At 41.8% G+C, this 71,745-nt stretch overlaps 2 protein-coding genes and 1 pseudogene across 5 annotated transcripts; all 3 read left to right on the top strand.

The window, feature by feature from the left end:
- Window positions 1-12,404: 12,404 nt before the first annotated feature.
- On the top strand, window positions 12,405-33,696 carry LOC134480521 (uncharacterized). Of its 3 annotated transcripts, XM_087568579.1 has the most exons (6): window positions 12,616-12,780; window positions 21,922-22,188; window positions 26,289-26,448; window positions 27,765-27,896; window positions 28,562-28,745; window positions 32,894-33,684. In XM_087568579.1, the coding sequence occupies exons 2-6, from the start codon at window positions 22,032-22,034 to the stop codon at window positions 32,897-32,899; spliced, it is 639 nt and encodes a 212-aa protein (XP_087424705.1). In that variant the 5' UTR covers window positions 12,616-12,780; window positions 21,922-22,031; the 3' UTR covers window positions 32,900-33,684. The 3 variants fall into 3 exon arrangements, with proteins under 3 accessions (XP_087424706.1, XP_087424707.1, XP_087424705.1); XM_087568580.1 differs by lacking the exon at window positions 21,922-22,188 and having other exon boundaries at window positions 12,405-12,780; window positions 32,894-33,690; XM_087568581.1 differs by lacking the exons at window positions 21,922-22,188; window positions 26,289-26,448 and having other exon boundaries at window positions 12,405-12,780; window positions 32,894-33,696.
- A 5,754-nt stretch (window positions 33,697-39,450) lies between these two features.
- LOC148003393 (reticulocalbin-1-like) lies at window positions 39,451-54,397 on the top strand (annotated as a pseudogene).
- LOC148003392 (disks large homolog 5-like) lies at window positions 48,310-69,960 on the top strand. 2 transcript variants are annotated; one of them, XM_087568578.1, is made up of 6 exons: window positions 48,310-48,372; window positions 48,526-48,891; window positions 62,681-62,840; window positions 64,171-64,302; window positions 64,959-65,142; window positions 69,276-69,960. In XM_087568578.1, exons 4-6 carry the CDS (start codon window positions 64,211-64,213, stop codon window positions 69,279-69,281), a joined length of 282 nt encoding a protein of 93 aa, XP_087424704.1. In that variant the 5' UTR covers window positions 48,310-48,372; window positions 48,526-48,891; window positions 62,681-62,840; window positions 64,171-64,210; the 3' UTR covers window positions 69,282-69,960. The 2 variants fall into 2 exon arrangements, with proteins under 2 accessions (XP_087424704.1, XP_087424703.1); XM_087568577.1 differs by lacking the exon at window positions 48,310-48,372 and having other exon boundaries at window positions 48,467-48,891.
- The last annotated feature ends 1,785 nt before the right edge of the window (window positions 69,961-71,745 follow it).

The following is a 71,745-nucleotide window of genomic DNA, read 5'->3' as shown; positions in this document are numbered from 1 at the left end:
TTGATCTTAGAGCATAAGCCATTCGTGTTTTGTTCAGGAAATTTTTTCCAGTGTCCATGTGTTCAAGATTCTTCCCCGCTTTTGCTTCTATTAGTTTGAGTGATCTGGTTTGATGTAGAGGTCCTTGATCCACCTGGACTTAAGCTTTACACAGGGCAATAAGAAGGGGATGATTTGTACTCCTCCATATGCTGACCTCCATTTGAACCAGCACCCTTTGCTAAAAATGATATCCTTTTTCCACTGGATGCTTTTGTCTCCTTTGTCAAAAATCAAGGGACCATAGGTGTGCTGGTTCATTTCTGGGTCTGCAGTTCTATTCCACTGGTCTATCTTCCTGTCTATGTACCAATACCATACAGTTTTATCACTAATGCTCTGTAAACTGCTTGAGTTCAGGGATGCTGATTCCCAGGGAAGTCCTTTTATTGTTGAGGATAGTTTTAGCTATCCTGCGTTACTTGTTATTCCAAATGAATTTGCAAATTGTTCTGTCTAACCCTATGAAGAATTGGAATCGAATTTTGATGGAGATTGCATTGCAACTGTAGGTCACTTTGGGAAAATGTCCATTTTTACTATCTTCATACTGCCAAGCCATGAACATGGGATCTTTCCATTTTCTGAGATCTTCTTCAATTTCTTTCTTCATATCATAAAGTTCTTGTCACACAGATCTTTCACTTGTTTGATAAAAGTCACACTGAGGTATTTTTATATGATTTGGGACTATTATGAAAGGTGTCATTTCCCTAATTTCTTTCTCAGCTTGTTTATCTTTTGTGTAGAGGAAGGCTACTGATTTGTTTGAGTTAATTTTATACCCAGTCACTTTGCTGAAGTTGTTTTTCAGGCTTAGGAGTTCTCTGTTGTAACTTTTGGGGTGTCCCATGTATACTACCCTATCCTCTGCAACAGTGATATTTTGACTTCTTCCTTTCCAATCTGAATCCTTTTGACCTCCCTTTGTTGTCTGAGTTCTGGCTAATGCCTGGGACAACACACAATGGAGACATCTCAGTAGCCCGCAGTAGCTTTTTGTCAAAACTGGTTGTTTCCATTTCTCCAAACCTTAGCCCTGGACAACGGCTGTATAGATTTCATTTGTGTGTGACTGCCTATCAGTTGGCCTTGGTGTGCACAATTATTGTATTATATCTGACTTTCCTACTTCTTTCTCCTTCTGCTCTGGTGAATTCTGTGAAACTAGATGTTCCTTGATGTTATGATTCTTAGACAATTGGAAATTGATGCATAGGGACACAGCACAGCACAGCCCTAGTGGCCCAGGTGGTTACTGTGTATTCTCATCTTGGAAAAAATGTAATAACTGCAGAATTGTAGTTCTAGATTAGGGTTTGACTTGCAAAGACAGGTTGAAGAAAATAAGAGAAAATGAATTAGAGCCAACATTGGGACCCTAAGAAAGGAAAAAGTTATTGAAGTTAGGAAGTAAGTTTTACATAATATTATAGACTGGTTAAGGAAGTATAGAATATATAAAATAATATATTAGTAAACTAAGTCTAACTAAAGAAACCCTTATGAGAGTCATTGTGTGCAAGGAACAGAACGCTAGTGGAATTAGTGTGCTAAGGGTTACCTTGATTCTTTCTGGCCACTGCCTGGCAGTTTTGCCTATGTCATTTATCATTAGAGTGTCACAGGAAAATGCAATTAGCTGATCTCAGAGCTTTGGACTCTGAAGTATAAAAGTAAAGAGTTAAAGTTCAAATAATGATAAGTTTACAATTATTATTATTATATTGGCCACAGGCCTGGGTATAGGGCAAGCCTGAAACTTTGGAGAACAGTTGTAATTCTTAGTTCTTGGTGAGATGTAGTCATTCTTTGCATTTGATTTGGCAATGATTATAAAATCTCTTTTTTCTATCCGCTTTTGGATTATTAATAAAGGACTGGGGCAAGAGAAAGGCTACAGAACATGTGAAGACTAAATGAGAGAGAGCAAGAGGGAGTGAATGAGAGAGTAAATGACAGAGCAAATGTAAGAACAAATGTGATTGCAAATGCGAGAGCATGAGAAGAGCATGTGAAGAGTGAGTGGAGAGAGAATGTGAAGAGTGAATGAGGGAGCGAGTCTGAGAACAAATGTGAGAGCCAGGGAGAGAGCATGAGGAGAGAATGTGAAAATGAGTGAGGAGAGAATGTGAGGTGTGCGTGAAGACTGTGTGTGTGCATGACAGGAGAGTGCATGTGCTGTATGTGAGATATGTGTGAGCTGTGTGTGAAGATTGTGTGTGTGCGTGATAGGAGAGTGCATGTGCTGTGTGTGAGATATGAGTGAGGTGTGTATGAAGATTGTGTGTGAGAGTGACAGGAGAGTGCATGTGCTGTGTGTGAGATATGTATGAGGTGTGTATGAAGAGTGTGTGTGAGAATGAAAGGGTAATGAACACACGTGTGCATGATTGTGGGAGTTTGAGAAAAGAAAACTGCAATTAAAAAAGCAGAGTGCACAAAAGAATGCAGCGTGTGTGCAGCCTCAAGCTGGGAGAGAAGAGAGAGAGAGAGAGAGAGAGAGAGAGAGAGAGAGAGAGAGAGAGAGAGAGAGAGAATGACTTTAAGCCTTGAAGTTGCCTATCAGTTTGTACCCAAAGAGAAGTCTGTGGATATGTATTATGTGCCTTCCAGATAACCCTGCTTCCAGGTGAGAATTCTGATCCTGTGAGAGGGCCAGGAAAGTCTGACAGAATGGCTGCTCCCCTGAGGGCAAAGGATAAAACTTTTAGGTCTATGACCTCCTAATTTATCTTTTCACCTGAAAACTTATTATTCAAATTTTCTTACTGGGATACAACTGTGGTCCTGGTGAGCGTCTTGTCTCTTGGATGCTCAGTCAGTTCTTCGTTGTCACAGACTGTTTGAGCTTACTCCGGTCACTGGGACTTATTCACACCTTCAAATTTGCTGAAGTTTTCAGATTTCTAACGTTTGTGGCAAACTGAGTGACAAAAGCAATGAATGTTGAGCACGTCACTGGGGTCCAGTGCATATGGAGCTACGGGTGTATGGATGTGGTAAGTCCCGAGGAGTTACTATAAGAAAGTAGGACTGTGCTCTTAGGACCCCTGCGTGACCTCACTTCACTTTGCCAGCTTTGTGGGCTTCTACACTGCTGCTCTGAGAAGAACTGAAAACTAATGAAATAGATGTGTAGCCTCCCATTACCTTTGTCATTGTTAGGATATTAGTAGGAGAGGTTTGATTGAAATATACTCTCAAAAATATTAACAAAACCACTGCCTCTTGTGTACCATCTGGAGGAAGTACTAAGTTCACAGACATTTCTTCACAAACTTCTCAAAGCCAGCAAACTGGAGCACGAAGAAAGCCAAGTCCAAGGCATTCAAAACCAGCATCCTCAACAATGCCCCCAGGAAAGGCTTTGGTAAAAGAAGGGAGGTACTGAGACAGTTGGCCCTCATACACCCAGAGAAGACTGTGCCAGGAGAATTGGGGAAGGATTGTGGGAGAGAGTAATTAAGTATCAGTAGTCAGTGAGCAGAACGTAAAGTGAAAAAGAAAAAATATATAAATAGAAATAAAATAAAGGTCTTTAACAAAATGGGACACAATGTATTGCTGAACTAACTCTACTGTGTTTACACTTGCACATCCTTTAACATCTAGAGAGACTAGATGTGATAAAGTAGGATGCCCTTGTCGTTTACATATACTATGTACACAGCAAAGATAAATGAAGAGGATAACATGCAGATCACAGATCCATTGATCCCTTGCATCTATGTGACTCTGCTTCCCTTTATCAGGACTGTGGAGGCCTCTGCTCATCCAGGTCTCAGGGCTCAAGCAAAATGCAGTCCCCTATGATCTCTGGCCAAGTGCTCTTGTGTTCCCAAAATTACTCTGCCTCAGGCTGCAGAGGCACTGAAGGGCCAGCCTTCACCTTCAAGGTGCAACCACTCTTTCAGTCTTTACAGGCTCTCTGTTACTCAACTGAAGGTTTCAGCAGAGGCCTTTCATCTCAATAACAGAAGCTTACCTAATCCAAAACATTGGGAAGCCATCCTACACTCCTGATTGCCTGCTTACCTGAGACCAAACTACATAGCTCTCCTCTTTATGCCTGTTTCCCTGATTTGAAAGTAAATATTGTGTTCATCTGTGGCATCGGTGGTAAGAATAAAATCCTTAACATGAATAAGAGGACCATGCAGAGCATGGCTTTACATTCTATATACAAATTGAATAACTAGAGGGAATTATCAAAGACTACAATAAGAATCCTAACAACAATTACAGAAATTATGAAATGAAATAAAACAAAAACAAAAGCAAAAACAAAAATACCTTGTGGGTGCTGGTATTAAAGGCATGTATTAACTCTGACCAGCTTTTAGGTATTTCTAATAAAAAGCAAACAAACAAACAAACAAACAGCCTTATTACAGTTGCAGCAGGTGCAGGAGAGAAAGCTGGGAGATATCCTGTGCTGCTGCCCCCATGCTGTGATTCTGCAACAAAAACTTCCTTGGGAATAGGAACCTGTATGCAGTGGGATCCCTTGCTGGGCCTGTCATCTCAAAAATAGGGACTTCCCTAATCCAAAACCTTGGAATCCAGTTTACTTCAGGCCAGGAATGAAGTCAACCATCATTAGGGAAAGAGCAAGGGGAAAATTACATAGGAAAAAATATGTGCCTTAATCAGAAAAGATCCTCAAGTTCTAAGGCCTCCACAATCTCCACCCCTCTCTTCTGAGCTGTGCATAGAGATGTTGTATAACTCCAGATGGTAGGAAAAGGCAGAGTTCTTCCCAGAAAAGTCAAACATGATTTTCACCCTGACATCTGTAAGGTGAGGTGGCATCGTATCACAGAGTCAGCTCACCGGGGATAAGGACACAGAAGCCACAGATGACAATGCCAATGGACTCCCTCCTGAACTTATGGACACATTAAAATTGAGGTTTAGCCTAACCTTAGGCCATTCCACTCCCTGCCCATCCACCTGATTTTTATGTTTGCTATGAGCAAAAGATCAGAGTGGAGCCCCAAATATCCTCATGATAGGACTTGGAAATTCAGGAAGAATGATATTGGAGAAGGGATGGCTATGTGGTTACAACGTGGTAACTGGGTTCTGACCAGGAACCTCGTCCTTAGCCAATGGGGACTTTAAGGCCGGGCCTCCTGCTTGTTCCAGTGCAGGCTAAGACTTCAGGGTCAGGCCAGCTCCTGAGCCCCACACAGGGCTGCCTGCATACCCTTGTATCTGCATTAGAGCTAGAGTGCTCTCTGCCCCATCCTCTTCTCTCCTCTTTGTCACAGCCATGGTCCCCAAGAGCACTTGTCAAACACCTTTATACATCTATGTCAATCTCAAAGTCAGATTCCCAGAGAATCAATCCCCATAGCTGACCATAAATGAGTATTCTTTGTGTGTGTGTATATATAATGTTGTAGAACACAGAATAGCGATTCTTGGTGAAAGCTTCGTGGACATGTGTCTTTGCACTGGGATCTTTCCACATGACTTAGATATCCTTGCCATGAGGTCATTACCAGTCACCTTGCCATTTCAGTTTCGTTTTTCTTTTGGATGCTATCGCTGTTTGATGTAAGATCCAAGGCTGAACTTCCATACTGGGCTATGGTTTCAGACTTGCTTTACAGCCATATGGCCCTCGGGTTGTTTCCTTTTGATACTAGAGGTTGATTAATCTTTCCAGCAAGGCTTCCAGTACTTGATAGGTACATGCTGTCAGAGCAGAGTTATACAGAATCCATATGCTGGCCTTCCTCTGATCGTGCTTACCTTTGCCAAGTCCTCAAACAGGGCAGCTCTTGGAAAAAAAAAAACCCTGCAGGCAAAGAAATGATATATGTGGGTCTACCCCTGGCTCCTTGAGAAATGAAAGAGGAATATGGTCTTGGCTTACTGGAAGTCTTATCCCAAGACTAGGGAAGGGGACTCCAGAGAGCACTAAGCCTTCTCCTCATCCATCATAGTCTGTATAGCCTGTGGCTTTCATGTGGTCAGTGTGATGACCTTAAAATGTTCTAGGTATTTCTGCCATGTTACGTCTCTATACCTAGACATGACCTCAGGTGTACAGTCACATTGGAGACATAAAAAGCCTTGCATCTGAATTGTGAAAATCAATGTGTGTTATATTTAAAATACCACAATAATTGAGTGGCCATTGCTACAGTAAATATTATTAGGGGGTTTCTACCCCACCGTAGATCATTTAGTTCCCAAATAAAAGACACAAAACTTTTAGATTTAGAATAAGCCTTAAAGTACTAAAGCTGGGCAGACATCAACCCTCTGTGCTATTTTTTCTGCTTCCCTGTCCATAACCCCGAGGTATTGCTTGCCAAGCTCTGCCTGGGCCACTCCTGTTCTGACAGGCTGCCCCTCATGGCAATACACTCACGATCCACCTACCCTATGGGGTGGTGTCTCCTTCCTTCTCCTCCATGTCTTTTCCCTCTCCTTGTGGACCCTGCCTGAGCCCCCAGGCCGAGGGAAACTTTGCTCTGTCCCCTCTCTTCTGCCCAGCCCATGTTGTACGGATTTTATTAACCAATCAGGGATAACTTAGGAGGCAAAAAAGAAAGAAAGAAAGAAAGAAAATCTGGTATACATGAGGATCTCCTTGTCTTGGAGCAACCAGACCTTAGGGTACAGAATTTACCATTTGAATATACAGCAGCAGCAGACACATTATAGGCCAATCTACTTTGTAGTTGGACTCAAAGCTTGGCTCTCACACCCATTGGATGTTCAACTGTGGAGAAGTTATTTTACCTTTGTGTGACTCAATTCCCTTATCTGCACAGTGAGGATGATAACGAGTGTTAATTCACAGAGTTGTCTTGGGGACTGACGAGTTAATATATCTAGTATTTAAACATTAAACACCATCTGCTTTGCATAATTAATAAAAGTCTGTGGAAAGGGCAAAGTCATAAAGCCAGAAGAACATTTGATTTGGAAATGGGGCCATACAACTACATCTAATAACAAACTCAGAATCAGGGAATGGTGGAAGACTAAGGCCAGAGAATTGGGAAATCAAGGCTAGCCTGGGCTGCATAAGATCCTATCTCAAAATATCAAGAAAAGTCAGGTTCATAGTAATAATAAATCAAGAAATAGCCATTATAAAGAATTTACAAAAAGCAAAGCAGTGGAGCAGAGTGGACGCTGTGTGTCAAGTCCCTCTGCTGTCCATCGCTGGGACCAAGTATGCATCAGATCAGTGACGGGAATGGGGTGCTGAGAGCCTGGAGCAAAGGGATGCTGGCTGCATGGCCACATTTGAACAGCGCTAAAGCAGGACTAAATGCTAAGAAAAAAAGCCATATGCAAAACATGTAAATTTTAATATCCTCCAGGAAGGCAAAACCACAATAATTTTACTGTTTGTCAAGCTGCTTGTGTCACCAAACTTCTAATATTGGTAAGGACGTGAGAAACTCTTGTGATGCAAACCAGCTGCCAATAAGAAGAGCAACCACTGTCCTGACCAAGGTGACCTGGATGCTGTCAAATAGGCCGAGGCAGCCTGGACAGCCATGAGAGTATGTTTAACACACAGATATCTGTCATTTCAAAAGGGGGAAAATGAAGCCTGACTTTTCCCCCCACTTTATGCAAAACCAAGAATACTCCAGCATTGAGTCTTACAAATAAAAATATGCCAAGAAACTTCATAGAATATGCATTTCTCTTGTGTGTGCTCCTGAGTGTGTGTGTTTTGTTTGTGTTTTGTGTGTGTTTTGTGGGTGTGTATGTGTGAGTGTGTGTGTATGTGTGAGTGTGTGTGTGAATGTGTATTTTGTGTGCATGTGTGTATGTCTGTGTGTATGTGTGTGAATGTGTGTGTGTGTTTTGTGTGCATGTGTGTGTCTGTGTGTATGTGTGTGAGTGTGTGTGTGAGTGTGTGTGTTTTGTGTGCATGGTTGTGTGTGTGTGTGTGTGTGTGTGTCTGTGTCTTTGTGCACAAATGCTTCAATTATCTGCTATGGTGAATAATATCCCCAACTCAATTATGAAGGTTAGTATTAAGCTGTGAGTAGTATGTGGAGAGTGGTCACAAAGAATAATTAGGAGTCCTCTTCTGTTAAGTTGTCTGAGACTCCCAAATGCTGCATGCTGTGAGTGGGCCTCACATCTCAGCACACTAATTCTATTAAGTACAATTCCCGTGTGTTTTTCTTAAACAATTTTCTATGAAAACCTTTAATAATTTTTTCTCCCATTCATTTTTTGTGGAGGGGACAAGGGTCTTTGTTTTGTTTTTTTTCCTTTTTTCTTTTTTTTTTCTTGCTTATTTTAGGTCCACAGGATTTTCTGTAGCTTTTGAGGAAGTCCTAGACTTAGGACACTGGATCTGTATAGTTTAGGGAATTAACCAGTTCACTGAGCACATTTTTTGTTTGTTTGGTTTCTGTTTTTCTTTTGAGATCTCACTGTGGGTGCAGAGGAAGTCCTGAGGAACTGCAGCCCTAAGAGGATGTGTGTTGTAAAAATGATATGACCATGCCATGGACCCAAAGCCATTTATCCATGGGGAAAAGGCAAAGGCCCCCATACCCCTTGAGGCTCAGAGACATGACAAAGCCTTCTCAGGATGGTGTTGATAGTGTGTGCAGAAAAAGTCTACTCTACCTTTCCCCCTGGCCCCATCTGGATATTTACAGCCTGAAGACTGCCAGCTGCAGAGACTGCTCCTACTGAGATTAGCTAAATCTGCCCCTTGTCAGTTACATATGCATAGTCCTCCCCTCCTTGTTTATCTGCATGTAATGCCCACCTCCTTGCTGCCTGGAGCAACAGCCCTGCTTCCTGGCCAACTCTATATAATAAACATGCTGAGCTTCTGGGATGCTGCCTTTTCTCCAGCTCATGGACCCAGCCTTCCCCATGTAAGTGTGTCCAATGTCATTCTTCATTTCCTCCTCACCCCTGGTCAGGCCCAAGTCCCTGGTGCCAGGCAAAGGACTTGGCAATCTCAGTCTGCTCCACTTCGAAGGAAGTGCTTTCTACACTGAAATCTAAAGCACACAGTGGGTTCAGCTCCCTCTCAAGTGTCTTTGGTGAGGGTTGGGGTGGGTGTGAGACCATTTGCATTATGACTATTTCAGAAGAGTAAGGATTCACAGTTTGTTTTTGGTGAAGGTGAGCTCCCCAAGAGGCTATCATTGCCAACGTTTTTCCCAAGTCACCTTCTAGGAGGTCAACTGACTCCTGGGTGAGTCTTTGGTTACACTGCTTCAGTTTTCTGTGGCTACACTGTCCAAATGGCACCCAGTGGTCACACATGGCTATTTGAGATGAACTAAACTTAGAACTAAAATCTGCCTCTTTAGTCACAGCAGGCAAACCAGGAGGCAAACAGCCAGCCAGAATCCATAGCCAGAAACACAGCAGATATAGAATATTTCTATCATCTAGAAATTTCTCTTGGACAGAAGTGGTCTAGGTTCTTGGTGTCTGGTTTTTCCTTCAGGGAGAATTACTTGCCATACTAATATCCAACGGTTTATTTTTCAAGCAACTTTAACAAAATGCGACTTACTCATCCCCAAATTAATCCAGTTTAAGTCTACAGTGCAATGGTTCCCCATAAATCTACCCGAGTTCCCCATAAATCTACCGGAGTTCGTTGCTAGACCACGGAACAAAAGAACGAGAGTGTATGCAGTTATGTAAAATGGTATGCAACAGTATTGTCCACTGCATAATTATACTGCACTACTTTTGAATTCTTCAAAATTCAGGCCTTTTATTGATAGTTGTACAAAAATACATTATCCTAGAGTTGAGAAAATATACAGTATTTCATCTGGGCTTTTTTTTTTCATTGAGACTTTAATATTTTTGCATCTTTTCCTAGTATCGTTAGATTCTTTATAAGAGTTTTATTTTTTGGAGTTTTTTTTTTCTTTTTGTTTTTTGTTTTTTTTGTTTTTTGCCAATCTGGTCAGTATTTGATGCCATTTCAATGTTCTCAGGATTTTGATGAAAATAATACTACAATGATAAAGTGATACTCATTTTCTTGAGCCATTTACATATGTATATACACACATACATGGGAAGTTATATATACATATTTCTATGCTATACTGTGTAGAATAAAATTCTATTATACCTCAACATATACATTTTGCTCAATATGATATCTGTGAATGTTATCAGTCATGGGGAAATATTAAGAGCCTGAATAAACATGGACAATATTTGCAGAATGCACATAAAATTGAAGATGGTATATAAGCAAAAATGTGAAGTATATCACTTACACTTTCATATCGAATGCACTTTAAAATTTTTAATAGATTAAAAAATTTAAATCATGTTTACCCAGTTTCTTGTTTTTTTTTTTCGAAATGTGTCTCCTGGATGATTTGAATTATATATGCTGCTTAAGATCCTTTTAACAACAGTGACCTAATGCCTTAAATGTGTTTCTGATATTTCCATTCACTTGATCACTGTTCAATAATTGTACCATGTTGATAACTGTACTTTCTTTTTTATCACTTTAAGAATGTAACTTTCATGTGTGAGTATACACTTTTGATCCTAACACTTTGAAGGCATAAGCAGGTGGATCTGTTTTGTGAGGTCGACCTGGTCTATATAGAAAAACCCTATCTTAAAAAAAATCAATCAATAAATAAGCAAATAAATAAAAAGAATTTAAAACATTTCTAAATAATATGAACACAACCACATCTTTAATAACAATTGATTTTTATTGCTGATAATTCATATAATCAATTTACAAAATGTTACATAGTGTCATATGGGAACTCAATTTCATCGTAAAATAAACCTGCTTTTCTCTTTTCATTGGTTGCTCTTAGTTTCCATATTCATACACATATATAATTTATTCTGATTATTCTCTCCCCCACATCGTCCCATTCCCTCCCCTGTGACTTAAACATATACAGTCTTCTAAATTTAGGTTTCCGATGTCTGATTTCTCTTTTATTTATTATACATTCCTTTACTTTTCCATCTATAGTTTATGATATCTTAATAAGAAACCCATTCTGTCATTAGCACACTCTGTGCTTGATAGGAGACATTCACATTCTTCAGTAGCTTGTCATCAGTGCAGGAAATGACATCAAGCTCTCTCGCTCTCTCTCTCTCTCTCTCTCTCTCTCTCTCTCTCTATCTGTCTCTGTCTCTGTCTCCCTCTCTGTCTCTCTGTCTCTCTGTCTCTTCTGTCTCTCTGTCTCTCTCTCCATCCCCTCCCCAATTGTTCTGTTTTCTAGTACAAGGACTCACACTTTAGTCTAGCCTTGAACTCAAGGCAATCCACCTACCTCAGCCTTGTGAGTGTTGGGATTGCAGGTATACACCATCTTGCCCAGTGAATTTTGTGACTCTCGTACATCCCTTTACTATTTCTGAGTTATTTTTAATATTGCTGTGACCCTTTTCTAGCTTCTAGATGTAGATACATTAACTGATTAGAAGGTTTTATTTTTAAAGATTTATTTATTTATGTACATGAGCACTCTGCGAGTGTGCCTGAATGTCAGAAGAGAGCTTCAGACAGAAGAGGGCATTGGATCCCACTACAGATAGTTGTGGATCACCATGTGGTTGCTGGGAATTGAACTTGGGAGCAATGGAGAAGCAGCGCTCTTAACCACCAAGCCATCTCTCCAACCTGATAAAAAAGATTTTAAATTTCATTCTTTTCGTGTTTTTTTGCAATCTTTCTTCTTGAGAACACTGTAATGGAATGTCCAAATGGTGATTAGTGGCGGTTGGTAGAAGGAGCCATATGTGTGATGCTGCCATATGTGTGAGGGGCTGGCAACAAGGTGCAGACCCAAGACCATGGCCCTGAGCACTGAGGCTCGCCTGCTGGATGTGGGCTCTCAGCCCCATCAAGATGTCTTCAGGAGAGGACAGCAGGTGGTGGCTTGTGCCCTGCTGAGCCGGCCTAGGAGAGTGGCAACCACAATCGCCATGCCCAAGCCTCCAGCCTGGGGCACCAGGAAGCTCTGGCTGTGATGGCCTCAGGTTGGTCATGGTGGGCCTGGAGGCCCGAAGAAGCCGCCCGGGCCTCCGCGGGCCCTGAGAGGGGACTGACGGGCCTGAGCGGAGCCCGGAGCTCCACACCACACGCCTCCCCTTGTCCTGCCTCCCCGTGTTGTCTGCGCCACGGAGTGGGCACACGTGTCCTTCCCACCCCGCAGCTCGACCGCGCCCGAGCCCGGCCTCAGGGCACGCGGAGCTCGTGGGTGAGCGCGGGGCCTGAGCGGGCGGGGCGCTCGCGTTATATTTCGCGCCCGCAGAAGCGCGTGTGCCTGGGCGAGTTTTCCTTCTGCGGGTGCCGGCAGCCAGGGCGCCGCCGCCCAAGCTGACTCCTCTCTCTCTCCCTCTCCGACCCCGGCAGGGCCCAGAGGTGATTCTGCCTGCACGATGTCCTCCTTCCTGGAGACGAGCTCTTCGCAGTCGCCACATCGCGAACAAAAAGAGAAAAGAAAAAAATGAAAAGAAAAATCAGAAGAAGCTGACAGAGAAGGGGGCGGTAACGGCGTTGGGGGTCACCTCGGCCACGGGAGGGCGCGCTAAGACAGCGGCGGGGTTTCCAATGGAGACTGCAGCCTTGCAGTTTCCAGGGATGAAGCCCAGGCCAGCCCTGCCAGGGGACCTGTGCGTGGACCCCTAGTCCGACCTCCGGTCTGCTCCCCAGGGACAGCAAGGAGCAAGCAGGGCGGGCTGCACCGCCAGAGCAGCATCATCAAGGTAGGTAGGAGACCCGCGTCCCTCCTAAGGCTCCTTCTGGGCCCCCCCCTCCCCCGCCCTGGGAAAGCAGTGGCAGAAGGAGGCAATGCAAAGTGAGCCCATTGGGTAGGGGAAGGGAGGGTTCAGGGATGTATGGAGAGCTGAAGCAGGGATTGGAAAGCCTATGGCATTGGGAAAGAATGGAGAGGTGGTCTGGAGTGTGCATGAGAGCTGTGCTCTGACATCCCCAGAGCAACTTGGGGCTGTCACCTCTCTCCAGATTGACTTAGAATTAAATGACCTGTACCTGCCAGGGCAGGACAGGCTTTTCAGAGGCAGCTTAGCCTGGTGGCACACTCCCTGTAATGTTTCCATTGTATGTTAAAGGACAGGGATCATAGGAAAATATTTCCTTAAAACCTCAGGCAATGAATGATTATTTAATAGATTTCTTCTGATCTACTTTGTAATTGGTTGCCCCTTGCAAGAGATTGTATTTGGAAGATGTAAAATACCCTCCTTCAATTAAAAGGGAACATAAACAGACATTTCCTCTTTTTTAGACTCCAAAGCTCTGAGAGATTACAGTTCTGCATAATTTAATTCTTTCCTACCTGCTATGAGCAGGCCTCCAGATCAGCAAGTTCCTTTGGAATGGTTTTGCTTGTTTTTGTTTATTTTCCATGGTGCTGATTAGAAAGCCATGAATTTTAAATTTCAAGAGGTGACACCCAGAGTTTATGGTGGTTTCCTTCACACACTGCAGTGTAGTTGCAGCATAAAAACATACTTCTTGTGACAAGAAGTGGAAAAGAAAGTTGATGAGCTAAGAAAAGTAGAGCCTTGAGCCAGATCAACCATTTGGCTTCCTCAAATATGGAGCAAGCATGGAATGTGGCTTTTTCAGAATCGAGGGGGTTTTTAGGATTGGGCAGTGAATGCTGTCTGGGGCTAACCCGTCCCTTTTGTGGCTGACAACCCTTAGGAGAAGGTCAGAATGTGCCAACAGCACAGAGTGGGCACTGGTGGTGTTTGAACACAGAAGTGCTCAGGAACTGTGAAAGTTTCTCTGTTATCATCCTGGAGCCATCTAGTGAAATAGACCACTGTGATGCTGTGTAAGAGGCCATTGTGAGGGCTGGAGAGATGGCTCAGTGGGTAAGAGCACCAAGTGTTCTTCCAGAGGTCCTGAGTTCAAATGCCAGCAACCACATGGTGGCTCACAACCATCTGTAAGGAGTACTGATGCCCTCTTCTGGTGTGTCTGAAGACAGCTGCATTGTCTCACATATAAATAAATAAATCTTACAAAAGATTGTCATCTACTGCAGTTTCTATGTGGACAGGGCACAGTTGAAGGGCTTAAAAATCAAGTACATTGCCTGTCTTTAGAGATCAAGTGTATCACCTAACATTCAAACCAAGAAATGTAGTGTCTTTTTTGCTGCTTCTGTACCTTTAAGTGATGTAACTTTTCTCCTATTACATCGTTTGTTTCCATGATAGTTGTTTTCAAGTATATATGATTATCGCTCCTATTTGCAGAGCTATTCAATATTTTCATTGATTAAATATTTGTGGTGAATTTACATTGTGATATCAGTAAAATGCTATGTGAAAATTTTAGAGAATATACCGGTTTGGGTAATTTTAATAATCTTTGCCCTCAAGTGGTGGCCTGTTTTCACATTGAAAAGACTGGAATTCATTACCATCCATAGCAGGATTGATAGGGAAGCACAATGGACAGCGACAGTGTTGTTCCCTTTGACAGTTGTGGGAGCCAAGAAAGAAGTGTGACTTGCTTTTTGTGATGTACAAAATCAAGACTCAGTATCATTACTATAGAAGCCCATGGAAAAAATGATGAAGTTTTCAGAAATCACCAGTTAAAGAAATGGTGGTTTTGTTTATATTGAATTCTGAGTTTCAAAGTTATGTTTCATTTTTCTTTATTCCTTAATGAGGCTTTTTATTAATTTTTTTATTCACCATTACACCCTTAGATGCACAGGGCTAGGATTGTAGTAGGTGCTCAATAAATCTCTGACCATCTGGGAGGAGGAATGATAAGAAAGTATGTATTTTCTGTAAGTTCTGCTAGTTTTGGGAACAGGTGGTTTTAGGTTGACCAGTTACAGCTTGGTATCTTGTCCCACATAAGACAACTTGACAGAACCCCCTTTCTGGCCATTATGTTCAACTTATTTTTGTCTTAATCATTCTTGAAAATCATGGAAGTAGTGTGGAAAATTGATTGTACCTGCAGTATAGCAAAAAAGGCCAGTCTAGATAGGTAAGCAGTTATGTTTCTCCATGAGCTGATGTCTTAAAACATCTATATTTTAGGAATTTAGTGTTGTGTTTTCTAAACGTACATCGTACAGCATACAGATAACATCGTAATAGAATTAAGGAATCTTTTGATTTAGCACCAAATTCCATAAAGCGATGACTACTGCACAGCTCTCTTGGCTATATGAATAGCCGAAATTATATTTCATTCTTTTAAAGAAATAATGAAAGTACTTAAGGTTAAGCAAAGCCCATTGGAATAGTTTACTGTGGTGTTTCTCTTTGGTTTCTTGTGCTCTTTTAGAAGACGACTTTAAGAAGTCAGGGCGGTCAGGTGGTCAGTGTGGTCAGGCAGTCATGAGCAGATGGTTAAGCGATGTGCTAGGGCCCCATAGGCCAGTGAGCCCAGCCGAAGAGCAGAGGCTAGCCAGTGAGCCTGACTGAAGAGCAGAGGCTAGCCAGTGAGCCTGACTGAAGAGCAGAGGCTAGACAGTGAGCCTGACTGTAGAGCAGAGGCTAGCCAGTGAGCCAGGCTGAAGAGCACAGGCTAGCCAGTGAGCCTGACTGAAGAGCACAGGCTACTCAGTGAGCCTCGCTGAAGGCTGAAGAGCAGTGATTTTAACCTTTATTTCTAAGTTCTTCCGTTTTCCTAAAATTTCTACAAAAGTTTGCCTCCATAAAGTTTGCCTATAAGGTTCTCCTTGCTCTCTTCTTCTTATCTCCTTTCCTCTTGCTCTTATGACACAATAATTTCCTTACTCTCAATGCCTTACTCTCAACGCTATGCCTTTACTTCTAAGTTCTTCTTGAGTTCTGTTCTCTTCAGTTCAGTTCTGTCTAAAAAGCTTTCTCTCTCTTTCTCCTCAGCATTTGTATATCTTTCTGAACACAGCATCACATGGTGAAAAGTTCACCACAAGTTTGCACAGGAATTCAAATCATAAGTTGGATAATCAGTTTAAGACAGAGAATGTTTACATGCATATCCATGAAGAGTAATCATCAGGATAAACTGTCACCATCTGTCACTAGCTCTGCACATTCATGGAGAGTTAAAAGCTGTAATTTTTATGAGAAAAGAATAAGTGAAATTACCTACAGGCAAATCCAGTCAATTATTTATGTTCAGTCCTTGCACCTATAGTAAATCATTAGTTCTCTTTTTATGAACTTTGGTTAATTGGTTTATACCCTCTTAGGATGGGCTCTAATTTGTAGATGCCTGCTTGGTATTGCAGAAGCAATTCACTCATGACACTTTAAGAAGAAGAGTTCTCAATGCAATTTTGATTACCAGAGAAAACTTAATAGCATTCTCATTATAAAGGAGCTTAAAATTACTAATCTCATTTTAGGAATACTTATAGAATTATAGGAATTATAGGAATTAAGACATCATCTATTTGTCTGTACATCATCATGCCAAGACAATACATCTTCGTTGCTCTGTGGTGATTTGCTCAAAAGAGTAGGGTAAAGAGCATGACAAATACAGAGGCAGATACTTGCAGCCAACCATTTAGCTGAGATCAGGGTCCCCAATGGGGGAGTAAGAGAAAGGATTGAGGGAGCTGAAGGGGTTTACAGCCCCATAAGAAAAACAGTAAGAAACACCCATAGCTCCCAGGGCTGAAACCACCATCCAAAGAGTACACATGGAAAAACCCATGGCTACAGTTGCATATGTAGAAGAGGATGGCCTTCTTGGGCACAAATGGGAGGAGAAGCCCTTGGTCTTGTCAAGGCTTGATGCCCCAGTGTAGGGGAAACCAGAACAGGGAGGCAGGTAGGCCTGGGTAGTGGGGTGGGTGTGGTAACACCCTCATAGTAGAAGGACGAGGTGGTTTTATAAGGGGTTTTGTAGATGGGAAAACAGGAAAACGGTTAACATTTGAAATGTAACAAAAGCCCTCTCTGGGGATGGACAGCTGCTAAGGTGCTCTGAGCCCCTACTTCCCTGCTGCCTCCCTTTGTGGTGCATGGTGTCAGCCTGGGACTCTCCATGGGCTGCTGCTGGCACTGGTCCTGGCGTTCAGGGCCAAAAGCATGATGAGCAAGGAGCACATGGTTTGTCCCGATTCAGAGCTGGGCGAATGGCCACCAAAGGACAAGCACAGCTTCCTGTACGATCATGAGGTCTTCCTGGGCAAGGAGGACTCCAAGACCTTTGATAGCTAATCCTGAACGAGAGCAGGAGAGGCTGGGGAAAATTGTTGATCCAATTGACAGTGATGGAGGCGGCCCTGTTACTACTGAGGACCTGAAAGTTTGGATCAAACATGTACAGAAAAGATACATCTACCATAATGTGGCTAAACTCTGGAAGGATTATGACAGGGACATAAACGAAAAGATCTCCTGGGAAGAATACAAGCAGGCCACCTATGGCTACTACCTGGTTAACCTTGCTGATTTCCAAGATGGCTCTGATCATCACAACTTTAAAAAGTTGCCTCCATGAGATGAGAGGAGGTTTAAGGCCTTGACGGTGACCTGACAGCTACTCAGGACGGGTTCATTGCTTTCCTACACTAAGAGCATTTAGAACATATGAAGGAGATTGTAGTTCTGGAAACCCTGAAGGATATCGACAAGAACGGGGATGGGTTTGTGGACCAGGATGAGTACATTGTGGACATCTTTTCCTCACGAGGACAATTGCCCTGAGACAGACTGGATTTTGTCTGGGGAGCAGTTCAGTGATTTCCCAGATCTGAACAAGGATGGGAAGTTGGACTAGGATGTGATTCTCCACTGGATCCTCCCTCAGGACTATGACCATGTGAAGGCTGAGGCCTGGCATCTTGTGTATGAGTAAGACAAAAACAAGGATGAGTGCTAACCAAGGAGGAGATTCTAGACAACTGGACCATGTTTGTGGGAAGCCAAGCCACCAATTACGCGAAAGATCTTACCAAAATCGTGATGAATTTTGAAAGACACTCATATTCATGTGGCCAACGGTCACAGGCTTCCTGCGGATGTTCTGGGTTATTGCTATATTTGTCAAGTATATAGCAGTTGTGTCCCTAAACAATGAGAAATCTTTCTAAAGCTCAAAAAAATCATACATTGCACCAAACAATAATAGTAGGAGATTTAAACACCCCACTTTCATCAATGGACAGATCAGGGAAACAGAAATTAAGCATAGACATAGAAAGACTAACAGAAGTTATGAACCAAATGGATTTAACATATATTTATAGATCATTACACCCTAAAACAAAAGGATATACCTTCTTCTCAGCATCTCATGGTACCTTCTCCAAAATTGACCATATAATCGGTCACAAAACAAGCCTCAACAAGTATAGGAAGATAGAAATAATCCCATGCATCCTTTAAAAAAACCACGGACTAAGGCTGCTGATCAATAACAACAAATAAGACAGAAAGCCCACATATATATGGAAGTTGAAGTCAATGAAAACTTGGTCTTTGGAGACATAAGAAAGAAATTAAAGATTTCTTCAAATTTAATGAAAATGAAGATACAACATACCCAAACTTATGGGACACAATAAAAGCAGCGCTAAGAGGAAAACTCATAGCTCTGAGTGCCTGCAAAAAGAAACAAGAGAGAGCATATGTCAGCAGCTTGACAGCACACCTCAAAGCTCTAGAAAAAAATTAAATAAACCCTAGAGGAGTAGAAGGCAGGAAATAATCAAACTCAGGGCTGAAATCAAACAAGAAGATACAAAACCAAGTATCAAAAGAATCAGTAACCCTGGAGTTGGTTCTTTGAGAAAATCAACAAGATAAATAAACACTTAGCCATACTAACCAGAGGTCACAGAGAGTGTATCCAAATTAATAAAATCAGAAATAAAAGGGAGACATAACAATAAAATCTGAAGAAATTAAGAAGATCATCAGATCCTACTACAAAAACATATTCAACAAAACTGTAAAATGTGAAGGAAATGGACAATTTTCTATACAGATACCAGGTACCACAGTTAAATCAGGAACAAATAAACCATCTAAACAACCCCATAACTCATAAAGAAATAGAAACTGTTATTAAACATCTCCCATCCAAAAAGAGCCCAGAACCAGATGGATTTAGTGCAGAATTCTATCAGACCTTCATAGACGACTTCATACCAATACTGCCCAAACTATTCCGCAAAATAGAAACAGACAGAGCACTACCAAATTCCTTCTACGAATCCACAATTACTCTTATACCTAAACCACACAAAGATACAACAAAGATAGAGTAATTCAGACCTATTTGCTTTATGAATATTGATGCAAAAATGCTCAATAAAATTCTTGCAAACTGAGTCCAAGAACACATCCAAACAATCATCCATCATGATCAAGTAGGCCTCATGGCAAGGATGCAGGGATGGTTTAATATACGGAAGTCCATCAACGAAATTCATCATATAAACAAAGTCAAAACCACATGATCATTTCATTAGATGCTGAGAAATCATTTGACAAAATTCAATACCCTTTCACTAATAAAGTCCTGTTAAGATCAGGAATTCAAGGCCCATATCTAAATATAGGAAAATGCAAAATATATCCAACCAGGAGCTAATATCAAACTAAACTGAGAAAATTGAAGGAATCCAACTAAAATCAGAGACTAGACAAGGCTGCCCACTCTTTCCCTACTTTTTCAATATGGTACTTAAAGTCCTAGCCATAGCAATCAAACAATGAAAGTAGGTCAAAGGGATAAAAATTAGAAGGGATGAAGTCAAAACACTAATATTTGAAGATGATATGATAGTATACTTAAGCAACACCAAAATTCCACCAGAGAACTACTTAACCTGATCAACAACTTCAGCAAACTGTCCAAGCATAAAACTAACTCAAACAATTCAGTAGCCTTCCTCTACTCAAAGGGTAAAAAGGCTGAGAAAGAAATTAAGGAAATGACACCCTTCACAATACTCCCAAATACTATAATATAACATGCTGTTACTTGAACCAAGCCATTAAAAATCTGTACGACAAGAACTTCAAATCTCTGAAGAAACTGAAGAAGATCTCAGAAGATGGAAAGATCTCTCATGCTCATAGATTGGCAGGATGAATATGGTACAAAAAAAATGGCCTTTTTGCCAAAAGCAATCTACAGATTCAATGACATCACCATCAATATTCCTACTCAATTCTTTATAAAGGTAGAAAGTGCAATTTGCCGTCATTCGGTATACCATAAAACCCAGGATAGCAAAAACTATACTCAACAATAAAAGAACTTCTGGGGGAATCACCATCTCTGACCTCAAGCAGTATTACAGAGCAATAGTTTGTATGGTATTGGCATACAGACAGGCAGATCAGTGGAACATAATTGAAGACACAGAAATGAACCCACACACCTATGGTCATTTGATCTTTGACAAAGGAGTTAAAACATCCAATGGTAGAAACATAGCATTTTTAACAAATGGTGCTGGATCAACTGGAGGTCAGCATGTAGAAGAATGCAAGTTGACCCATTCTTATTGCCCTGGACAAAGCTTAAGTCCAAGGGGATCAAGGGCCTCCACATCAAACCAGATACACTAAAATTAATAGAAAAAAAAAGTAGGAAAGAGTCTCGAAGACATGAGCACTAAGGAAAATTTCTTGAACAAAATACCAATGGCTTATGCTTTAAGATCAAAAATCGACAAATGGGGGGACCGCATAAAACTGAAAAGCTTCTGTAAGGCAAAGGAGAGTGTCATTAGGACAAAAAGGCAACCAACAGATTGGGAAAGAATCCTTACCAATCCTGCATCTGATGGATGTTAATATCCAAAGTGTACACAAAACACAAGAAGTTAGAGTACAGAAAGCCAAACATCCCTGTTAATAAATGGGGTTCAGAGGTAAAGAAAACATTCTCAGCTGAGGAATATCGAACAGCTGAAAAGCACCTAAAGAAATGCTCAACATCCTTAGTCATCAGGGAAATGCAAATCAAAACAACCCTAAGAATCCACCTCACACCAGTCAGGATGTCTAAGATCAAAAACTCAGGTGACAACAAATGCTGGTGAGGATGTGGAGAAAGAGGAACACTCGTCCATTGTTGCTGGGATGGCAAACTGTACAAGCACTCTGGAAATCAGTCTGAAGGTTCCTCAGAAAATTGGACATTGCACTACCTGAGCACACAGCTATACCTGTCCTGGGCATATACCCAAAAGATACTCCCTCATACAACAACACACATGCTGCACTAAGTTCATAGCAGCCTTATTCATAATAGCCAGAAGCTGGAATGAACCCAGATGCCCTTCAACAGAGGAATGGATTCGAAAAATGTGGTACATCTACACAATGGAGTACCACTCAGCTATCAAAAACAATGCTACGTTCAATTCATAGGAAAATGGAAAGAACTAGAAAATATCATCCACAGTGAGGTAATCCAATCACAGAAAAACACACTTGGTATGCTGTTGGGAGCGATGGCCTTGAAGCCCTCCATTATTGATGTTATTATTATGGTTAGAAGTAAGTATGATGGGGTTCATGGAAAATCCCCAGCCAGCTGCAGAAGACTAATACAAATATGGTGGTCAAGATGAATAATCATATGATAACGTGTGACGTTAAGATACCCAATGTCATGACCTGTAACCTTTCTGAAAAACCAACATCCTGCTGACTAATAGATATGAGAAACCTGTGACCTTTCTGACAACCTGTCAACATCAGCCAATTCCCTGACCACATGAATATTGTGTCCTTGGCGTGGGTAAATGTTTCTTATTTCTCTCCTCTCTCTGTTACCCTTTTTATGGTACAAATTCAGCCTTGGGGAAAAATAAAATTGTCGCCTTGATCAGACTCTTGTCTTGGCGTCCTTCTTCACATCTCTTCTCCCTCATTCTCTTCCAGATACTCAGCACCCCTCATTGACAATATGCACTCATTGATAAGTGGATATTGACCAAAACCTCGAATTACCCAAATGCAATCTACAGATCTCAGGAAACTCAAGAAGAAGGATGACCAAAGTGCAGATGCCCCATTCGTTCTTAAAATGGGGAACAAAAATATCCATAGGAAGGGATATGGAGGCCAAATCTAAAGCAGAGACTGAAGGAACAGCCATTCAGAGTCTGCCACACATGTGGCCCATATATATACAACCACCAAAACTAGGTAAGATTGATGAAGCTAAAAAGTGCTTACTGAAAGGGACCGGATATACATCTCCCCTAAGAGACACATCCAGGGCATGTCAAATAAAGAGGTCAGAGCTAGCAGTAAACTACTGAACTGAGAACAGGACGCCCTTTATGGGAATTAGAGGAAGGATTCCAAGAGCTGAAGGGCTTGCAACCCCATATGAACAGCAATGCCAACCAAATAAACCACTAGCAAAAGACTATACATGGACTGACCCAGGGGTCCAACTGCATATGTAGGAGAGACTAGCCTTGTTGGGGCACCTGTGGAAGTGGAAGCCCTTGTTCTTCCAAGGTTGGACCCTCAGTGCAGTGGAATATCCAGGAAGGGGTTTCTAAGTGGCGTGGATTGGGGGACCATACATATGGGAGAGGGCACAGCAGGGGGCTTATGGACCAAAAGCTGGAAAAGGGAATAAGGTTTGAATAAAAAGTATATATCTATTAAAAAAACTAAAATTTTAAAAAATGATAATAACACTAAGAAATAATCAAAAAAAAGAAAATGTGAATAAGAAAGAAATTTTAGGATTTGGAAAAAGATGAATGCCAGGTATTAAAAAACTGTATGACAATGTAAACACTTTAATATACTTGAGAAATTTTTTACATGTTAATGAACTGCATCTTTTTTTTAAAATAGTGAATGGAAATCCAGTCACTTCCTGGGTGTGAGTCTAGGGATCCAGATGTAGTGGAATTCATTATTTGTTGAGTCCTGAACCTTTGAGCCTGCTTCTAACTCAGCTTATGGCAAGGAAACTAGGCCAGGGTGATATCTAAGCCATTGACCAAACTATCTGGACTAACAATCAGAGGTGAAATTCCACCTTGTAAATGGGACGAGAGGAATAAAAGATACCTTTAAGGATTTAAAAAAAATGAAATGTACCCCAAAAAAATCAAATAAAAGGGTTTAAAATAAAAATAACTTAGGAAATACAAAATACTGGGGTGCCATTCCACAATCATGATGTGTTTCTTCAGTGATAGCTTACAGGTTAATTTACTTCTCTATAACTGTTTTCTTATTTGAAAGTAAGTAATGGCATCATCTGTGGAGTGATGGTGAGAACAAAAGCTTTGCCTAACTTGAATAATCGATCCCTCCTGAGCATGTGCTTAACATTCTAAGCACAGGGAAATTTCCTGAGGGGATTAAAGAACAAAATCCAAACATAAAACAGGAACAACAACGATTTAAAAACATTCTGCACTCTGGGTATGAAGGCATGTTACAACTTTAATCAGCTTTGTAGGTATTTCTAATAAACACACAAGAAACAAAAATCCTATCACAGTCCTAGCAGTTGCATCCAACAAAGAGAGAGCTGTGAGGTAGTGCATGCTGCTTCTTTCCCCAGATACCCCTGGGCCTCAGGCCTGCACCCAGTGAGCTGGACCAAGAGCAGCCAGGTTGAAATTCCTGCTGCCATGGCAGGATTCTGCAGGAACATTTCCCTTTGACAACAAGGAACCTGTGTGGAGGAGACCTCTTGGTGAGTCCTCAAGGACTCTACTGTCCTATTCTACAGGGAGAAGCCCTGCCAGGTCTTTGGCAAGGCCAGCCAGTTGTATGGGGAAGTCTCTGGTCCTGTGGCAGAGGGCGAGGAATGGCAGAAAGAATGGCAGCTCCACTGAGAGCAAAGGCTACCCCTTCTAGGCCTATGACCTCCTAATTAATTTATCTTTTCACCCAATGCCCTATTTACATTTTCTTACTATCATACAACTGTGATCTTGATGAGCAGCTGGGCTCTTGTTTTCTTAATCAGTTCTTTGTTGTCACAGACGTTTTTAACTTACTCCAGCCCCTGAGAATTATTCATACCTTCTGTATGCAGTAGGACCCTTGGTGGGACTGTCATCTCAAAAATAGAATATTCGGTAATCCAAAAGATTGGACTCCAGTTTACCTCAGGCCAGGAAAGAAGTCAGCCACCATTAGTAAAAGAGCAAGGGAAAAATTACATAGGAAAAACAAGTGGCTTGATCAGTAGAAAAGATCCTCAATTTCTAAGGCCCGCGTATCTGCACCCCTCTCTTCTGAGCTTTGTATAGTGATGTTGTATAACTCCAGATGGTAGTAAAAGGCAGAGTTCTTCCCAGAAAGGTCAGACATGATTTTCACTCTTACATCTCTGAGGTGGGGTGGCATTATAGCACACATTCATGTTGAATTATTATAACACCTATGATAAGAAGCCAGAATCTATATATCACAATGCCAAATAGACTCCCTCCTGAACGTATGGACCCATTAAAATTGAGGTTCAACCTGAACTCAGGCCATTCCACTCCCTTCCCATCCTCCTGATTCTTATGTTTGCTACAAGTAAAAGATCATGGTGCAGTCCCCAATATTCTCATACCTAGACTTGTCTATTCACGAAGAATGATATTGGAGAAGTGATGGCTATATAGTTACAATGTAGTAACACAAGGTCCAAGTGGACATTTGCTCACTGATGTCCAATTTAATTGTCTTGTTATATTTGAGAAAGGGAGGATGTCCTACATAATATATAAAACGGACAGAAATTTATTATTTTATATATGCCCTGTAGTTGATCACTATGTTCCCAAGTAAAAGGAGTTTTTATTGCAAAAAAATAGGATTATAGACCATTGATTTTGTGAAATACATGGATATGTAAATGGAAACAATGTCGGCTTTCAAGGACTGCACAGTAAGCAAATATTTCCAGGTTTTATACACTCAGAGGTATAGAAGAAATATATTGGCCTCCAGAAAAAGGGAAAAGCTCAGGAATCGAAATGTGTGTCACATGCATTGTCTCGAGAAGTAGATTTTACTTTTAAGAAAAATCTCCCTCCTCCTTGGTCCCTAGAGTTTTGGGTGCTAAAGAAAATCTGTTCTCCAATTCAGGGTTGTAAGCAACCCTCCCCAGCAAAAGCATTGTTGACTTCTAATGAAGCAGAGAGACATATCTAGCTTTGAAATAGAGGTTGCCAAATGGTATTCCCAGTGACACATGAGAGACTGGAGGAAAGGGTCCCCACAGAAATTCATCAGTGTGGGGAGAGCTTGTTAGTAGGTAGGCCATAGAATTTTCCAGTGACATCACCAGTAAGACGTTCACTGAACACTCTATTGTATCTAAGAGATCCCTAGAATCTTCTGTGATGTCACCAGTGTTGTGGTGACACCAACTGCCTTTGGGATATTACTTCAGTTCCCTTTGGGTTCACAAGCAGGCATGTTTCGCCAGCTGCTCAGGCTATTTCGGAAGGAAAGTGTTGATCAAGGAGAGACCGCACCAGGTCAGAGGGAAGCTCAACCCCTCTCTAGTGAAACAGGAAGGAGGAAACTATTCTGGGGAAGGCTTGGTGAGTCGTGGGCTGAGTTGGGGAACATCCTCAAGGAGGTAGGTTTGAGATGTGCCTTCTAAGACTAGGCCTTACAAGCAGGAGCCTTGGGATTTTTCAAAGGCAAACCAAGAGGCAGGAGTTCCTGATCTTTAATTTGAGAGAAAGCCATAAAGTTGTAAGACTTCAGTGTCTTTTCTTGAAGCTTTTTAACTGTGAGTGTCAACTAATGGCAGGAGGAGGCACTGTGAGATTAACAATGTGACCATCCATGTTTGGGAGTTGAAGCACTTCATCCTCTAGATTACTGTAGGTTACATAAGTCTCTGATGGCGAGAACAAAGAAGGATGCACCCCTAGTCATGAATTGAGTTCTCAGACATTTTGGGCTGGACCACACTTGGTTAGAGCTTGATGGTGCTAAGCATTATGAAATCATTATGAACTCCAGGATTATCTGCACCACATCTGATATAACAATGTCGCAGATGTTTATGTCTCAGTCAGATTATAACTTTCAGTGCCGGTGATTGTGTAATAGTGAGTGTGGCACGTGTATGGCATTAGAGGTTGGGAAGAGGGACATAGCTTAAGAATCAACATTTAAGAAAGCTTTTCTGTTCTTTCAGGGATTCACCCAGTCCCTACCATTTCCCCTTCCTCAACCTCCTTTTCGGATTCAGAATGATCTATTCTGTCCATTGGTTCAAATATGCAAATTAAGTTGGGTTTATCTATCTACAGGTTTTGGTAGGAAGGCGTCATCCCAAAGTGTCATCAGTCAGCAAGAGGAGCGTCTAAAGGAACTGGAGGAACTCAAATTTGAAATCCAGAAGTGTCAATTCGAGAGGGATGAACTTTATCAATTCCTGGACCTTTATATCTATGATGAGTGGGACCACAGGTAGTCATTATGCCCAGTAACCTGTTCACTGTCTTGTGCTCTCTCTCTGCTACCTCAAGATTTACTCATAGCACGAGAAAGTTTCACCTCTCATCCTGGATTTTAAGGAGCTTTGGCAGGCATTTGCTTGTGAGATAAGCTAGGTGCTGTGTGTTTAGGGTCAACCTCTTTTGTACTTGACCCCGAGCCTCTTGGATTAGCGTTGGTTCTCTCAACAGCTAGAAGGACCTGGTCACACTTGCTGCAAGTGTGTGTGAATGAAATGCCTGCACGTCATCACTCTTTCCTCTGAATTTGTTCATTATACACTGATTCTATGGCACCTCCATGGATGTAGTTGGCATTCTAAATGTGTTTGGATATGGGTTGCTATGTATGTATGTGGAAGTATATGTGGTGTTTACTCAGGATCAGGACGTCTGGGACCTTTGATGGGGTCTGAGGATTTGTTTGATCAACACTCTGCAGGTCATGATAGTGATGAGTACGTGGAGGCCCACACTGATCAAAAGAGCACTTTGACCTTCTGTATACCTTGGTGGCACACAGGACTCTCCCGAGGGGAGGAGGTGCTATAAATCCTCTTCCCTGTCAAACTTAGTTATGCCCTCTGGGAATTCATGTAATAATAGAAACCAAGGATTGAGTATACCTGCTTTCAAAACAAGAGAAATGTCATCACAGCTTTCTCTTGGGCCCAAAGCTGTGGCACGGACTGGAGGAATCTTCTTCCTGAACTAGTCAATTCCATCATGCTAACCTTGCCAGCTCTTGAAGGTCAGGTCCCTCCAACTGGTACTGTGACTCTGTTTTCCTGTGCCCAGGATAATAAACTTAACCAGTACAAATACTTTGAAGGAGCAAGTATGTGGTACATACTGAGTTTAAATAATAGAACAGTCTGATTTTAACTAATTTGTTTCACCTGCTTTGATCTTTAGTTTTTTATTTTTTTAACTATCCAGGGATTGTTTATTGTGACCTAGAAATGGTCACTGTGGTCTTGACTGTTGTTATTCCCAAACAGGCAGCTCTCAGGCTCTGCCCCCTCCTATATAGTGAGTCTTTGCAGAACCATATCTCTCAGGATTCCAAGGAGTCCTTATTTCAAAACAAATGTTTGCTTATTTACATAGAAATATTTTCTGTGGATTGAGTCTCACTGTTGGGTTTTGGTCTGGTTTTTGACTTTGCCATTTTCTTCCCTTCCACCATTCCTTGAATTTGAAATTTTTTATTATATATTTTTATTTACATTTCACCTAATTCTGAAATCGTGAGTTCAAAACATTATTTGTTCCTTTGGCCTAACCCAGGCTGCATGTCGAATTGCCAGTCCTTCAATCTGAACATGAGATGAGAATGATGGCTATGCAAATGATGACCAACTCAATAAGTGATGCCATGGAGAGGTACAAGGAGCTCATACAAGTGAACAGTTCCTACCGGTGAGTCGCTGACAGAGATGAGAATCCAGCACTAGGCAGGGAATGCTTCTGTCCTGTATGACTTTAACAAAAGTCAGGGCTCTGGTTCTGTAGTGTCTGACTCTTAACAAGAAGGCTGCCTCCTGGCAAGGGTCTTAGATTTGTAGCTCTTGGACTCAGTTGTACATGTGAAGGGTGTAGAAGACCCTCCAATTGTTATTTTCCCCGTTAAAGATCCTCTAGATAGAAATGGTTTGCACCTTGATGGGAATATCAATCAACTCTGAATCTCTAGGACTCTGACAGGAGATTTAAAGATCTGTGATCCATGAGAAACACATGGCAAGATTGTATAGCTATTGGGTCTTCAACTAGCCCTCAGAGGGGCTTTCCCCACAACGTGAAGATGGCTTCACCATACCATGGACATACGAGCTCCCTTATGGACCATCTCTTCTTCCTTGATTTATATAAACCGTCTTAATGTCAGGATTTTCAGAAGTACTTTGATTCTTGTGGAATGTGCCCTCTGGATTTGACCTCCTCTAATTGGTGCTAACTTGTATAGTGTGGCTCTATTCTGGGGATTTCTGAGGATGAGGACCCTTGAAGGGATGATTGGACTTGCAGGAGTGACATGCAAATAGAAGCTGGCTGGGATTTACCATTTTTTGTTTGTGGTTCAGCATCAGGCAATCCCAGCTCCTGCGTGAACAAGCTCAATTGAAGAACAATATACAGATTTTGCTGAATGAGAAGAGAGAACTGCTGGTGGAGCAGACTGAACTGCCAGCATCCTCTGTGGAGGCAAAGAGGCTCTGTGAAGAGGCCGGAATGAACATCTGTGACCCAAGTGCCAAGCAACAGCAGGTAGGGTTAGGCCTCATGGTCAGGTTGTCCTCATGTCTTAACATAAACATAGACAAACCAATGTAACTGTCTATTGATGGATCCATGTCCTGACCTAGGTCTCATCCAAGTGTTCATTCATGTGATGGTTTACAAGGCCCTCTGTTGAGATAGCCCCTTTTCAAGAAACTGCATGTTTGGAAAGCAAATGCTCCTGCTCTTTGAGAATCTGCACTTCATTAAGAGAGATAGGTTGATCACACAGCACAGCACTACATGCCATTATGTATGGAGGGTGCTATGTGGGAGCCCCTCTTTAGACTAGAACAGGGCTCTGAGGGATGAAGCAAAAGCCTGGAGCTCATTTTTTTTACAGGGTTCGTGTGAGACTCAGGAAGTAAGTAGTTTTCAAGGAGGAGAGCCTGGTGGAAATGCCAAAGAAATGGTTCTCATTTTCATTTGTGGTGGCTTTTGTTCTTCCTCCCCTCATGTCCCTGTATATGAAGATGGTGACTTCATGCTTCATAGATCTTGGGTAACTACAGAGCCTGTGTATCAGCATGTCAGTCCTGTCTTATTTGAGTGCTCCTGCAGAGTTCATAACTGGGCCTTACAGTCTGAAGCTGGTTAGAAGAGCAAGGATGTGGAAAAGGTTTCTCAAAGGCTGAGGGTTGCCATGAGAGATTTGAGACATCAAGAACAAAGTTATCAGTATATACCCCCAATTCTCAAGAAAGGTGCATTGCTGTGCTGACCTGCATCTTAGGGAGCATGCGGGGAGGCCAGTTCATGACATGCAGTTTTGTCCAGTCATTATCTAACTTAGTCCTTTAAGCCTAGGTCTCTCAACAAACATGAAGCTTCCTTTTTTTGTGCTGGCCAGCAGTCTTTGCATCATTCGTCCAGTTCCAAGTGGAGCCCCCTCTCTTATTTGTCTCAACACATTCTTAAACCATTCAGCTATTTTAAAAATAAGGATTAGATTTCTTCACTTTACCTGAACAGAGTTATCGCCCGGGAAGATTCTGGATTGTCTTATTGGCTTCACCATGATCTTGCATGGAATCCTAGAGTGCATCCCTCTGCTGACATTTCTTTGCTGACTATATCATGGGCACTGCATTCTCACAGGATAGATTCCCTCTCAATATTGTACACAGTGCTGCATTCCAGAAAATTCACTGTATGTTATTTATTTAGCCTTTTTCTGACTGACATTGAGGTTGTTTTAATATCACATGAACTCTAATGTGATGAAAAGTTCCTGGGAACTGACCATTAGTTACTGTCTTCTCTGATGCTTCCAAAGTCTTCTATGAAGGAAACAGGGTAGTTTTAGTGAGGGGCCTATGATGAGTCAGCATAGCGCTTGATGGAGTCTTTTCCTAGAAATCTCTCTCTTGGGGATTTGATGTTGTGTTGTTTAGGCTATCTGTGCAGAACATGTAACTTACTTGTCGGACCAGCAAGTATCTGCATAGAAAGGTTTCCTGAAGTGGAAATGAGTACAGGCCAGGGCAGCACAGCCTGCTTGAGTCTAAGAGACTTGTACACAGCATTGTTCCCAGTAATTCCTCACTCAACAGGAAATGTGCTGCACAAGATCAAAGTTTTCATTTGTGCGTGCAAGTGAGTATCTGTGTATGTCTGTGTGTGTGTGTGTTTGTGTGTGTGTGTGTGTGTGTGGTGTGTGTGTGGGTATATGTGTGTGTGTGTGTGTGTGTGTATGTTTTCAGTAGTGAACATGTGTTTCCCTCTATTTCCAAGTTTCATGAGAGAAAAGTACTCTAAGCGTTCACTTTACATCCATGAAACATGAAATAGAGCTGCCCAGTCATTTGGCATCTCCATCTAGCTCTGTACAGCAAAAGGACACTTAAATTACTAATTTATTCTGTTTCCAAAAATTTCAGAACAGAATTATCTTGTGAAGTCTGGGGGAGGAGTGGAAATATGTTCAAGTGAGTCGTTTTTCACAGGGGTAACAAATGGTACAGGCCTAGAGCTTGCAGGTCCCTTTTTGTTATGGTGTAGAAGCAGGACAATAAAATCCTTTAGAAATGCAACCCCCAAAAAGAGGACACAAAAACACCTGTAAAGTTAGATTTTCAAGTGATTAGGGGCAAAACTACTGATCTGCATTGAAATCCTTTGGAGCACATCAAAGGAATGGAGTACAGGGCGGTAAGTGCAAGGCTTCTGTATAAAATCCATGAGTTTATGCGGCTTCTCTGTTCTTTGTGAATTGTGAAAGCCCACTGGAAGGTTATGTCACTCACTGTGTCTTCTCCAAGGTTGCTTTCCTCATTGCCTGCTACCATTACTTTCGAGCTACCTTGGCAACTACAACTTCCCCTGGGAGTTTGGCTTGGATTTTATTCATTGAGAATTTGAGTTGCTTGGAATTGTATCGTCATCCAGAAAAAGTCGCATAGCTATGCTGTGGTGCAAGAACAGGGCAGTTTCAGGAATCCCTTTAGGTGCACAGATAATCCAAAGCGCTCCTCTATGTTATCTGTGTAGCATTCTGCAAGTGTCGATCAACATCATTTTCTCTCAGTTAATTTCAGCCTCAATGGGTTAGGAGAAATGATGAGCTTCAAATGGGTCTGACAGTGTAAGAACAGGTAGCCCTATGAGAAGCCATGTTCAGAAAGTGGAACAGAAGTTTTAGTTAACCCAGTGATTCCACAACAAGGAGTAGGTATTGCCATTGCAACTAGGGAGCATCAGTGTTGTAGTGGTCCCAGAGTAACCTTGAAGGAGAATCTATCCAGACGTCCATCAGCCAAGGAGTGAAAGTGTACCATACGATGGAGCCCTTCCATAGATTCTGATTCAGTGTGAGATAATCCATGCAAGCTTTTACTTACTTATTCAAATTATCTCTGGAACAATCACATTACGGGGAGAAAATTTGTTGATTTGGATCCTGGTTATGGAGATTTCCTATGATTCTAGCTTTGGGCATGAAGTCACTCAGGCTATGGTAAAGACAGCTCCGATTAGAAGAAGTTGCACACTTTGGGGAAAGTCTGAAAGAGTGAACAAGAACAAGAGTCTAGTCCACCACCAACATATGATCCTTTGCTGAGCAACAAGACAGCTCTACACAACCTTTGGGACTTGCTAAGCCAGATTGTTAATGGGGAAAGAACCCTGAGTCTATGACGGTTTATGGGAGGACAGCACATCACTGACTGAGCTGTCTATGGGCTCTGGCCACTATGTACATATTACACTCAACATTTGTTTTTATACCTCCAGTGAATCCTGGGGAATCTTTACATTAAGCATTAATGTTCAGGTAGGAACATAGGCTGGAAGAAGCCATTTGAATATCCTTCCCTATATAAATACCCTTTTTGGGTGGATGACCACCCCACCTGGATTTCAGCCTCAGGCAGCTAAGGAGCTACTCAGAGTATTGTTCTGGTACAGTTCATGTGAATTTTGCCCATGAAACAATATATATGATCCTCTGTATTTCTTGCTATGTTCTACTCCTTTCTTCCTATGATCTCTCAGGAAAGATCTGAGGACATTTTCTCTTCTGTCCTCTCACAAATTGCCTTACACTAGCCATAGACTTACAGGGGTGCTATTCTGTTTCTACATCAAAAGCACCTTTAATGTCCGTGTGTACGCTGGGAAGATTTGCATGGAGCACATTCTCAGTGATTACAGGATCTATGCAATTCCCATGGATCTGATGTGAGATGGCTTCTCTGTGTATTTGCAGATACAGTGGTTACAAATGGAAACTAGACGGGTTCCTTCAGTGCTAACATAATCAGAAATTTCACCTCAATTCTGGGCATGTTCTCCAGAAGGAATCCACATGGTATTCTAGGTTGCTCATACCACTCTTGAACTCAGATTCAGACCCAGCTACAATGTTATTATTCAATGTCATATACCTGGACCAGTGGGGAAATATGCTCATTTTTCTCTTAATCCCAGCACAGTGCATAGTCCACAGTTCAAATTCTAGCAGTGTTAAAAGCTGAGATATAAATCCAAGCGTAGGTACTCTATGTCACTTGGGGATGCAGGGACTGACCTCAGCTGACAGGTCATGCTGGATTGTCCAACTGAATAGAGCTGATGTAAGAGGGAGAGCTGAATTGACAACCACTCAATAATTCTTTATTCCCTTGCTCTGCTAGGTCTGAAATTCTCCAGCAGAAACTCGAACATAACACAGTCCAGGACAAGATCTCCCTTGGAGAGAAGTGCTACAGGAGGAGAACTAAGTGTGCACAGCAAATACACCACTATTGCGTCTCATCTGTAGTGTCCATAGCAATTGTGGACTGCATTTTCCTCCTTTAGTTTAACTTCTTTGGATTGAATAGGCCGTACTTTCACCTCAGCATCTCCAAAAAGTGTGCACTTTTTGAGGGACGCAGAGAAGTGCTGATGCACATCAATCAAGAGCTGCTGGTCATCCAGAAAGACTGTGCACGTGTAAATTTGTACTTGTCCTGATGGGTCACCCAGAAGAGTTTCGTGGAGATCAATTCACAATATTGGAAAGACTTTGTGACAAAGTCTGTAATATCATTTATTCTCAGCATTGGTAGGCTTTTTCCTTAATACCCCCACTCCAACAAAACAGACCTACTTCCCCTCCTCTCGAAAAGATTGTTACCATCACTAACTGCTTGTCTACTATGTCTCCAAGGAAAGCCACAGGCTATAAGTCTATTCTGCAAAAGGAGCAGCAAAAGAATGCTTAGCGCAATTCTTCTATTTAAAGTTTGGTTAATTTTTAATTGTTTTGGTTATTTGGTTTTCCTTCTGTTCATTTGAAGATTTGTTATTTATGTGTTGTTGTTGTTTTGTTCATTTGCTTTTCTATTTTGATAAGGATATACACTGTATATATTGACTACCTGCATCTGGTTACTATCAAGTAAATTGGTTGTATTCTGGTCAATAAAGGAGTAATCTCAAACTCTTCACTCTTAAGAACCTTCTTTATTGATCATTAGTGTCAACATCTGAAGTCCCACAGCTATCAGGGAGGGATGGATCTCGAATTCTCATGGGGACTGGGCATCAAATCACTTCCCAGTCAGACTGAGCTTCACAGGCATTTATACAGTGACTGTGCACTGTGTTTCCAACTCTGAATTTCACCTTCATCATGCATACATTACCCACTGTGTATGCTTGCTGTCAAATATATAGTTACCTCTAAATTATACTCTGTCGATGACAGTTTTGACCAAATTAATAGGATAAACATTAATTTTTCTGTAACACCTCCCAGGACATATAAACATGGTATAAGGGAGTTTAAAGCCATCGGGAATCCTGAACCCAAATCCCGGGGCAGAAAATGCTGAACACCCAGGAATGCAGATAATCCTGAGACCACAGGAAAGAAAGCCACTTCTGACCAGCTCTGCTCACATCTCTGGTCCAATATTAATCTGCATGGTGCCTCTGGAAACAAGGAATAGAAGAGCAGTCAGTGGCAGGAACTTACTTGGTCCAGCCTGGACCCAGAACCTACCTGGCCCCTGAGCATATTTGAAGAAAACCATAGGCATACAATTCTCTGTTTCCTGACTGTGGCTTATTTTGATTCAAAGCTCAAAATACCATTTTGTTGTTGTTGATTTTTAGTTGGATATTTTTCATTTCGAATTCAAATGTTATTCCTTCCTTGTTTTCCAGAAATAAGTCTGAATACCATCGCCCTCCACCTCTGCTATAAAAGTATTCCCTTCACCAGCCATCCACTTTCCCAGCCTAGGCAGGACCAAGGGCTGTTCATTCCATTTGTGCCCAAGAAGACCATCCTCTGATACACATGCAGATGAGGCCATGGCACAGTCCCTGTATAGTGATTGGGTAGTGGTTTAGTCTCTGGGATCTCTGCTTGGCAGGCATGGTTGTCCTTATGGGGTTGCAAGTCCCTTCAGCTCTTTCAATCTTTCTGTAATTCCTCCAACTGAGGTCCGGTTCTCAGTTCAATGGTTTGCTGCTAGCATTTGCCACTGTATTTGACATGATCTAGCTGTGCCTCTCAGGAGACATCTATATCCAGTTCCTATCAGCCTGCACTTCTTAGCTTCATCCACCTTATCTAGTTTGAAGGCTGTATATGTATAGGCCACATGTGGAGTAGACTCTGAATGGACATTCCTCTAGGCTTTGTTTTAAACTTTGCATCCCTATCCCTTCAATAGGGATTCTTCTTCTCCTTTAAGGGAAGGAGTGAAGAATCAGCATTTTGGTCATATTCCTGAATTTCATTTGGTCTGTGAATCTTGGAGAATTTGAGCATTTGGGCTAATATCCACTTATCAATGAGTGCATACCATGTGTGTATTTCTGTCATTGGGTTAACTCACTCACGAGGATATGTTTTAGTTCGTTCTCTTTGTCTATGAATTTCATGAAGTCATTGTTTTTGATATATCTGTAGTAGTCCATTGTGTAGATGTACCACACTTTCTGTTTCCATTCCTCTGTTGAAGGGCATCTGGGATCTTTTCATTTTCTGACTATTATAAATAATGCTGCTATGAACATGGTTGAGCATGTGCCCTGTTGTATGTTGGAGCATCTTTTGGGTATATGTGCAAGAGAAGTGTAGCTGGGTCCTCAGCTAGTGCAATGTCTAATTTTCTGAGGAACCTCCAGACTGATATCCAGAATGGTTGTACCAGTCTGCAATCTCACCAACAATGGAGGCGTGTTCCTCTTTTTCACATCCGCAAAAGCATCTTCTGTCACCTGAGTGTTTTATCTTAGCCGCTCAGACTGGTGTGAGGTGGAATCTCAGGGTTGTTTTGATTTGCATTTCCCACATAACTAAAGATGTTGAACATTTCTTTTGGTGCTTCTCAGCCACTCCATATTCCTCAGCTATGAATTCTTTGTGTAGCTCTGAACTGCAATTTTTAATAGGGTTATTAGTCTCCCTGCAGTCCAACTTCATGAGTTCTTTGTATATTTTGGATATTAGCCCTCTATCAGTTGTAGGATTAGTAAAGGTCTTTTCCCAGTCTGTTGGTTGCTGTTTTGTCCTAACCACAGTGTCCTTTGTCTTACAGAAGCTTTGTAGCTTTATGAGGTCCCACTTGTCTATTCTTGATCATAGAGCATAAGCCATTCGTGTTTCGTTCAGGAAATTTTTTCCAGTGTCCTTGTGTTCAAGATTCTTCCCTGCTTTTGCTTCTATTAGTTTGAGTGATCTGGTTTGATGTAGAGGTCCTTGATCCACCTGGACTTAAGCTTTACACAGGGCAATAAGAAGGGGATGATTTGTACTCCTCCATATGCTGACCTCCATTTGAACCAGCACCCTTTGCTAAAAATGCTATCCTTTTTCCACCTGATGCTTTTGTCTCCTTTGTCAAAAATCAAGGGACCATAGGTGTGCTGGTTCATTTCTGGGTCTGCAGTTCTATTCCACTGGTCTATCTTCCTGTCTCTATACCAATACCATACAGTTTTATCACTAATGCTCTGTAAACTGGTTGAGTTCAAGGATGGTGATTCCCAGGGAAGTCCTTTTATTGTTGAGGATAGTTTTAGCTATCCTGCGTTACTTGTTATTCCAAATGAATTTGCAAATTGTTCTATCCAACCCTATGAAGAATTGGAATTGAATTTTGATGGAGATTGCATTGCAACTGTAGGTCACTTTGGGAAAATGGCCATTTTTACTATCTTCATACTGCCAACCCACGAGAATGGGAGATCTTTCCATTTTCTGAGATCTTCTTCAATTTCTTTCTTCATATCATGAAGTTCTTGTCACACAGATCTTTCACTTGTTTGATAAAAGTCACACTGAGGTATTTTTATATGATTTGGGACTGTTATGAAAGGTGTCATTTCCCTAATTTCTTTCTCAGCTTGTTTATCTTTTGTGTAGTGGAAGGCTACTGATTTGTTTGAGTTAATTTTATACCCAGCCACTTTGCTGAAGTTGTTTATCAGGCTTAGGAGTTCTCTGTTGTAACTTTTGGGGTGTCCCATGTATACTACCCTATCCTCTGCAACAGTGATATTTTGACTTCTTCCTTTCCAATCTGTATCCTTTTGACCTCCCTTTGTTGTCTGAGTTCTGGCTAATGCTGGGGACAACATACAATGGAGACATCTCAGTAGCCTGCAGTAGCTTTTTGTCAAAACTGGTTGTTTCCATTTCTCCAAACCTTAGCCCTGGACAACGGCTGTATAGATTTCATTTGTGTGGGACTGCCTATCAGTTTGCCTTGGTGTGCACAATTATTGTATTATATCTGACTTTCCTACTTCTTTCTCCTTCTGCTCTGGTGAATTCTGTGAAACTAGATGTTCCTTGATGTTATGATTCTTAGACAATTGGAAATTGATGCATAGGGGCACAGCACAGCACAGCCCTAGTGGCCCAGGTGGATACTGTGTGTTCTCATCTTGGAAAAAATGTAATAACTGCAGAATTGTAGTTCCAGATTAGGGTTTGACTTGCAAAGACAGCTTGAAGAAAATAAGAGAAAATGAATTAGAGCCAACATTGGGACCCCAAGAAAGGAAAAAGTTATTGAAGTTAGGAAGTAAGTTTAACATAATATTATAGACTAGTTAAGGAAGTATAGAATATATAAAATAATATACTAGTAAACTAAGTCTAACTACTGGAACCCTTATGAGAGTCATTGTGTGCAAGGAACAGGACGCTAGTGGAATTAGTGTGCTAAGGGTTACCTTGATTCTTTCTGGCCACTGCCTGGCAGTTTTGCCTATGTCATTTATCATTAGAGTGTCACAGGAAAATGCAATTAGCTGATCTCGGAGCTTTGGACTCTGAAGTATAAAAGTAAAGAGTTAAAGTTTAAATAATGATAAGTTTACAATTATTATTTGGTCTCTGAAGTATAAAAGTAAAGAGTTAAAGTTTAAATAATGATAAGTTTACAATTATTATTATTATATTGGCCACAGGTCTGGGTATAGGGGGAAGCCTGAAACTTTGGAGAACAGTTGTAATTCTTAGTTCTTGGTGAGATGTAGTCATTCTTTGCATTTGATTTGGCAATGATTACACAATGTCTTTTTTCTACCTGCTTTTGGATTATTAATAAAGGACTGGGGCAAGAGAAAGGCTACGGAACATGTGAAGAGTAAATAAGAGAGAACATGAGCTAGTGAATGAGACAGTAAATGACAGAGCAAATGTAAGAACAAATGTGAGAGCGAATGAGAGAGCATGAGAAGAGCATGTGAAGAGTGAGTGGAGAGAGAATGTGAAGAGTGAATGAGGGAGCTAATGAGAGAGCGAGTCTGAGAACAAATATGAGAGCCAGGGAGAGAGCATGAGGAGAGCATGTGAGAATGAGTGAGAAGAGAATGTGAGGTGTGTATGAAGATTGTGTGTGTGAGTGACAGGAGAGTGCATGTGGTGTGTGTGAGATATGTATGAGTTGTGTATGAAGAGTGTGTGTGTGCGTGACAGGAGAGTACATGTGGTGTGTGAGATATGTATGAGGTGTGTATGAAGATTGTGTGTGTGAGTGACAGGAGAGTGCATGTGGTGTGTGTGAGATATGTGTGAGGTGTGTATGAAGAGTGTGTGTGTGTGCGTGACAGGAGAGTGCATGTGGTGTGTGTGAGATATGTATGAGTTGTGTATGAAGAGTGTGTGTGTGCGTGACAGGAGAGTACATGTGGTGTGAGAGATATGTATGAGGTGTGTATGAAGAGTGTGGGTGTGAGTGACAGGAGAGTGCATGTGGTGTGTGTGAGATATGTGTGAGGTGTGTATGAAGAGTGTGTGTGTGCGTGAAAGGATAATGAAAAGTCGTGTGCATGATTGTGGGAGTTTGAGAAAAGAAAACTGCAATAAAAAAGGCAGAGTGCACAAAAGAATGCAAAGTGTGTGCAGCCTCAAGCTGAGAGAGAGAGAGAGAGAGAGAGAGAGAGAGAGAGAGAGAGAGAGAGAGAGAGAGAGAGAATGACTTTAAGCCTTGAAGTTGCCTGTCAGTTTATACCCAAAGAGTCGTCTGTGGATATGTATTATGTGCCTTCCAGATATTCCTGCTTCCAGGTGAGAACTCTGATCCTGTGACAGAGGCCAGGAAAGGCTGACAGAATGGCTGCAACCCTGAGGGCAGAGGACAAAATATTTGGCCTAGACCTCCTAATTTATCTTTTCACCTGAAGCCTTATTATTAAATTTTCTTACTGGAATAGGACTACGATCCTGGTGAGGGTCTTCTCTCTTGGATACTTAATCAGTTCTTTGTTGTCACAGACTGTTTGAGCTTACTCCAGTCACTGGGACTTATTCAAACCTTCAAATTTGCTGAACTTTTCAGATTTCTAACATTTGTGGCAAACTGAGTGACAAAAGCAATGAATGTTGAGCACTTCGCTGGGGTCCAGTGCATATGGAGCTATGGGTGTATGGATATGGTAAGTCCCTAGGAGTTACTCTAAGAAAGTAGGACTGTGCTCTTAGGACCCCTGCGTGACCTCACTTCACTTTGCCAGCTTTGTGGGCTTCTACACTGCTGGTCTGAGAAGAACTGAAAACTAATGAAATAGATGTGTAGCCTCCCATTACCTTTGTCATTGTTAGGATATTAGTAGGAGAGGTTTGATTGAAATATTCTCTCAAAAATATTAACAAAACCACTGCCTCTTGTGTACCATCTGGATGAAGTACCAAGTTCACAGACAGTTCTTCACAAACTTCTCAAAGCCAGCAAACTGGAGCATGAAGAAAGCCAAGTCCAAGGCATTCAAAACCAGCATCCTCAACAATGCCCCCAGGTAAGGCTTTGGTAAAAGACGGGAGGTACTGAGACAGTTGGCCCTCATACACTCAGAGAAGACTGTGCCAGGAGAATTGGGGAAGGATTGTGGGAGAGAATAATTATCAGTAGTCAGTGAGCAGAACGTAAAGTGAAAAAGAAAAAATATATAAATAGAAATAAAATAAAGTTCTTTAACAAAATGGGACACAATGTATTGCTGAACTAACTCTACTGTGTTTACACTTGCACATGCTTTATATCTAGAGAGACTAGATGTGATAAAGTAGGATGCCCTTGTCGTTTACATATATGATGTACACTGCAAAGATTAATGAAGTGGATAACATGCAGATCACAGATCCATTGTTCCCTCGCATCTATGTGACTCTGCTTCCCTTTTCAAAACTGTGGAAGCCTCTGCTCATCCAGGTCTCAGGGCTCAACCAAAATGTAGTCCCCTATGATCTCTGGCCAAGTGCTCTTGTGTTCCCAAAATTACTCTGCCTCTGGCTGCAGAGGCACTGAAGGGCCAGCCTTCACCTTCAAGGTGCAACCACTCTTTCAGTCTTTACAGGCTCTCTGTTACTCAACTGAAGGTTTCAGCAGAGGCCTTTCATCTCAATAACAGAAGCTTACCTAATACAAAACATTGGGAAGCCATCCTACACTCCTGATTGCCTGCTTACCTGACACCAAACAACATACCTCTCTTCTTTATGCCTGTTTCCCTGATTTGAATGTAAGTATTGTGTTCATCTGTGGCATTGATGGTAAGAATAAAATCCTTAACATGAATAAGAGGACCATGCAGAGCATGGCTTTACATTCTATATAAAAATTGAATAGCTAGAGGGAATTACCAAAGAAAACAATAAGAATCCTAACAACAATTACAGAAATTATGAAATGAAATTAAACAAAAACAAAAGCAAAAACAAAAATACCTTGTGGGTGCTGGTATTAAAGGCATGTATTAACTCTGACCAGCTTTAAGGTATTTCCAATAAAAAGCAAACAAACAAACAAACAAACAAACAGCCTTATTACAGTTGCAGCAGGTGCAGGAGAGAAAGCTGGGAGATATCCTGTGCTGCTGCCCCCATGCTGTGATTCTGCAGCAACAACTTCCTTGGGAATAGGAACCTATATGCAGTGGGATCCCTTGCTGGACCTGTCATCTCAAAAATGGGGGCTTCTCTAATCCAAAACCTTGGAATCCAGTTTACTTCAGGCCAGGAATGAAGTCAGCCATCGTTAGGGAAAGAGCAAGGGAAAAATTACATAGGAAAAAATATGTGCCTATATCAGAAAAGATCCTCAACTTCTAAGGCCTCCACAATCTCCATCCCTCTCTTCTGAGCTGTGCATAGAGATGTTGTATAACTCCAGATGGTAGGAAAAGGCAGAGTTCTTCCCAGAAAAGTCATACATGATTTTCACCCTGATATCTGTGAGGTGAGGTGGCATCGTATCACAGAGTCAGCTCACCCGGGATAAGAACACAGAAGCCACAGATGACAATGCCAAATGGACTCCCTCCTGAACTTATGGACCCATTAAAATTGAGGTTTAGCCTAACCTTAGGCCATTCCACTCCATGCCCATCCACCTGATTTTTATGTTTGCTATGAGTAAAAGATCAGAGTGGAGCCCCAAATATCCTCACGATAGGACTTGGAAATTCAGGAAGAATGATAATGGAGAAGGGATGGCTATGTGGTTACAATGTGGTAACTGGGTTCTGACCAGGAAACTCGTCCTTAGCCAATGGAGACTTAAAGCCAGGCCTCCTGCTTGGTCCAGTGCAGGCTAAGACTTCAGGGTCAGGCCAGCTCCTGAGCCCCACACAGGGCTGCCTGCATACCCTTGTGACTGCATTAGAGCCAGAGTGCTCTCCGCCCCATCCTCTTCTCTCCTCTTTGTCACAGCCTTGGTCCCCAAGAGCACTTGTCAAACACCTTTATACATCTATGTCAATCTCAAAGTCAGATTCCCAGAGAATCAATGCCCATAGGTGACCATAAATGAGTATTCTTTCTGTGTGTATGTAATGTTGTAGAACACAGAATAGGGATTCTTGGTGAAAGCTTCGTGGACATGTGTCTTTGCACTGGGATCTTTCCATATGACTTAGATATCCTTGCCATGAGGTCATTACCAGTCACCTTGCCATTTCAGTTTCATTTTTCTTTTGGATGCTATCGCTGTTTGATGTAAGATCCAAGGCTGAACTTCCATACTGGGCTATGGTTTCAGACTTGCTTTACAGCCATATGGCCCTCGGGTTGTTTCCTTTTGATCCTAGAGGTTGATTAATCTTTCCAGCAAGGCTTCCAGTACTTGATAGGTACATGCTGTCACAGCAGAGTTATACAGAATTAATGTGCTGGCCTTCCTCTGATGGTGCTTACCTTTGCCAAGTCCTCAAACAGGGCAGCGCTTGGAAAAAAAAAACCCTGCAGGCAAAGAAATCATATATGTGGGTCTACCCCTGGCTCCTTGAGAAATGAAAGAGGAATATGGTCTTGGCTTACTGGAAGTCTTATCCCAAGACTAGGCAAGGGGACTCCCAGAGAGCACTAAGCCTTCTCCTCATCCATCATAGTCTGTATAGCCTGTGGCTTTCATGTGGTCAGTGTGATGACCTTAAAATGTCCTAGGTATTTCTGCCATGTTCTGTCTCTATACCTAGACATGACCTCAGGTGTACAGTCACATTGGAAACATAAAAAGCCTTGCATATGAATTGTGAAATTCAATGTGTGTTATATTTAAAATACCACAATAATTGAGTGGCCATTGCTACAGTAAATATTATTAGGGGGTTTCTACCCCACCGTAGATCATTATTTCCCAAATAAAAGACACAAAACTTTTAGATTTAGAATAAGCCTTAAAGTACTAGAGCTGGGCAGACATCAACCCTCTGTGCTATTTTTTCTGCTTCCCTGTCCATAACCCTGAGGTATTGCTTGCCATGCTCTGCCTGGGTCACTCCTGTTCTGACAGGCTGCCCTCATGGTAATACACTCACGATCCACCTACCCTTTGGGGTGGTGTCTCCTTCCTTCCCCTCCATGTCCTTTCCTTCTCCTCATGGACCCTGCCTGAGCCCCCAGGGCAGGGAAACTTTGCTCCGTCCCCTCTCTTCTGCCCAGCCCATGTTGTACGGATTTTATTAACCAATCAGGGATAACTTAGGAGGCAAAAAAAAATCTGGTATACATGAGGATCTCCTTGTCTTGGAGCAACCAGACCTTAGGGTACAGAATTTAGCATTTGAATATACACAAATGCCAGCACAGGCCAACCCATTATAGGTCGATCTACTTTGTAGTTGGACTCAAAGCTTGGCTCTCACACCCACTGGATCTTCAACCATGGAGAAGTTATTTTACCTTTGTGTGACTCAATTCCCCTATCTGCACAGTGAGGATGATAACGTGTGTTTAATTCACAGGATTGTCTTGGGGACTGACGAGTTAATATATCTAGTATTTAAACATTAAACACCATCTACTTTGCATAATTAATAAAAGTCTGTGGAAAGGGCAAAGTAATAAAGCCAGAAGAACATTTGATTTGGAAATGGGGCCATACAACTACCTCTAGTAACAAACTGAGAATCAGGGAATGGTGGAAGACTAAGGCCAGAGAATTTGGAAATCAAGGCCAGCCTGGGCTGCATAATAAGATCGTATCTCAAAATATCAAGAAAAGTCAGGTTCATAGTAATAATAAATCAAGAAATAGCCATTGTAAAGAATTTACAAAAAGCAAAGCAGTGGAGCAGAGTGGATGCTGTGTGTCAAGTCCCTCTGCTGTCCATCTCTGGGACCAAGTATGCATCAGATCAGTGACGGGAATGGGGTGCTGAGAGCCTGGAGCAAAGGGATGCTGGCTGCATGGCCACATTTGAACAGCACTAAAGCAGGACTAAATGCTAAGAAAAAAATGCCATTTTCAAACCATGTAAATTTTAATGTCCTCCAGAAAGGCAAAACCACAATTATTTTACTGTTTGTCAAGCTGTTTGTGTCACCAAACTTCTAATATTGGTAAGGATGTGGAAAACTCTTGTGATGCAAACCAGCTGCCAATAAGAAGAGCAACCACTGTCCTGACCAAGGTGACCTGGATGCTGTCAAATAGGCCGAGGCAGCCTGGACAGCCATCAGAGTATGTTTAACACACAGATATCTGCCATTTCAAAACGGGGAAAATGAAGCCTGACTTTTCCCCCCACTTTATGCAAAACCAAGAATACTCCAGCATTGAGGCTTACAAATAAAAATATGCCAAGAAACTTCATAGAATATACATTTCTCTTGTGTGTGCTACTGAGTGTGTGTGTTTTGTATGTGTTTTGTGTGTGTTTTGTGTGTGTGTATGTGTGAGTGTGTGTGTATGTGTGTGAGTGTGTGTGAGTGTGTGTGTCTTGTGTGCATGTGCGTGTGTGTGTGTGTGTGTGAGTGTGTGTGTATGTGTGTGTGTCTTTGTGCACTAATGCTTCAATTAACTGCTATGGTGAATACTATCCCCAACTCAATTATGAAGCTTAGTATTAAGCTGTGAGTAGTATGTGGAGAGTGGTCACAAAGAATAATTAGGAGTCCTCTTCTGTTAAGTTGTCTGAGACTTCCAAATGCTGCATGCTGTGAGTGGGCCTTACATCTCAGCACACTAACTCTATTAAAGTATAATTCCCATGTATTTTTCTTAAACAATTTTCTATGAAAACCTTTAATAATTTTTTCTCCCATTCATTTTTTTGGAGGGGACAAGGGTCTTTGTTTTGTTTTTTCTTTTTTCTTTGTTTTTTTCCTTGCTTATTTTAGGTCCACAGGATTTTCTGTAGCCTTTGAGGAAGTCCTAGATTTAGGACACTGGATCCATATACGTTAGGGAATTAACCAGTTCAGTGAGCACATTTTTTGTTTGTTTGGTTTCTGTTTTTCTTTTGAGATCTCACTGTGGGAACAGAGGAAGCCCTGAGGAAGTGCAGCCCTAAGTGGATGTGTGCTATAAATCTGATATGACCATGCCATGGACCCAAAGCCATTTATCCATGGGGAAAAGGCAAAGGCCCCCTTACCCCTTGAGGCTCAGAGACATGCCAAAGCCTTCCCAGGATGACATTGATAGCGTGTGCAGAAAAAGTCTTCTCTACCTTTCTCCCTGGCCCCATCTGGATATTTAAAGCCTGAAGACTGCTCCCTGCAGAGACTGCTCCTACTGAGATTAGCTAAATCTGCCCCTTGTCAGTTACATATGCATAGTCCTCCCCTCCTTGTTTATCTGCATGTAATGCCCACCTCCTTGCTTCCCTGTGCAACAGCCCTGCTTTCTGGCCAGCTCTATATAATAAACATGCTGAGCTTCTGGGATGCTGCATTTTCTCCAGCCCACGGACCCAGCCTTCCCCATGTATGTTTGTCCAATGTCATTCTTCATTTCCTCCTCACCCATGTCAGGCCCAAGTCCCTGGAGCCACTCAAAGGACTTGGCAATCTCAGTCTGCTCCACTTTGAAGGAACTGCTTTCTACACTGAAATCTAAAGCACACAGTGGGTTCAGCTCCCTCTCAAGTGTCTTTGGTGAGGGTTGGGGTGGGTGTGAGACCAGTTACATTCTGACTATTGCAGATGAGTAAAGGATTCACAGTTTGCTTTTGGTGAAGGTGAGCTCCCCAAGAGGCTATCATTGCCAACGTTTTCCCAAGTCTCCTTCTAGAAGGTCAACTGACTCCTAGGTGAGTCTTTGGTTACACTGCCTCAGTTTTCTGTGGCTACACTGTCCAAATGGCACCCACTGGTCACACATGGCTATTTGAGATGAACTAAACTTAGAACTAAAATCTGCCTCTTTAGTCACAGCAGGCAAACCAGGAGGCAAACAGCCAGCCAGAATCCATAGCCAGAAACACTGCAGATATAGAATATTTCTATCATCTAGAAATTTCTCCTGGACAGCAGTGGTCTAGGTTCTTGGTGTCTGGTTTTTCCTCCAGGGAGAATTACTTGCTGTACTAATATCCAAAGGTTTATTTTTAAAGCGACTTTAACAAAATATGACTTACTCATCCCCAAATTAATCCAGTTTAAGTGTACAGTGCAATGGTTCCCCATAAATCTACCCGAGTTCATCGCTACACCACAGAACAAAAGAACGAGAGTGTATGCAGTTATGTAAAATGGTATGCAACAGTATTGACCACTGCATAACTATACTGCACTACTTTTGAATTCTTCAAAATTCAGGCCTTTTATTGATAGTTGTACAAAAATACATTATCCTAGTGTTGAGAAAATATTATACAGTATTTCTTCTGGGCTTTATATTTCATTGAGACTTTAATATTTTTGCCTCTTTTGCTAGTATCGTTAGATTCTTTATAAGAGTTTTACTTTGTGGAGTTGGCTTTTTTTTTTTTTTTTTCCAATCTGGTCAGTATTGGATGCCATTTCAATGTTCTCAGGATTTTGAGGAAAATAATACCACAATGATAAAGTGATATTAATTTTCTTGAGCCATTTACATATGTATATACACACATATGGGAAGTTATGTATACATATATCTATGCTATACTGTGTAGAATACAATTCTATTATACGTCAACATATACAGTTTACTCAATATGATTTCTGTGAATGTTATCACTCCTGGGGAAATATTAAGAGACTGAATAAACATGTACAATATTTGCAGAATGCACATAAAATTGAAGATGGTATATAATCAAAAATGTGAAATGTATCACTTACAGTTTTCATATCGAACGCACTTTAAAATTTTAATAGATTAGAAAAATTTAAATCATCTTTACCCAATTTCATGTTTTTTTTTCACAATGTATCTCCTGGATGATTTGAATTATAATTATATATGTTGCTCAAGATCCTTTTAACAACAGTAACCTAATGCCTTAAATGTGTTTCTGATATTTCTATTCACTTGATCACTGTTTAATAATTGTACCAAGTTGATAGCTGTAAGTTTTTATCATTTTAAGAATGTAAATTTCATGTGTGTGTATACACTTTTGATCCTAACTCTTTGGAGGCATAGGCAGGTGGATCTCTTTTTGAGGTCAACCTGGTCTACATAGGAAAACCCTATCTTAAAAAAGCAATCAATAGGGGGTTGGGGATTTAGCTCAGTGGTAGAGCACTTGCCTAGGAAGCACAAGGCCCTGTGTTTGGTCCCCAGCTCCGAAAAAAAGAACCAAAAAAAATCAATCTATAAATAAGCAAATAAATAAAAAGAATTTAAAACACTTGAAATTAATATGAACATAATCACATCTTTAATAACAATTGATTTTTTATTGCAGATAATTCATATAATCCATTTACAAAATGCTATATAGTGTCATATGGGACCTCAATTTCATCGTAAAATAAACCTGTTTTTCTCTTTTCATTGGTTGCTCTTAGTTAACATTTTCATACACATATATAATTTATTCTGATTATTCTCTCCCCCACATTGTCTCATCCCCTCCCTTATGACTTAAACTTATACAGTCTTCTAAATTTAGGCTTTCCAAATTTAGGATTTCTCTTTTATTTATTATAAATGTATATTCTTTTACTTTTCCATCTACATTTTATTATATCTTAATAAGAAACCCATTGTGTCATTAGCATTATCTCAGTGCTTGGTAGGAGACATTCACATTCTTCAGTAGCTTGTCATCGGTGCAGGAAATGACATCGAGGTCTCTCTCTCTGTTTCGGTCTCTCTCTGTCTCCATCTCTCTCTGTCTCTGTCTCTCTGTCTCTCTGTCTCTTCTGTTTCTCTGTCTCTCTGTCTCTTCTGTCTCTCTGTCTCCCTCTCTGTCTCTTCTGTCTCTCTGTCTCTCTGTCTCTCTCTCCATCCCCTCCCCAATTGTTTTGTTTTCTAATACAAGGTCTCACACTTTAGTCTTGAACTCAAGACAATCCACCTACCTCAGCCTTGTGAGTGTTGGGATTCTAGGCATACACCATCTTGCCCAGTGAATTTTGTGACTCTCGTACATCCCTTTACTATTTCTGAATTATTTTTAATATTGCTGTGACCCTTTTCTAGCTTCTAGATGTGGATACATTAACTTGATTAGAAGGTTTTATTTTTAAAGATTTATTTATTTATGTACATGAACACTCTGCGAGTGTGCCTGCATGTCAGAAGAGAGCTTCAGACAGAAGAGGGCATTGGATCCCACTAGAGATAGTTGTCACCATGTGGTTGCTGGGAATTGAACTTGGGAGCAATGGAGAAGCAGCACTCTTAACCACCAAGCCATCTCTCCAGCCTGATAAAAAAGATTTTAAATTTCATTCTTTTTGTGTTTGTTTGCAATCTTTCTTCTTGAGAACACTGTGATGGAATGTCCAAATGGTAATTGGTGGCGGTTGGTAGAAGGAGCCATATGTGATGCTGCCATATGTGTGAGGGGCTGGCAACAAGGTGCAGAGCCAAGACCGTGGCCCGGTTCCCTGAGGCTCACCTGCTGGATGTGGGCTCTCAGCCCCATACAAGATGCCTTCAGGTGAGGAAAGGTGGTGGTGGCTTGCACCCTGCTGAGCCAGCCTAGGAGAGTGGCAACCACAATCACATTGTCCAAGCCCGGAGCCTGGGGCAGCGCGAAGCTCCGGAGGCAATGGCCACGGGTAGGTCACGGTGGTCCTGGGGACCACAAAAGCCGCCCTGGGCCTCCACAGAGCCCTGAGGGGGGACTGACTGGCTTGGGCGGAGCCCGGAGCTCCACACCACACGCCTCGCCATGTCCCGCCTCCAGGTGTTGCCTGCACCGCGGAGTGGGCACACGTGTCCTTCCCACCCCGCCGCTCGACCGCGCCGGAGCCCGGCCTCAGTGCACGCGGAGCTCGTGGGTGAGCGCGGGGCCTGAGGGGACGGGGCGCGCGCGTTATATTTGGCGCCCGCAGCAGCGCATGTGCCTGGGCGAGTTTTCCTTCCGCAGGTGCCGGCAGCCGGGGCGCCGCCGCCCAAGCTGACTCCTCTCTCTCCCTCTCCGACCCCGGCAGGGCCCAGACGTGATTCTGCCTGCACGATGTCCTCCTTCCTGTAGACGAGCTCTTCGCAGGCGCCACATCGCGAACAAAAAGAGAAAAGAAAAAAATGAAAAGAAAAATCAGAAGAAGCTGACAGGGAAGGGGGCGGTAACGGCGTTGGGGGTCACCTCGGCCACGGGAGGGCGCGCTAAGACAGTGGCTGGGTTTCCAACGGAGACTGCAGCCTTGCAGTGTCCAGGGACGAAGCCCGGGCAAGCTCTGCCAGGGGACCTGGAGGCGTGGCGCTCGCGCGGACCCCTAGCCCGAACTCAGGTCTGGTACCCAGGGACAGCAAGCAGCAAGCAGGGCGGGCTGCACCACCAGAGCAGCAGACACAAGGTAGGTAGGAGACCCGCGTCCCTCCTTAGGCTCTTTCTGCCCCCCCCCCCCCCCGTACCCCTGTCCTGGGAAAGCAGTGGCAGAAGGAGGCAATGCAAAGTGAGCCCATTGGGTAGGGGAAGGGAGGGTTCAGGGATGTATGGAGAGTTGAAGGAGGGATTGGAAAGCCCGTGGCATTAGGAAAGAATGGAGAGGTAATCGGAGTGTGCATGAGAGCTGTGCTCTGACATCCCCAGAGCAACTTGGGGCTGTCACCTCTCTCCAGATTGACTTAGAATTAAATGACCTGTACTTGCCAGGGCAGGACAGGCTTTTCAGAGGCAGGTTAGCCTGGTGGCACACTCCCTGTAATGTTTCTATTGTATGTTAAAGGATGGGTATCTTGGGAATATATTTTCTTAAAACCTCAGGCAATGAATATGTATTATTTAATAGATTTCTTCTGATCTACTTTGTAATTGGTTGCCCCTTGCAAGAGATTGTATTTGGAGGATGCAAAATACCCTCCTTCAATTAAAAGGGAACATAAACAGGGATTTCCTCTTTTTTAGCCTCCAAAGCTCTGAGAGATTACAGTTCCGCATAATTTAATTCTTTCCTGCCTGCTATGAGCAGGCCTCCAGATGAGCAAGTTCCTTTGGAATGGTTTTGCTTGTTTTTTGTTTATTTTCCATGGTGCTGATTAGAAAGCCATGAATTGTTTTGTGAATTTTAAATTTCAAGAGGTGGCACCCAGAGTTTATGGTGGTTTCCTTCACACACTGCAGTGTAGTTGCAGCATAAAAAAATACTTCTTGTGACAAGAAGTGGAAAAAGAAAGTTGATGAGCTAAGAAAAGTAGAGCCTTGAGCCAGATCAACCATTTGGCTTCCTCAAATGTGGAGCAAGCATGGAATGTGGCTTTTTCAGAATCGAGGGGGTTTTAAGGATAGGGCAGTGAATGCTGTCTGGTGCTAACCTGTCCCTTTTGTGGCTGACAACCCTTAGGAGACAGGTCAGAATGTGCCAATAGCACAGAGTTGGCACTGGTGGTGTTTGAACTCAGAAGTGCTCAGGAACTGTGAAAGTTTCTCTGTTATCACCCTGGAGCCATCTAGTGAAATAGACCACTGTGATGCTGTGTAAGAGGCCATTGTGAGGGCTGGAGAGATGGCTCAGTGGGTAAGAGCACCAAGTGTTCTTCCAGAGGTCCTGAGTTCAAATGCCCGAGACCACATGGTGGCTCACAAATATCTGTAATGAGTACTGATGCCCTCTTCTGCTGTGTCTGAGGACAGCTGCATTGTCTCACATATAAATAAATAAATCTTACAAAAGATTGTCATCTACTGCAGTTTCTATGTGGACAGGGCACAGTTGAAGGGCTTAAAGATCAAGTACATTGCCTGTCTTTACAGATCAAGTGTATCACCTAACTTTTAAACCAAGAAATATAGTGTATTTTTTGCTGCTTGTGTAGCTTTTAGTGATGTATCTTTTCTCCTAGTACATCCTTTGTTTCCATAATAGTTGTTTTCAAGTATATATGATTATCGCTCCTATTTGCAGAGCTATTCAATATTTTTATTGGTTAAATATTTGTGGTGAATTTACATTGTGATATCAGTAAAATGCTATGTGAAAATTTTAGAGAATATACCGGTTTGGGTAATTTTAATAACCTTTGCCCTCAAGTGGTGGCCTGTTTTCACATTGAAAAGACTGGAATTCATTACCATCCATAGCAGGATTGATAGGGAAGCACAATGGACAGCAACAGTGTTGTTCCCTTTGACAGTTGTGGGAGCCAAGAAAGACGTGTGACTTGCTTTTTGTGATTTACCAAATCAAGACTCAGTATCATTACTATACAAGCCCATGGAAAAAATGATCAAGTTTTCAGAAATCACCAGTTGAAGAAATGGTGGTTTTGTTTATATTGAATTCTGAGTTTCAAAGTTATGTTTCATTTTTCTTTATTCCTTAATGAGGCTTTTTATTAAGTATTTTATTCACCATAACACACTTAGATGCACAGTGCTAGGATCGTAGTAGGTGCTCATTAAATCACTGACCATTGGGGAGGAGGAATGATAAGAAAGTATGTATTTTCTGTAAGTTCTGTTAGTTTTGGGAACAGGTGGTTTGAGGTTTACCATCATAGTTTGGTATCTTGTCCCACATAAGACAACTTGACAGAACCCCCTTTCTGGCCATTATGTTCAACTTATTTTTCTCTTAATCATTCTTGAAAATCATGGGAGTAGTGTGGAAAATTGATTTTACCTGCAGTATAGCAAAAACGCCAGTCTAAATAGGTAAGCAGTTATTTTCTCCATGAGCTGATGTCTTAAAACATCTAGATTTAGGAATTTAGTGTTGTGTTTTCTAAACATACATGTACAGCATACAGATAACATCGTAATAGAATAAAGGAATCTTTTGATTTATCACCAAATTCCATAAAGCAGTGACTACTGCACAGCTCTCTTGGCCATATGAATAGCCGAAATTATATTTCACTCTTTTAAAGAAATAATGAAAGCACTTAAGGTTAAGCAAAGCCCATGGGAAAAGTTTGCTGTGGTGTTTCTCTTTGGTTTCTGGTGCTCTTTCTAGAGAATGACTTTAAGAAGTCAGGGTGGTCAGGTGGTCAGTGTGGTCAGGCAGTCATGAGCAGATGGTTAAGCGATGTGCTAGGGCCCCATAGGCCAGTGAGCCCAGCTGAGAAGCAGAGTCTAGCCAGTGAGCCTAGCTGAAGAGCAGAGGCTAGCCAGTGAGCCTGACTGAAGAGCAGAGTCTAGCCAGTGAGCCCAGCTGAAAAGCAGAGTCTAGGCAGTGAGCCAGGCTGAAGAACAGAGGCTAGCCAGTGAGTCTGACTGAAGAGCAGAGGCTAGCCTGTGAGCCTGACTGAAGAACAGAGGCTAGCCACTGAGCCTGACTGAAGAGCACAGGCTAGTCAGTGAGCCAGGCTGAAGAGCACAGGCTAGCCAGTAAGCCAGGCTGTAGAGCAAAGGCTAGCCAGTGAGCCTGACTGAAGAACAGAGGCTAGCCAGTGAGCCTGACTGAAGAGCACAGGCTAGCCAGTGAGCCAGGCTGAAGAGCACAGGCTAGCCAGTGAGCCTAACTGTAGAGCAGAGGCTAGCCAGTGAGCCTGACTGAAGAGCACAGGCTAGCCAGTGAGCCAGGCTGAAGGCTGAAGATCAGTGATTTTAACCTTTATTTCTAAGTTCTTCAGTTTTCCTAAAAGACAAAAGTTTGCATCCATAAAGTTTGACTTAAACGGTTCTCCTTGCTCTCTTCTTCTTATCTCCTTTCCTCTTGCTCTTATGTCACAATAATTTCCTTACTCTCAATGCCTTACTCTGAACGCTATGCCTTTACTTCTAAGTTCTTCTTGAGTTCTGTTCTCTTCAGTTCAGTTCTGTCTAAAAAGCTTTCTCTCTCTTTGTCCTCAGCATTTGTATATCTTTCTGAACACAGCATCACATGGTGAAAAGTTCACCCCAAGTTTGCACAGGAATTCAAATCACAAGTTGGATAATCAGTTTATGACAGGGAATGTTTACATGCATATCCATGAAGAGTAATCATCAGGATAAACAGCTGTCACTAGCTCTGCACATTCATGGAGAGATAAAAGCTGTAATTTTTATGAGAAAAGAATAAGTGAAATTGCCTATAGGCAAATCCAGTCAATTATTTATGTTCTGTCCTTGCACTTTTGTAAATGATTAGTTCTCTTTTTATGAACCTTGATTAATTGGTTTATACCCTCTTAGGATGGGCTCTAATTTGTAGATGCCTACTTGGTATTGCAGAAGCAATTCACTCATGACAATTTAAGAAGGAAGAGTACTCAATGCAATTTTGATTACCAGAGAAAACATAATAGCTGTCCCATTATAAAGGAGCTTAAAATTACTAATCTAATTTTAGGAATTCTTATAGAATTATAAGAATTATAGGAATTAAGACATCATCTATTTGTCTGTACATCATCATGCCAAGACAATAAATCTTCGTTGCTCTGTGGTGATCTGCTCAAAAGAGTGGGGTAAAGAGCATGACAAATACAGAGGCAGATACTTGCAGCCAACCATTCAGCTGAGAGCAGGGTCCCCGATGGAGGAGTACGAGAAAGGATTGAGGGAGCTGAAGGGGTTTACAGCTCCATAAGAACAACATTAAGAAACACCCAGAGCTACCAGGGCCGAAAACCACCATCCAAAGAGTACACATGGACAGACCCATGGCTACAGCTGCATATGTAGACGAGGATGGCCTTCTTGGGCACAAATGGGAGGAGAAGCCCTTGATCTTGTCAAGGCTTGATGCCCCAGTGCAGGGGAAACCAGAAGAGGGAGGCAGGTAGGCCTTGGTGTTTGGGTGGGTGTGGTAACACCCTCACAGTAGAAGGGGGAGGGGGTTTTATAAGGGGTTTTGTGGAAACCAGGAAAACGGATAACGTTTGAAATGTAACAAAAGCCCTCTCTGGGAAGGGACAGCTGATAAGGTGCTCTAAGCCCCTACTTCCCTGCTGCCGCCCTTTGATCACGACTGTGGTGCATGATGTCAGCCTGGGACACTCCATGGGCTGCTGCTAGCACTGGTCCTGGCGTTCATGGCCAAGAGCATGATGAGCAAGGAGCACATGGTTTGTCCCGATTCAGAGCAGGGCGAGTGGCCACCAGAGCATAAGCACAGCTTCCTGTACGATCATGAGGTCTTCCTGGGCAAGGAGGACTCCAAGACCTTTGATAGCTAATCCTGAACGAGAGCAGGAGAGGCTGGGGAAAATTGTTGATCCAATCGACAGTGATGAAGGCGGCCTTGTTACTACTGAGGACCTGAAAGTTTGGATCAAACAGGTACAGAAAAGATACATCAACCAAAATGTGCCTAAACTCTGGAAGGATTATGATAGGGACATAGATGAAAAATCTCCTGGGAAGAATACAAGCAGGCTACCTATGGCTACTACCTGGGAAACCTTGCTGAATTCCAAGATAGCTCTGATCATCACAACTTTAAAAAGTTGCCTCCACGAGATGAGAGGAGGTTTAAGGCCTTGACGGTGACCTGACAGCTACTCAGGACGGGTTCATTGCTTTTCTGCACTAAGAGGATTTAGAACATATGAAGGAGATTGTAGTTCTGGAAATGCTGGAGAATATCGAAAAGAACGGGGATGGTTTTGTGGACTAGGATGAGTACATTGTGGACATCTTTTTCTCATGAGGACAATTGCCCTGAGACCGACTGGGTTTTGTCTAGGGAGCAGTTCAATGATTTCCCAGATCTAAACAAGGATGGGAAACTGGATTAGGATGAGATTCACCATTGGATCCTCCCTCAGGACTATGACCATGCACAGGCTGAGGCCCAGCATCTGGTGTATGAGTCAGATAAAACCAAGGATGGGATGCTAACCAAGGAGGAGATTCTAGACAACTGGACCATGTTTGTGGGAAGCCATGCCACCAATTACAGGGAAGATCTTACCAAAAATCATGATGATCTTTGAAAGAAACTCATCCTCATGTGGCCAACAGTCACATGCTTTCTACGGTTATTCTGGGTGATTGCTATATTTGTCAAGTATATAGCAGTTGTGTCCCTAAACAATAAGAAACCTTTCTAAAGCTCAAAAAAATCATACATTGCACCACAAACAATAATAGTAGGAGACTTAAACACACCACTTTCGTCAATGGACAGATCAGGGAAACAGAAATTAAACAGAGACACAGAAAGACTAACAGGTTATGAAACAAATGGATTTAACATATATTTATAGAACACTCCACCCTAAAACCAAAGGATATACCTTCTTCTCAGCATCCCATTGTACCTTCTCCAAAATTGACCATATAATCGGTCACAAAACAGGCCTCAACAGATACAGGAAGACAGAAATAATCCCATGCATCCTATCAAAAAACCACGGACTAAGGCTGCTGATCAATAACAACAAATAGGACAGAAAGCCCACATACACATGGAAGTTGAAGTCAATGACAACTTGGTCATTGGAGACATATGAAAGAAATTAAAGACTTCTTAGAATTTAATGAAAATGAAGATACAACATACCCAAACTTATGGGACACAATAAAAGCAGCGCTAAGAGGAAAACTCATAGCTCTGTATGCCTGCAAAAAGAAACAAGAGAGAGCATATGTCAGCAGCTTGACAGCACACCTAAAAGCTCTAGAAAAAATTAAATAAACCCTAGAGGAGTAGAAGGCAGGAAATAATCAAACTCAGGGCTGAAATCAAACAAGAAGAAACAAAACCGAGTATCAAAAGAATCAGCAAACCCAGGAGCTGGTTCTTTGAGTAAATCAACAAGATACAGAAATGCTTAGCCATATTAACCAGAAGTCACAGAGAGTGTATCCAAATTAATAAAATCAGAAATAAAAGGGAGACATAACAACAAAATCTGAAGAAATTAAAAAGATCATCAAATCCTACTACAAAAACATATATTTAACAAAACTGGAAAGTGTGGAGAAAATTGACAATTTTCTATACAGATACCAGGTACCACAGTTAAATCAGGAACAAATAAACCATCGAAACAACCCCATAACTCATAAAGACATAGAAACTGCTATTAAACATCTCCCATCCAAAAAGAGCCCAGGACCAGATGGATTTAGTGCAGAATTCTATCAGACCTTCATAGAAGACTTCATACCAATACTGTCCAAACTATTCCGCAAAATAGAAACAGACAGAGCACTACCAAACTCCTTCTATGAAGCCACAATACCTAAACCACACAAAGATACAACAAAGATAGAGAAATTCAGACCTATTTTATTTATGAATATTGATGCAAAAATGCTCAATAAAATTCTTGCAAACTGAATCCAAGAACACATCCAAACAATCATCCATCATGGTCAAGTAGGCCTCCTAGCAAGGATGCAGGGATGGTTTAATATACGGAAGTCCATCAACGAAATTCATCATATGAACAAAGTCAAAACCACATGATCATTTCATTAGATGCTGAGAAATCATTTGACAAAATTCATTACCCTTTCATTAATAAAGTCCTGGAAAGATCAAGAATTGAAGGCCTGAATCTAAATATAGGAAAATGCAAAATACATCAAACCTGTACCTAACATCAAACTAAACTTAGAATATTGAAGGAATCCCACTAAAATCAGGGACTAGACAAGGCTGCCCACTCTTTCCCTACTTAAGTACAATATGGTACTTAACGTCCTAGCCATAGCAATCAAACAATGAAAGTAGGTCAAAGGGAAAAAATTAGAAGGGATGAAGTCAAAACACTAATATTTGAAGATGATATGATAGTCTACTTAAGCAACACCAAAATTCCACCAGAGAACTACTTAACCTGATCAACAACTTCAGCAAACTGTCCGAGTATAATATTAACCCAAACAATTCAGTAGCCTTCCTCTACTCAAAGGGTAAACAGGCTGAGAAAGAAATTAGGGAAATGACACCCTTCACAATAGTCCCAAATAATATAAAATAACTTGCTGTTACTTGAACCAAGCAAGTAAAAAATCTGTATGACAAGAACTTCAAATCTCTGAAGAAATTGAAGAAGGTCTCAGGTGATTGAAAGATCTCCCATGCTCATAGATTGGCAGGATGAATATGGTAAAAAATGACCATTTTGCCAAAGGCAATCTACAGATTCAATGCCATCACCATCAATATTCCTACTCAATTCTTTATAAAGGTAGAAAGTGCAATTTGCCGTCATTTGGTATAACATAAAACCCAGGATAGCAAAACTATACTCAACAATAAAAGACCTTCTGGGGGAATCACCATCTCTGACCTCAAGCAGTATTACAGAGCAATAGTTTGTATGGTATTGGCATACAGACAGGCAGCTCAGTAGAACATAATTGAAGACACAGAAAAGAACCCACACACCTATGGTCATTTGATCTTTGACAAAGGCGGTAAAACATCCAATGGAAGAAAGATAGCAGTTTTAACAAATGGTGCTGGATCAACTGGAGGTCAACAGGTAGAAGCATGCAAGTTGACCCATTCTTATTACCCTGTTCAAAGCTTAAGTCCAAGTGGATCAAGGACCTCCACATCAAACCAGATACACTAAAAGTAATGGATAAAAAGTAGGGAAGAGTCTCAAAGACATGAGCACTAAGGAAAATTTCCTGAACAAAATACCAATGGCTTATGCTTTAAGATCAAGAATCGACAAATGGGACCTCATAAAACTGAAAAGCTTCTGTAAGGCAAAGGACAGTGTCATTAGGACAAAAAGGCAACCCACAGATTGGGAAAAAATCTTTACCAATCCTGCATCTGATGGAGGGCTTATATCCAAAGTATACACAAAAGAGAAGAAGTTAGAGTACAGAGAGCCAAACAACCCTGTTAATAAATGGGGTTCGGAACGAAAGAAAACATTCTCAGTTGAGGAATATAGAATGGCTGAAAAGCACCTAAAGAAATGATCAATATCCTTAGTCATCAGAGAAATGCAAATCAAAACAACCCTAAGAATCCACCTCACACCAGTCAGGATGTCTAAGATCAAAAAATCAGGTGACAACAGATGCTGGCGAGGATGTGTAGAAAGAGGAACACTCGTCCATTGTTGCTGGGATTGTAAACTGGTACAAGAACTCTGGAAATCAGTCTGAACGTTCCTGGAAAATTGGACATTGCACTACCTGAGCACACAGCTATACCTGTCCTGGGCATATACTCAAAAGATGCTCCAACATACAACAACACATATGATCCACTATGTTCATAGCAGCCTTATTCATAATAGCCAGAAGCTGGAATGATCCCAGATGCCCTTCAACAGAGGAATTTATTTGAAATATGTGGTACATCTACACAATGGAGTACCACTCAGCTATCAAAAACAATGACTACGTTCAATTCATAGGCAAATGGAAAGAACTAGAAAATATCATACACAGCGAGGTAATCCAATCACAGAAAAACACACTTGGTATGCTGTTGGGAGCGATGTCCTTGAAGCCCTCCATTATTGATGTTATTATTATGATTAGCATTAAGTATGACTGGGTTCATGCAAAATCCCCAGCAAGCTACAGAAGACTAATGCAAATGTGGTGGTCAAGATGAATAATCATATGATAACGTGTGACGTTAACATACCCAATGTCATGACCTGTAACCTTTCTGAAATACCAACATCTTGCTGACTTATAGATATGACAAACCTGTGACCCTTCTGACAACCTGTCAACATCAGCCGATTCCCTGACCACATGAATATTGTGTCCTTGGCGTGGGTAAATGTTTCTTACTCCCCCCTCTCTCTGTTACCCTTTTTATGGTACAAATTCAGCCTTGGGGAAAAATAAAATTGTCACCTTGATCAGACTCTTGTCTTGGAGTCCTTCGTCACGTCTCTTGTCCCTCATTCTCTTCCAGATTCTCAGCACCCCTCATTGACAGTATGCACTCATTGATAAGTGGATATTGACCAAAACCTCAAATTACCCAAGATGCAATCTACAGATCTCAGGAAACTCAAGAAGGATGACCAAAGTGCAGATGCTCCCACTCCTTCTTAAAATGGGGAACAAAAATATCCATAGGAGGGGATATGGAGGCCAAATCTAAAGCAGAGACTGAAGGAACAGCCATTCAGAGTCTGCCACACATGTGGCCCATATATATACAGCCACTAAAACTAGGTAAGATTGATGAAGCTAAAAAGTGCTTACCGAAAGGGACCGGATATACATCTCCCCTGAGAGACACATCCAGGGCATGTCAAATAAAGAGGTCAGTGCTGCCAGTAAACTGCTGAACTGAGAACAGGACGCCCTTTATGGGAATTAGAAGAAGGATTCAAAGAGCTGAAGGGGTTGCAACCCCATAAGAACAGCAATGCCAACCAAATAAACCACTAGCAAAAGACTATACGTGGACTGATCCAGGGATCCAACTGCATATGTAGGAGAGAATATCCTTGTTGGGGCACCTGTGGAAGGGGAAGCCCTTGTTCTTAACAAGGTTGGACCCTGAGTGCAGGGAAATGTCCGGGAAGGGGTTTCTAAGTGGCATGAATTGGGGGACCATACATATGGGAGAGGGCACGGCAAGGGGGCTTATGGACCAAAAGCTGGGAAAGGGAATAACGTTTGAATAAAACATATATATCTATTAAAAAAACTGAAATTTAAAAAAATGATACTAAACCAAAAAAAAATCAAAAAAATGTGAATAAGAAAGAAATTTTAGGTTTTGGAAAAAGATGAATGCCAGGTATTTGAAAAACTGTATGACCATGGTAAACACTTTAATATACTTGAGAAATTTTTTTACATGTTAATGAACTGCATCTTTTTTTAAATAGTGAATGGAAATCCAGTCCCTTCCTGGCTGTGAGGCTAGGGATCCAGATGTAGTGGAATTCATTATTTGTTGGTCCTAAACCTTTGAGTCTGCTTCTAACTCAGCTTATGCCAAGGAAACTAGGCCAAGGCGATGTCTAAGCCACTGACCAAACTATCTGGACTAACAATCACAGGTGAAATTCCACCTTGTAAATGGGAGGAGAGGAATAAAAGATACCTTTAAGGATTTAAAAAAGATGAAATGTACCCAAAAAACCCAATAAAAAAAGTTTAAAATAAAAATAACTTAGGAAATACAAAATACTGGGGTGCCATTCCACAATCATGATGTGTTTCTTCTTTGATAGCTTACAGGTTAATTTACTTCTCTATAACTGTTTTCTTATTTGAAAGTAAGTAATGGCATCATCTGTGGAGTGATGGTGAGAACAAAAGCTTTGCCGAACTTGAATAATCGATCCCTCCCGAGCATGTGCTTAACATTCTAAGCACAGGGAAATTTCCCGAGGGGATGAAAAAACAAAATCCAAACATAAAACAGGAACAACAACAATGTAAAAACATTCTGCACTCTGGGTATGAAGGCATGTTGCAACTTTAATCAGCTTTATAGGTATTTCTAATAAACACACAAAGAAACAAAAATCCTATCACAGTCCTAGCAGTTGCATCCAACAAAGAGAGAGCTGTGAGGTAGTGTGTGCTGCTTCTTTCCCCAGATACCCCTGGGCCTCAGGCCTGCATCCAGTGAGCTGGACCAACAGCAGCCAGGTTGAAATTCCTGCTGCCATGGCAGGATTCTGCAGGAACATTTCCCTTTGACAACAAGGAACCTGTGTGGAGGAGACCTCTTGGTGAGTCCTCAAGGACTCTACATGTCCTATTCTACAGGGAGAAGCCCTGCCAGGTCTTTTGCAAGGCCAGCCAGTTGTATGAGGAAGTCTCTGGTCCTGTGGCAGAGGGCGAGGAATGGCAGAAAGAATGGCAGCTCCACTGAGAGCAAAGGCTACCCCTTCTAGGCCTATGACCTCCTAATTAATTTATCTTTTCACCCCATGCCCTGTTCACATTTTCTTACTATCATACCACTGTGATCTTGATGAGCAGCTGGGCTCTTGTTTTCTTAATCAGTTCTTTGTTGTCACAGTCGTTTTTAACTTACTTCAGCCCATGAGACTTATTCATACCTTCTGTATGCAGTAGGACCCTTGGTGGGCCTGTCATCTCAAAAATAGAAGGTTCGGTAATCCACAAGATTGGACTCCAGTTTACCGCAGGCCAGGAAAGAAGTCAACCACCATTAGTAAAAGAGCAATGGAAAAATTACATAGGAAAAACAAGTGCCTTAATTAGAAGAAAAGATCCTCAACTTCTAAGGCCCGCACATCTGCACCCCTCTCTTCTGAGCTTTGTATAGTGATGTTGTGTAACTCCAGATGGTAGTAAAAGGCAGAGTTCTTCCCAGAAAGGTGAGTCATGATTTTTACTCTTACATCTCTGAGGTGGGGTGGCATTATAGCACACATTCATGTTGAATTATTATAACACCTATGATAAGAAGACAGAATCCATATACCACAATGCCAAATAGACTCCCTCCTGAACGTACGGACCCTTTAAAATTGAGGTTCAACCTGAACTCAGGCCATTCCACTCCCTTTCCATCCTCCTGATTCTTATGTTTGCTACATGTAAAAGATCATGGTGTAGTCCCCAATATTCTCATGCCTAGACTTGTCTATTCACGAAGAATGATATTGGAGAAGTGATGGCTATATAGTTACAATGTAGTAACACAAGGTCCAGGTTGATATTTGCTCACTGATGTCCAATTTAATTGTCTTGTTATATTTGAGAAAGGGAGGATGTCCTACAAAATATATAAAACAGACAGAAATTTATTATTTTATATATGCCCTGTAGTTGATCCCTATGTTCCCAAGTAAAAGGAGTTTTTATTGCAAAAAAATAGGATTATACACCATTGATTTTGTGAAATACATGGATATGTAAATGGAAACAATGTCGGATTTCAAGGACTGCACAGTAGGCAAATATTTCCAGGTTTTATACACTCAGAGGTATAGAAGAAATATATTGGCCTCCAGAAAAAGGGAAAAGCTTAGGAATGGAAATGTGTGTCACATGCATTGTCTCAAGTAGTTGATTTACTTTTAAGAAAAATCTCCCTCCTCCTTGGTCCCTAGAGATTTGGGTGCTAAGAAAAATCTGTTCTCCAATTCAGGGTTGTAAGCAACCCTCCCCAGCAAAAGCATTGTTGACTTCTAATGAAGCAGAGAGAAATATCTAGCTTTGAAATAGAGGTTGCCAAATGGTATTCCCAGCGACACATGAGAGACTGGAGGAAAGGGTCTCCACAGAAATTCATCAGTGTGGGGAGAGCTGGTTAGTAGGTAGGCCATAGAATTTTCCAGTGACATCACCAGTAAGCCCTTCACTGGACAATCTATTGTATCTAAGAGATCCCTAGAATCTTCTCTGATGTCACCAGTGTTGTGGTGACACCAACTGCCTTTGGGATATTCCTTCAGTTCCCTTTGGGTTCACAAGCAGGCATGTTTCGCCAGCTGCTCAGGCTATTTCGGAAGGAAAGTGTTGATCAAGGAGAGACCGCACCAGGTCAGAGAGAAGCTGACCCCCTCTATAGTGACACAGGAAGGAGGAAATCATTCTGGGGAAGGCTTGGTGAGTCGTGGGCAGAGTTGGGGAACATCCTCAAGGAGGTAGGTTTGAGATGTGCCTTCTAAGACTAGGCCTTACAAGCAGGAGCCTTGGGATTTTTCAAAGGCAAACCAAGAGTCAGGAGTTCCTGATCTTTAATTTGAGAGAAAGCCATAAAGTGGTAAGACTTCAGTGTCTTTTCTTGAAGCTTTTTAACTGTGAGTGTCAATGATTGGCAGGAGGAGGCACTGTGGGATTAACAATGTGACCATCCACATTTGGGAGTTGAAGCACTTCATCCTCTAGATTACTGTAGGTTACATAAGTGTCTGATGGCGAGAACAAGGAAGGATGCACCCCTAGTCATGAATTGAGTTCTCAGACACTTTGGGCTGGACCACACTTGGTTAGAGCTTGATGGTGCTAAGCATTATGAAGTCATTATGAACTCCAGGATTATCTGCACCACACCTGATATGAGATAACAATGTTGCAGATGTTTATGTCTCAGTCAGCTTATAACTTTCAGTGCCGGGGGTTGTGTAATAGTGAGTGTGGCACGTGTATGGCATTAGAGGTTGGGAAGAGGGACATAGCTTAAGAATCAACCTTTAAGAAAGCTTTTCTGCTCTTTCAGGGATTCACCCAGTCTCTACCATTTCCCCTTCCTCAACCTCCTTTTCCGATTCAGAATGATCTATTCTGCCCATTGGTTCAAATATGCAAATTCACTTGGGTTTATCTATCTACAGGTTTTGGTAGGAAGGCATCATCCCAAAATGTCATCAGTCAGCAAGAGGAGTGTCTAAAGGAACTGGAGGAACTCAAATTTGAAATCCAGAAGTGTCAATTCGAGAGGGATGAACTTTATCAAATCCTGGATCTTTATATCTATGATGAGTGGGACCACAGGTAGTCATTATGCCCAGTAACCTGTTCACTGTCTTGCGCTCTCTCTCTGCTACCTCAAGATTTACTCATAGCACGAGAGAGTTTCACCTCTCATCCTGGATTTTAAGGAGCTTTGGCAGGCATTTGCTTGTGAGATAAGCTAGGTGCTGTGTGTTTAGGGTCAACCTCTTTTGTACTTGACCCTGAGCCTCTTGGATTAGCATTGGTTCTGTCAGTAGCTGGAAGGACCTGGTCACACTTGCTGCAACTGTGTGTGTGAATGAAATGCCTGCACGTCATCACTCTTTCCTCTGGATTTGTTCATTATACTCTGATTCTATGGCACCTCCATGGATGTAGTTGGCATTCTAAATGTGTTTGGATATGGGTTGCTATGTATGTATGTGGAAGTATATGTGGTGTTTACTCAGGATCAGGACGTCTGGGACCTTTGATGGGGTCTGAGGATTTGTTTGATCAACACTTTGCAGGTCATGATAGTGATGAGTACGTGGAGGTCCACATTGATCAAAAGAGCACTTTGCTCCTTCTGTATACCTTGGTGGCACCCAGGACTCTCCCGAGGGGAGGAGGTGCTATAAATCCTCTTCCCTGTCAAACTTAGTTATGCCCTCTGGGAATTCATGTAATGATAGAAACCAAGGATTGTTTATACCTGCTTTCAAAACAAGAGAAATGTCATCACAGCTTTCTCTTGGGCCCAAAGCTGTGGCACAGACTGGAGGAATCTTCTTCCTGAACTAGTCAATTCCATCATGCTCACCTGGCCAGCTCTTGAAGGTCAGGTCCCTCCAACTGGTACCGTGGCTCTGTTGTCCTGTGCCCAGGATAATAAACTTAACCAGTACAAATACTTTGAAGGAGCAAGTATGTGGTACATACTGAGTTTAAGTAATCGAGAGAACAGTCTGATTTTACCTAATTTGTTTCACCTGCTTTAATCTTTAGTTTTTTATTTTTTTAACTATCCAGGGATTGTTTATTGTGACCTAGAAATGGTCACTGTTGTCTTGACCGTTGTTATTCCCAAACAGGCAGCTCTCAGGCTCTGCCCCCTCCTATATAGTGAGTCTTTGCAGAACCATATCTCTCAGGATTCCAAGGAGTCCTTATTTCAAAACAAATGTTTGCTTATTTACATAGAAATATTTTCTGTGGATTGAGTCTCACTGTTGGGTTTTGGTCTGGTTTTTGAGTTTGCCACTTTCTTCCCTTCCACCATTCCTTGAATTTGAACTTTTTTATTATATATTTTTTATTTACATTTCAACTAATTCTGAAACCATGAGTTCAGATGGTTATTTGTTTCTTGGGCCATGACCTAACCCAGGCTGGATGTCGAATTGCCAGTACTTCAATCCGAATATGAGATGAGAATTATGGCTATGCAAATGATGACCAACTACATAAGTGATGCCATGGAGAGGTACAAGGAGCTCATACAAGTGAACAGTTCCTACCGGTGAGTCGCTGACAGAGATGAGAATCCAGCACTAGGCAGGGAATGCTTCTGTCCTGTATGACTTTAACAAAAGTCAGGGCTCTGGTTCTGTAGTGTCTGACTCTTAACAAGAAGGCTGCCTCCTGGCAAGGGTCTTAGATTTGTAGCTCTTGGACTCAGTTGTACATGTGAAGGGTGTAGAAGACCCTCCAATTGTTATTTTCCCCGTTAAAGATCCTCTAGATAGAAATGGTTTGCACCATGATGGGAATATCAATCAACTCTGAATCTCTAGGACTCTGACAGGATGTCTATGATCCATGAGAAACACATGGATAGATTGTAGAGCTATTGGGTCTTCTATCCTCCCTCAGAGGGCATTTGACTTCTACTTGTAGATGATTTCAGCATACTATGGACATATGAGCTCCCTTATGGACCATTTCTTCTACCTTGATTTATATAAACTGTCTTAGTGTCAGGATTTTCAGAAATACTTTGATTCATGTGGAATGTGTCCTCTGGATTTGACCTCCTCTAATTGGTGCTAACATGTATAATGTTCTTCTAGTCTGGGGATTTCTGGGGATGAGGACCCTTGAAGGGATAATTGTACTTGCAAGAGTGACAGGCAAATAGAAGCTGCCTGGGATTTACCATTTATGTTTGTGGTTCAGCATCAGGCACTCACAGCTCCTGCGTGAACAAACTCAATTGGAGAACAATATACAGATTTTGCTGAATGAGAAGAGAGAACAGCTGGTGGAGCAGACTGAACTGCCAGCATCCTCTGAGGAGATAAAGAGGTTCTGCGAAGAGGCCGGAATGAACATCTGTGACCCCAGAGCCAAGCAACAGCAGGTAGGGTTAGGCCTCAGGGTCAGGGTGTCCTCATGTCTTACCATAAACATAGACAAACCAATGTAACTGTCTATTGACTGATCCATGTCCTGACCTAGGTCTCATCCAAGTGTTCATTCATGTGATGGTTTACAAGGCCCTCTGTTGAGATAGCCCCTTTTCAAGAAACTGCCTGTTTGGAAAGCAAATGCTCCTGCTCTTTGAGAATCTGCACTTCATTAAGGGAGATAGGTTGATCACACAGCACGGCACTACATGCCATTATGTATGGAGGGTGCTATGTGGGAGCCCCTCTTTAGACTAGAACAGGGCTTTGAGGGATGAAGCAAAAGCCTGGAGCTCATTTTCTTTTCAGGGATGGTGTGAGACTCAGGAAGTAAGTAGTTTTCAAGGAGGAGAGCCTGCTGGAAATGCCAAAGAAATGGTTCTCATTGTCATTTGTGGTGGCTTTTGTTCTTCCTCCCCTCATGTCCCTGTATATGAAGATGGTGACTTCATGCTTCATAGATCTTGGGTAACTACAGAGCCTGTGTATCAGCATGTCAGTCCTGTCTTATTTGAGTGCTCCTGCAGAGTTCATAACTGGGCCTTACAGTCTGAAGCTGGTTAGAAGAGCAAGGATGTGGAAAAGGTTTCTCAAAGGCTGAGGGTTGCCATGAGAGATTTGAGACTTCAAGAACAAAGTTATCAGTATATACCCCCAATTCTCAAGAAAGGTACATTGCTGTGCTGACCTGCATCTTAGGGAGCATGCGGGGAGGCCAGTTCATGACATGCAGTTTTGTCCAGTCATTATCTAACTTAGTCCTTTAAGCCTAGGTCTCTCAACAAACATGAAGCTTCCTTTTTTTGTGCTGGCCAGCAGTCTTTGCATCATTCGTCCAGTTCCAAGTGGAGCCCCCTCTCTTATTTGTCTCAACACATTCTTAAACCATTCAGCTATTTTAAAAATAAGGATTAGATTTCTTCACTTTACCTGAACAGAGTTATCGCCCGGGAAGATTCTGGATTGTCTTATTGGCTTCACCATGATCTTGCATGGAATCCTAGAGTGCATCCCTCTGCTGACATTTCTTTGCTGACTATATCATGGGCACTGCATTCTCACAGGATAGATTCCCTCTCAATATTGTACACAGTGCTGCATTCCAGAAAATTCACTGTATGTTATTTATTTAGCCTTATTCTGACTGACATTGAGGTTGTTTTAATATCACATGAACTCTAATGTGATGAAAAGTTCCTGGGACTGACCATTAGTTACTGTCTTCTCTGATGCTTCCAAAGTCTTCTATGAAGAAAACAGGGTAGTTTTAGTGAGGGGCCTATGATGAGTCAGCATAGCGCTTGATGGAGTCTTTTCCTAGAAATCTCTCTCTTGGGGATTTGATGTTGTGTTGTTTAGGCTATCTGTGCAGAACATGTAACTTACTTGTCGGACCAGCAAGTATCTGCATAGAAAGGTTTCCTGAAGTGGAAATGAGTACTGGCCAGGGCAGCACAGCCTGCTTTAGTCTAAGAGACTTGTACACAGCATTGTTCCCACTAATTCCTCACTCAACAGGAAATGTGCTGCACAAGATCAAAGTTTTCATTTGTGCGTGCAAGTGAGTATCTGTGTATGTCTGTGTGTGTGTGTGTGTTTGTGTGTGTGTGTGTGGTGTGTGTGTGGGTATATGTGTGTGTGTGTGTGTGTGTTTGCAGTAGTGAACGTGTGTTTCCCTCTATTTCCAAGTTTCATGAGAAAAGTACTCTAAGCGTTCACTTTACATCCATGAAACATGAAATAGAGCTGCCCAGTCATTTGGCATCTCCATCTAGCTCTGTACAGCAAAAGGACACTTAAATTACTAATTTATTCTGTTTCCAAAAATTTCAGAACAGAATTATCTTGTGAAGTCTGGGGGAGGAGTGGAAATATGTTCAAGTGAGTCGTTTTCACAGGGGTAACAAATGGTACAGGCCTAGAGCTTGCAGGTCCCTTTTTGTTATGGTGTAGAAGCAGGACAATAGAATCCTTTAGAAATGCAACCCCCAAAAAGAGGACACAAAAATACCTGTAAAGTTAGATTTTCAAGTGATTAGGGGCAAAACTACTGATCTGCATTGAAATCCTTTGGAGCACATCAAAGGAATGGAGTACAGGGCGGTAAGTGCAAGGCTTCTGTATAAAATCCATGAGTTTATGCGGCTTCTCTGTTCTTTGTGAATTGTGAAAGCCCACTGGAAGGTTATGTCACTCACTGTGTCTTCTCCAAGGTTGCTTTCCACATTGCCTGCTACCATTTCTTTCCAGCTACCTTGGCACACTACAGCTTCCCCTGGGAGTTTGGCTTGGATTTTATTCATTGAGAATTTGAGTTGCTTGGAATTGTATCGTCATCCAGAAAAAGTCGCATAGCTATGCTGTGGTGCAAGAACAGGGCAGTTTCAGGAGCCCCTTTAGGTGCACAGATAATCCAAAGTGCTCCTCTATGTTATCTGTGTAGCATTCTGCAAGTGCTGTCGATCAACATCATTTTCTCTCAGTTAATTTCAGCCTCAATGGGTTAGGAGAAATGATGAGCTTCAAATGGGTCTGACAGTGTAAGAACAGGTAGCCCTATGAGAAGCCATGTTCAGAAAGTGGAACAGAAGTTTTAGTTAACCCAGTGATTCCACAACAAGGAGTAGGTATTGCCATTGCAACTAGGGAGCATCAGTGTTGTAGTGGTCCCAGAGTAACCTTGAAGGAGAATCTATCCAGACGTCCATCAGCCAAGGAGTAAAAGTGTACCATACGATGGAGCCCTTCCATGGATTCTGATTCAGTGTGAGATAATCCATGCAAGCTTTTACTTACTTATTCAAATTATCTGTGGAACAATCACATTACGGGGAGAAAATTTGTTGATTTGGATCCTGGTTATGGAGATTTCCTATGATTCTAGCTTTGGGCATGAAGTCACTCAGGCTATGGTAAAGACAGCTCCGATTAGAAGAAGCTGCACACTTTGGGGAAAGTCTGAAAGAGTGAACAAGAACAAGAGTCTAGTCCACCACCAACATATGATCCTTTGCTGAGCAACAAGACAGCTCTACACAGCCTTTGGGACTTGCTAAGCCGGATTGTTAATGGGGAAAGAACCCTGAGTCTATGACGGTTTATGAGAGGACAGCACATCACTGACTGAGCTATCTATAGGCTCTATTCACTATGTACATATCCCACTCAACATTTGTTTTTATGCCTCCAGCGAATCCTGGGGAATCTTTACATTAAGCATTAATGTTCAGGTAGGAACACAGGCTAGAATCCATATGAATATCCTTTCCCTATATAAGTACCTGTTTTTGGTGAATGACCACCTACATGGACTTCAGCCTCAGGCAGCTAAAGAGCTACTCAGAGTATAGTTCTGGTACAGTTCATGTGAATTTTGCCCATGAAACGATATATATGTTCCTCTGGATTTCTTGCTATGTTCTACTCCTTTCTTCCTGTGATCTCTCCAGAAAGATCTGAGGACATTTTCTCTTCTGTCCTCTCACAAATTGCCTTACACTAGCCATAGACTTACAGGGGTGCTGTTCTGTTTCTACATCACAATCACCTTTAATGTCCGTGTGTACGCTGGGAAGATTTGCATGGAGCACATTCTCAGTGATTACAAGATATGTGCGGTAAGTATGAATTTGAAGTGAGATGGCTTCTCTGTGTATTTGCAGATTCAGTGGTTACAAATGGAAACTAGACGGGTTCCTTCAGTGCTGACATAATCAGAAATTTCACCTCAATTCTGGGCATGTTCTCCAGAAGGAATCCACATGGTATTCTAGGTTGCTCATACCTCTCTTGAACTCAGATTCAGACATAGCTAAAATGTTATTATTCAATGTCATATACCTGGACCAGTGGGAAAAATGCTCATTTTTCTCTTAATCCCAGTACAGTGCATAGTCCACAGTTCAAATTCTAGCAGTTTGAAAGGTGAGATATAAATCCAAGCACAGGTACTCTAGGACACTTGGGGATGCAGGGACTGACCTCAGGTGACAGGTCATGCTGGATTATCCAACTGAATAGAGCTGATGTAAGAGGGAGAGCTGAATTGACAACCGCTCAGTAAATCTTTATTCCCTTACTCTGCTAGGTCTGAAATTCTCCAGCAGAAACTCGAACATGACACAGTCCAGGACAAGATCTACCTTGGAGAGAAGAACTACAGGAGGAGAACTAAGTGTGCACAGCAAATACACCACTATAACATCTCATCTGTAATGTCCATAGTAATTGTGGACTGCATTTTCCTCCTTAGTTTGATTTCTTTGGATTGAATACGCTGTATTTTCACCTTGCCTCTCTCCAGCAAGTGTGCACTTTTTGAGGGACTCAGAGAAGTGCTGATGCACATCTATCAAGAGCTGCTGGTCATCCAGAAAGACTGTGCACGTGTAAATTTGTACTTGTCCTGATGGGTCACCCAGAAGAGTTTCATGGAGATCAGTTCACAATATTGGAAAGACTTTGTGACAAAGTCTGTAATATCATTTATACTCAGTGTTGGATGGCTTTTTCCTTAATACCCCCACTCCAACAAAACAGACCTACTTCCACTCCTCTTGAAAAGATTATTACCATCACTAACTGCTTGTCTACTATGTCTCCAAGGCAAGCCACAGGCTATAAGTCTATTCTGCAAAAGGAGCAGCAAAAAATGCTTAGTGCAATTCCTCTATTTAAAGTTTGGTTAATTTTTAATTGTTTTGGTTATTTGGTTTTCCTTCTATTCATTTGAAGATTTGTTATTTACTGTTGTTGTTTTCTTCTTGCTTTTCTATTTTGATAAGGATATAGACTGTATATATTGACTACCTGCATCTGGTTACTATCAAGTAAATTGGATGTATTCTGGTCAATAAAGGAGTACTCTCAAACTCTTCACTCTTAAGAACCTTCTTTATTGATCATTAGTGTCAACATCTGAAGTCCCACAGCTATCAGGGAGGGATGGATCTCTGCTTTCTCATGGGGACTGGCATCAAATCACTTCCCAGTGAGACTGAGATTCACAGGCATTTATACAGTGACTGTGCACTGTGTTTCCAACTCTGAATTTCAACTTCATCATGCATACATTACCCACTGTGTATGCTTGCTGTCAAATATATAGTTACCTCTAAATTATACTCTGTCGATGAGAGTTTTGACCAAATTAATAGGATAAACATTAATTTTTCTGTAATACCTCCCAGGACATATAAACATGGTATAAGGGAGTTTAAAGCCATCGGGAATCCTGCACCCAAATCCTGGGGCAGAAAATGCTGAACACCCTGGAATGCAGATAATCCTGAGACCACAGGAAAGAAAGCCACTTCTGACCAGCTTTTCCCACATCTCTGGCCCAATATTAATCTGCATGGTGCCTCTCGAAACAGGAATAGAAGAGCAGTCAGTGGCAGGAACCTGCTTGGTCCAGCCTGGGCCCAGAACCTACCTGGGCCCCAAGCATATTTGAAGAAAACCAGAGGCATACAATTCTCTGTTTCCTGACTGTGGCTTTTTTTGATTCGAAGCTCAAAATACCATTTTGTTGTTATTGATTTTTAGTTGGCTATTTTTCATTTCGAATTCAAATGTTATTCCTTCCTTGTTCTCCAGAAATAAGTCCGAATTCCATCGCCCTCCCCATCTTCTATAAGGTATTCCCTTCACCAGCCATCCACTTTCCCAGCCTAGGCAGGACCAAGGGCTGTTCATTCCATTTGTGCCCAAGGAGACCATCCTCTGATACACATGCAGATGGGGCCATGGCACAGTCCCTGTATAGTGGTTGGTACTGGTTTAGTCTCTTGGAACTCTGCTTGGCAGCCATGGTTGTTCTTATGGGGTTGCAAGTCCCTTCAGCTCTTTCAATATTTCTGTACTTCCTCCAACTGAGGTCCAGTTCTCAGTTCAATGGTTTGCTGCTAGCATTCACCGCTGTATTTGACATGATCTGGCTGTGCCTTTCAGGAGACATCTATATCCAGTTCCTATCAGCCTGCACTTCTTAGCTTCATCCTCCTTATCTAGTTTGAAGGCTGTGTATGTATAAGCCACATGTGGGGTAGACTCTGAATGGACATTCCTCTAAGCTCTGTTTTAAACTTTGCATCCCTATCCCTTCAATAGGGATTATTCTTCTCCTTTAAAGGAAGGTGTGAAGAATCAGCATTTTGGTCATCCTTTCTGAGTTTCATTTGGTCTGTGAATCTTGGAGAATTTGAGCATTTGGGCTAATATCCACTTATCAATGAGTGCATACCATGTGTGTGTTTCTGTGATTGGGTTAACTCACTCAGGATGATATGTTTTAGTTTGTTCTCTTTGCCTATGAATTTCATGAAGTCATTGTTTTTGATATCTCTGTAGTACTCCATTGTGCAGATGTACCACACTTTCTGTTTCCATTCCTCTGTTGAAGGGCATCTGGGATCTTTTCATTTTCTGACTATTATAAATAAGGCTGCTATGAACATGGTGGAGCATGTGCCCTGTTGTATGTTGGAGCATCTTTTGGGTATATGTGCAAGAGAGGTATAGCTGGGTCCTCAGCTAGTGCAATGTCTAATTTTCTG

The sequence above is a fragment of the Rattus norvegicus genome, chromosome 9 (genome assembly GCF_021556685.1).
Source record: "Rattus norvegicus strain SHRSP/BbbUtx chromosome 9, alternate assembly SHRSP_T2T, whole genome shotgun sequence".
NCBI classification, from domain to species: domain Eukaryota; kingdom Metazoa; phylum Chordata; class Mammalia; order Rodentia; family Muridae; genus Rattus; species Rattus norvegicus.
Note: the sequence above shows the minus strand (reverse complement) of the source record. Positions and strands in the feature narration are given on the sequence as shown.

What these genes read in the sequence shown, in the direction of transcription:
- LOC148003392 (XM_087568578.1), top strand. Translation starts at nt 64,211, where the DNA reads ATGAGAATTATGGCTATGCAAATGATGACCAACTACATAAGTGATGCC. An exon ending in CAAGTGAACAGTTCCTACCG is followed by an intron (nt 64,303 to 64,958) that starts GTGAGTCGCTGA and finishes TTTGTGGTTCAG; the next exon opens with CATCAGGCACTCACAGCTCC.
- LOC134480521 (XM_087568579.1), top strand. Translation starts at nt 22,032, where the DNA reads ATGACCAAAGTGCAGATGCCCCATTCGTTCTTAAAATGGGGAACAAAA. An exon ending in TATACAACCACCAAAACTAG is followed by an intron (nt 22,189 to 26,288) that starts GTAAGATTGATG and finishes ATCTATCTACAG; the next exon opens with GTTTTGGTAGGAAGGCGTCA. An exon ending in CAAGTGAACAGTTCCTACCG is followed by an intron (nt 27,897 to 28,561) that starts GTGAGTCGCTGA and finishes TTTGTGGTTCAG; the next exon opens with CATCAGGCAATCCCAGCTCC.